General features: G+C 40.1%; 1 protein-coding gene across 2 annotated transcripts; it reads left to right on the top strand.

The window, feature by feature from the left end:
- Window positions 1–32,043: 32,043 nt before the first annotated feature.
- Window positions 32,044–71,814, top strand: A2ML1 (alpha-2-macroglobulin like 1). 2 transcript variants are annotated; one of them, XM_049102675.1, is made up of 36 exons: window positions 32,044–32,162; window positions 32,890–33,073; window positions 33,412–33,574; window positions 34,148–34,200; window positions 39,034–39,054; window positions 39,999–40,158; window positions 40,430–40,514; window positions 41,216–41,342; window positions 42,447–42,561; window positions 42,886–42,995; window positions 44,756–44,923; window positions 46,950–47,177; window positions 49,111–49,171; window positions 49,422–49,567; window positions 50,257–50,406; window positions 50,980–51,138; window positions 52,396–52,489; window positions 52,868–52,988; window positions 54,025–54,253; window positions 54,384–54,510; window positions 56,099–56,220; window positions 56,795–56,846; window positions 57,207–57,290; window positions 58,901–59,077; window positions 59,242–59,323; window positions 59,856–60,012; window positions 61,540–61,614; window positions 61,971–62,133; window positions 63,531–63,745; window positions 67,148–67,363; window positions 67,529–67,656; window positions 67,814–67,904; window positions 68,259–68,327; window positions 69,653–69,755; window positions 70,211–70,252; window positions 71,413–71,814. In XM_049102675.1, the coding sequence occupies exons 1-35, from the start codon at window positions 32,098–32,100 to the stop codon at window positions 70,249–70,251; spliced, it is 4,341 nt and encodes a 1,446-aa protein (XP_048958632.1). In that variant the 5' UTR covers window positions 32,044–32,097; the 3' UTR covers window position 70,252; window positions 71,413–71,814. The 2 variants fall into 2 exon arrangements, with proteins under 2 accessions (XP_048958632.1, XP_025310795.1); XM_025455010.3 differs by lacking the exons at window positions 32,044–32,162; window positions 32,890–33,073; window positions 33,412–33,574; ... (3 more) ...; window positions 40,430–40,514; window positions 41,216–41,342 and adding an exon at window positions 41,996–42,042.
- The last annotated feature ends 275 nt before the right edge of the window (window positions 71,815–72,089 follow it).

The following is a 72,089-nucleotide window of genomic DNA, read 5'->3' as shown; positions in this document are numbered from 1 at the left end:
ATTTTAAAAAGATGGTGATACTGTATCATAAGTCTTCAATGAATTCTAATAGGAATATTAGACATTTTGCCCTTTGAAATTATGTTTATGAGGCATTTCAAGTTGAGCTTAATATCAGATCTTCTTTTTTTTTTTTTTTAAGATTTTATTTATTCATGACAGACACAGAGAGAGGCAGAGACATAGGCAGAGGGAGTAGCAGGCTCCATGCAGGGAGCCCTATGTGGGACATGATCCCAGTAACCTGGGACCATGACCTGAACCAAAGGCAGATGCTCAACCACTGAGCCACCCAGGCACCCTCAGATCCTCTTTCCAGAGTCTGAGTCCCTTTATTCTCATCTCAGCCAGATTTGGGGTTAATTTCTGATCGTTAGTAAAACACATTAAAAAATTAAATAAATAAATAAATAAATATAAATATAAAAAATAATAAACACATTAAATATCTCTTGTTCAACAATAACACTTAGCATCAAATAACCTTTGTTATTGGCAAGACACACTCTGATATATTACATTTTTGGTAATTGAATTTCTGTTTTTGTCTCCTATAGGTGGATACCTATATTTGTAACCTTCCTAGTATCCTAATTCTCTATGACTTTCATACTTAAAGTGTGTACTGTGCACTATTTTAGCTGCTTAGGTTAGAATAAGGAAAAACAAAAAAAGCCTCGCCATTATTTACTTTTTAGTACAGTAGAGGAAACAGTAAATTATAAATGTGATTAAGCTGAAAATATTCCTGGAATGTTTGAGGAACAGCAGTGAATATGGATGGACAGAGCAGTAGTAGGTCAGAGAGGTAATGAAGAGACAGGATAACTGTAGACATTGTTTTAATTTGAGGGAAATTGAAAGGCACTGCATACTTTTTAACAGAAAAGTAATAGGATGGGGCACCTGGGTGGTTCAGTTGGTTAAACCTCTTCCTTTGGCCCAGGTCATGACCCCAGGGACCTGGGATGGAGCCCTGCTGAGCAAGGTGCCTGCTTTTCCCTCTCCCTCTGCTCCTCACCCTGCTTGTGCTCTCTCTCTCTGTCAAATAAAATCTTTAGGAAAAAAGAAAAGTAATATAATCTATATTTTAAAAGACTCAATAAGACTCCTTTTAGCTACACTGTTGATAATAGACTCTGGACAATCACAGGTAGAAACAGGGAGACTATGGAAATAATATAAGCAAGAGGATTTCTACTTCTTGCCAATATGGGGTAACAGAGACTAAATTTTTTTTTAAGATTTTATTTATTCATTCATGAGAGACACAGAGAGAGGCAGAGACAGAGGGAGAAGCAGGCTCCCTGCAAGGAGCCTGATGTGGGACTCATTCCTAGGACTCCAGAATCATGCCTTGAGCCAAAGGCAGACACTCAACCCCTGAACTAACAGACTAATTTGCATCCCAACAGAGACTAAATTTGCCCTGCCATCTGAAAAAACTAAAAAAACAGGACATAATATATAAAACAAATATTGAATGTCAGCAGAAGATAATGATTCCTATAGAGAGGGAAAACAACTCAGGTGAGCCCTGTGATTGCCTGCATACTACATGGAGATTTTCCTCATTACAGTGCGGGGAAAGGCAGACAGGGGCCTTGTAGACTTACTGAGTTGAAGATACGGAGTTGAGAAGTAGAAAACCAGCACAGTGGGAATTCTCAGAGCAGAGTCCCAGAGAGGAAAGGGCTGCATAGATGAGTACAGAGTTTGCAGAATATCTCCCTGAGTTTTTGGATGAGTACTGTTCAGCACATGTGTATGAAGACACTATGTAAGGACAGAAAAAGAACTGCCTGAAATCACTAGTGGGAACAGTCCCTGGGGCTCACAAGAGATTTGGAATAGTACTCCCACCAGCCAGAGTGGAAAAACTAAGTAGATCATGGGGCGAAAAGTCGAGAACTCTGAAGGGTATTGCTTCAGGCGTCGGGGGAAAAAATTGCCCTAGACTAAAGGCTGCTCCATCATACCTAACAGGCTTAAAAGAAAGCCTCCATCACAGTTGGGGCAGACAATAGATTAGATTAAAAATTCTTTAAAAGGAAAAGGTGAGGAATGAGATGGGCAGATAGACTTTGCAAACTCCAACATATTCCTGGGATCTAAGGGGCCACATGCATGAGTAGGGCTGTACACATGTTCAGGAAAGATCTGAGAAGGTCCTAAGCTCTTACTTTTGACTGGCCTTGTGAGTACAGAAGCAGAAAATAAAAGCTAAGATAAAGTGTAAACTGCCTAGGTCAATGTAGAAGATGTGCTCCAACATGTACAAAGACCTCTCCACAAAGATGGAGATTTACTGGCTTTAGGATCTAAGGAAATTTCTCTCCAATTATTAACTGACCATTGAGCTGAGGAGGGGCATACGCACGTGTGCGCACGTGCACGCACACACACACACACACACACACAAATAGAGAATTTACAGAATCAATCCAAAAAAAAACAATCAGAGTCACTGAACAAACAACTACAAGTAGCAACAACAAACCCTGGGAAGGGGAGAGAATCTGATTTCCAGAGTTGTTTAATTATATTATTTGAAATGCCCCATTTTCAACAAAAATAAGCACATATGCAAAGAAACAGGAAAGTATGGTCTATACATAAAAGGAAAGAAAGCATTCAGTAGAAACTGTACCTGAGGAAGAGCAAATGATTTACTAGACAAATATTTTAAATCAGCTATTTAAAATATGTTCAAAGAACTAAAAGAAAACTAGATCTAGGGATCCCTGGGTGGCGCAGCGGTTTGGCGCCTGCCTTTGGCCCAGGGCGTGATCCCGGAGACCCGGGATCGAATCCCACATCGGGCTCCCGGTGCATGGAGCCTGCTTCTCCCTCTGCCTGTGTCTCTGCCTCCCTCCCTCTCTCTCTCTCTGTAACTATCATAAATTAAAAAAAAAAAAAAAGAAAACTAGATCTAAAGAATTAAAGTTTGAGAACAATGTCTCATCAAATTAAGTATTGATAAAAAGTATGAAAAGGATCCAGATAAAATTTTTGGAGTTGAAATATACTATATCTGAAATGAAATAAACACTAAAGGAGCTTTGAGCAAGAATAATTAAGAATCAGCAAACTTGAGGATAGGTCAATTAAGATTGACAACATAAAATGGGAGGAGGTGTGAAGCCATAAATAAATATACAGTTTTTGTAAACTATCAAAATTAAATTTGTATTAATCGAAGTTAGAGTGCTATCAATTAAGATGTTAATCCACAGAGCAACCACTAAGAAAATAATTTTAAAATATATAGTAATACGATAAGGAAATGAAAATAATACCATAGGATCATCTATTTAGCAGAAAAGGATGCAGGAATGAAAGAACTGAGAAATGATAAGCCATATAGTAAATGGCAAAATGGCAGACATCTATCCTCCTTTATCTGTTAACATTAAATGTAAGCAGGTTAAATTCTCAAACAGCAGAAATTGGCATATGACTATATAAAAGGAAAAAAATACTCAATTTTATGTTGCTATTTTAGATTCAAAGAAAGAGAAGGTTTACAATAAAAGGATGGTAAAATATATGCAATGAAATAGTAGCCAAAAGAAAACTTGAGTACTGTACTAATATCAGAAAATATGGATTTTAAGGCAAAAATTGTTACAAGAGAGAAAAAAAAGGACATAATAATAAAGGTTAGTCTATCAAGAAGAAATAACATATATACACCTAATAACAGAAACTCAAAAAGCAGGGTGCCTCTGTGACTCAGTGGGTTAAGCTTCTGCCTTGGGCTCAGGCCATGATCTCAGATCCCTGGGATGGAGCCCACATCAGGTTCCCTACTCTGTGGGGGAGCCTGCTTCTCCTCTTTCTCTACCTGCTGCTCTACCTACTTGTGCTCTCTACCAAATAAAAAAGAAAATCTTTTTAAAAAAATCAAAAAGCATGAAGCAAAAATAAAAATAAAAAAATAAAAAATAAAAAAATAAAAGGACAAAATTGACAGGAGGAGAAAAAATACCAACTTTTGATAATAAAATCAGGCAGAAGAGTAACAAGTAAATAGGAGCTTAAACAGCAGTAAAAACCAAGTATACCTAATAGCTATGGAATACTTCAATACCCAACAGCAGCAAAAGATGTATTTCTCTCTAGCACATACAAAACATTCTCCAGTATACAACATATGCTATACCATAAAAAAAACTTCAACAAATTTAAAAGGATTGAGATTATACAAGTTATATTCTCTAACCACAATGGAAGAAATTACAAACCAATAACAGAAAGAAATTAGGAGAATTCACAGCTATGTGGAAATTAGACAACACCTAAGTAATCAATGGACCAAAGAAGAAATCACAAGGAAATGGGGAAATAATTTGGGATAATAAAAATAAAGATGCAATACACAGAAATGTATAGGATACAATGAAAGCAATGGTTAGAGGTAAATTTATTTATTTTATTTTATTTTATTTTATTTTTTTTTTTTTAGAGGTAAATTTATATTGTAAAAACCTATATTAAGAAAAGAAGAAAGAACTCCAATCATTTACCTGAACTTCTACCTTAGGAACTGAGAAGAGAAGAGCAAAGTAAACCCAAAACAAGTGGAAGGAAGGAAATAATAAATACTAGAGTAGAAATTAATGAAATAGAGAATACAAAAGCAATCCAGAAAATTAAAAAAAAAGGTGGTTCTTTAAAATGAACAAGAAGTGCCTGGGTGGCCTCAGGTGGTTAAGTGTCTGCCTTTGGCTCAGGTCATGATCTTGGGGTCCTGAGATTGAGTCCCACATTAAGCTCCCTGCTCAGCATGGAGTCTGCTTTTCCCTCTTCCTCTCTCTGTTCAGTCTCTCAAATAAAATGTTTTAAAAAATAAGAAAATAGGGGCGCCTGGATGGCTCAGTGGTTCAGCATCTGCCTTTGGCTCATGACATTATCCTGGGATCAAGTCCCGCATCAGGCTGCTACTCCCCACCTCCACAGGGAGCCTGCTTCTCCTTCTGCCTATGTCTTTGCTTCTCTCTGTGTGTCTTTCATGAATAGATAACATCTTTAAAAAAATAAAATAAAATGAACAACAAAATTGATAGACCATTAGCTAAACTGACCAAGGTGGGAGTGATGTGGAGAGAATACTCAAATTATTGAAACTATGAATGAAATAGGGGATATTACTATTGACTTTACTGAGATAAAAAGGTTATAAGGCAGTATTATGAACAACTGTATTTCAACAAATTAGATATCTGGAAAAAAGACAAATTACTAGAAAAACACAAACTACCAAAACGGACTCAAGGTAATATAGAAAATCTGAAATAGATACATAAAAATTAAAGATATTGAGTTAGTAATAAAAATTTCTTACAAAGTCTGCCTCTCTCTCTCTCTCATGAATAAATAAAATCTTTAAAAAAAAAAATTCTTACAAAGAAAAACCCTGCCCAGGGAGCTTTACTAATAAATCCTACTAAATGCTTAAGAATTAATACCAATTCTTCATGAACTCTTCCAAAAACTAGAAGAGTAAGAAATACTACTCAATTCACTCTGTAAAGCCAGTATTACCATGATACCGAAACTTGACAAATCAGAAACTATCAGAATCTTAAAATCAGAATTCATAAATCATGAATATAGATGAAAAAATCCTCACCAAACACTAGCAAAGTGAATGTAGCTTTTTATATAAAAAGGACTGGGATCCCTGGGTGGCGCAGCGGTTTGGCGCCTGCCTTTGGCCCAGGGTGCGATCCTGGAGACCCGGGATCGAATCCCACGTCGGGCTCCCGGTGCATGGAGCCTGCTTCTCCCTCTGCCTGTGTCTCTGCCTCTCTCTCTCTCTCTGTGTGACTATCATAAATAAATAAAAATTAAAAAGGACTGTATGCCATGGCCAAGGAAGATTTATCTTAGGAATGCAAAGTTAGTTTATCATCCAGAATCAGTGAAATAATGTAATATGCCATTATCAATAGAATAAAGGTCAAAACCACATGAATATCTCATTATGAGTGGCAGAAAAAGTTTTTGACAAAATCCAATACCCTTACATGATAAATAAATTAGGAATAGAAGGAAACTCCTTTGATTGGACAAAGGACATCTGGCGAGGTTGAGTCAATTCAAACATTAGTATAATCCATCACATCCATCATATCAAAATATATCAATAGATGTAGAAAAGGCAAAATCCATCCCCCATTTTTGATTAAAAATTTTAAAAATAAAACAAAACCCCACAACTAAACAAACTAGAAAGAGAGGGAAACTCCCAACTTGACAAAGAATATCTGCCCCAAAAACTTATAGCTAACATCATAATTAACAAGGAGAAATCATATGCTTTCCTTTTAGGCCAGGATCAGGGCAAAGATGTTCTCTCTCACCTTGCATGTAGCAATAGTTCATTTCTTTTTATTGTTGAATAGAATTCCATGTACACTGTCACCTATTCCTTCTATTTTCTGGAAAAGCTGGTGGAGAATTACTATCATCCTCTAAATATTTGTAGAATTCATCAGGGAATACCATATGAGCCTAGAGTTTTCTTTGTGGGAAGGTTTTCAAATATAAATTTGATTTCTTTAATGTAAATAGGACTAGTTACATTATTTTTTCTTGAAAGAGCTTTGTAGTCTGTATTTTCAAAAAATTTCTCCATTTATCTCAGTTGTCAAATGTGTTGTCATAACATTGTTTATAATATTTCCTCATCTTTTTGATGTCACTAGGATGTTCTTAGTATTTTGTACTTGCCTCATTAGTTAACTTGGCCGAGTCTTTTTCTTTTTCCCCTAAAGATTTTATTCATTTATTCATAAGAGACAAGAGGAGAGGCAGAAACACAGGCAGATGTGAGGAGCCTGATGTGGGACTCAATCCCAGGAACCCAGAATCACGCTGTGAACTGACGGCAGAGGCTCAACCGCAGAGCCACTCAGGCATCCCTAACTTGGCCCAATCTTAAAACTCCCCAGCTGGTAGAGAAACAAGTATACTTAACCAAAATTTCAAAATCTCTACTAGAGTTTTCTCTGAAAACATTTAAAATTTCTTAATTGCCCTTCAATTACTTCTTAGGAGACTGGGTGTGTTTGAAACACTGGTCAATCATTGAGAAGATTAGAGATGTAGGAGATATATAAAAAGATTGAATAAAATCAGTGAAATGAGGGGCGCCTGGCTGGATCAGTCAGTGGAGCATGGGACTCTATCTCGGGATTGTGAGTTCAAGACCCACATTGAGTGTAGAGATTAATTTTTAAACAATTAGAGAAATGAAAAGAATCTGAATAAGTCACTTCGGTCATCCTTCTGCCATGAGTTAAGTTCATGTTTAAACAATGTGGGCCAATTACATTTTAGCTTAGTTTCTTAAAACTTCTTTCACAAAGATTGTTACCTCCCTTTAGCCATCTAGCCCAAAGATAACAATCTGTCTGAAAGTATGTTTCCTACTGTCTGTGCTAATATGTCTATTTCTGTTCATGCCTTTTAAAATAAAAGGGGCTTTAGGGGCACCTAGGTGGTTTAGTGATTGAGCATCTGCCTTTGACTCAGGTCGTGATCCCAGGATCCTGGGATTAAGTAACATGTCAGGATCCCCGTGAAGAGCCTGCCTTTCCTTCTGCCTATGTCTGCCTCTCTCTGTGTCTCTCATGAATAAATAAATAAAATCGTTTTAAAAAATAAAATAATTGGTTTGTCCTAGTCTAAAGCCCTCGCTCCCTTGAATGGGTCCCTTGTACTCTGATTCCATCTACTGGTTGGAGCCAGAAATTACAATGGATTTCACCATCAGTCCACTTTATTTTACTGCTGTGAATATGGAACTTGTTATTGATGGAAACAGACATCTCTTTTAGGAACTTGGTGACATTCTTTGGATTTTTAAATATCTTAATCTTGGGGCGTCTGGGTGGCTCAGTCGGTTAAGGGTCTGCCATTGGCTCAGATCATGATTCCAGGGTCCTGGGATCCCAGGGGCTTCTTGCTCAGCAGAGAGCCTGCTTCTCCCTTTCCCTCTGCCTGCCACTCTCCCTGCTTCTGCTCTCTCTGTCTTTCTGTGTCAAATAAATAAAATCTTTTTAAAAATCATGTTTTAAAAAATAAACATCTTGGGGCAGCCCAGGTGGCTCAGTGGTTTAGTGCCACCTTCAGCCCAGGGCCTGATCCTGGAGACCCAGAATTGAGTCCCATGTCAGGCTCCCTGCATGAAGCCTGCTTCTCCCTCTGCCTGTGTCTCTGCCTCTCTCTCTCTCTATCTCTGCATCTCTCATGAATAAACAAATAAAATCTTAAAAATATAAACATCTTAATCTTTCATCTTACCCCTTCAAATTCCCACCAAATCTGTCCAAAGACCTTGACAAGGTCAGACAGAAGCAAAGGCATTTTTAGAAGTCATTTTTAGGATGCTTTTGGAATTCTTATAGAATCCTATTATGCCTACTTGTTAGACAAGTCTCTGAATATAAGTCTCTACTGTTAATTTTTCAGTTATTGGAGAAGTAGAATAAATTCAAGATAAGTTCCATGCAAATGTCTAATTGATATTTGATAATAGGTCAATGCTAAATTTATAATTAGACTTTTTTTTCTTAGTGGTTTTCCTAGGGTTACCATTAATATCTTAATTTATAACAGTCTAGTTTGGATTAATGCCAATCTAACTTCAAGAGTACATAAAATTCTATTCTTATGTAGCTGTGCCCCCTACCATGCTGTTATTGTTGAAAATTACATCTTTATACATATATGCCTAACAATTTAGATTTGTAATTATTGCATTATGCAGTTTCTTTTTTAAAAAAGATTTAATTTATTTATTTGAGAGAGAGAGAATGAGAGAGCACAAGCATGGGGCACAAGAGCAGGGGGAGGGGCAGAGGCAAAGGGAGAAGAAGACTCTGCTGAGCAGGGAACCTGATACGGAGCTAGATCCCAGGACCTGGAGATCATGATCTGAGCCAAAGGCTAACAACGGACTGAGCCATCCCATCTCCAAACACGTTGTACATTTATACTCTATTTTTACATTTATCTTCATAATTGCCTTTACTTGTACTCTTTATTTTATTCATGAGGCTTTAAGGGGCGCCTGACTGGCTCAGTTGGTAGACCATGTGACTCTTGATCTTGGGGCTATGAGTTTAAGCCGCACACTAGGTGGAGATCTTACTTAAAAAAAAAAAAATGAGGATTCAATTACTGTCTAAAGTCCTATTTCGAGATGCCTGGGTGGCTGAGTGGTTAAGTGTCTGCCTTCAGCCCAGGGCATGATCCTGGAGTCCTGGGGTCAAGTCCCAAATCAAGCTCCCTGCATGGAGTCTGCTTCTGCCTCTGCCTCTGCCTGTGTCTCTGCCTCTCTCTCTGTGTCTTTCATGAGTAAATAAGTGAAATCTTAAATAATAATAATAATAATAATAATGTCCTTTTATTTTAACCTGAAGGATTCCCTATAGGATTTCTTGTAAGCAGAAATCTGTAAGCAGGTCTGTTACTAAGGAAACCTTGAAGTTCTTGTTTATCTGGAAATGTCTTTTAATTTCACCATTTTGGAAGATATTTTTGCTGGATATAGAATTCTTTTTTTTTTTTTTTTTGGATATAGAATTCTTGAACGAGGGACGCCTGGGTGGCTCAGCAGTTAAGCCTCTGGTCCAGGGCGTGGTCCCGGTCTGGGGATCCGGTCCCGAATCGAATCGGGCTTCCTGTGAGGAGCTGGCTTCCTCCCTCTATGTCTCTACCTCTCTTTGTGTGTCTCTCATGAATAAATAAATAAAATAAATAAATATGTAATATTAAGCTTCGGTTTAAAAAAGTAAAGCTGGTAAACTAGGTCATTTGCTTAAAAAAAAGCACAAAGTATGTTTGTTACATTCTTTCCTAAGTGGAAAGAATGTAAAAAATAAATAAGTAAATACATAAAATAAAAATGCTATTTCCCCCTAATCTTTGGAAACCTTTTGTGTTCTAGGATAGCATGACATATTTATCCTATAGTTTTAATCTGCTCCCTGATATCCTGTCATGCACTCATACTTAGGAATATCTCCAAATATGCATGTCATTTCGAGAAGCATAAGGCTAGATATACACTAAGATTCCTCCAACTCTGAGATACTATGATTCTATAATTTTTATTTTTTTAAGATTATTTATTTATTTGAAAGAGAGAGACAGAGACAGAGAGTGTGGGGAGGAGCAGAAGGAGAGGGATGGGGGGCGGGGGGGGGGGGGGCGCGGGATTCCATGACCACCCACAATGGACTGAGCCACCCAGGCACCCCTGATTCTGTAATTTAAGATTTGTCTTTCATTGACATTTAATTCTTTCATATTGTCATCTCATTATCTATTTTTGAAGCTTTAAACAAAAATGAATTCCTTAAAGAATTACAATGTGCATCATTGTTCCCCTTCAAAGCTCAGCCTTATGCTTTCTCATAGTAGGCCTTCAATAAATATTAATTGGGATTGCCAGTGGTTGAGCATCTGCCTTTGGCTCAGGGTGTGATTCCGGAGTTCTGGTCGAGTCCCGCATTAGGCTCCTAGGAGGGAGCCCGCTTCTCCCTCTGCCTATGTCTCTGCCTCTCTCTGTGTCTCTCATGAATAAATAAATAAAATCTTAAAAAAAGAAAAGAAAAGAAAAGAATTCAAGAATTCTTGAATGACAGTTGTTTTTTTCTTTCAGTACTTTAAATATATCATCTATTTTGGTCTCCATAGCTTCTTTTTTGCTTTATAAAGATTTTATTTTTTAAGTAATCTCTACACCCAACAAGGGGCTCAGACCTACAACCCTGAGATCAAGAGTTGCTCATCTAGCAACTGAACCAACCAGGCACCTCTGATCTACATGGTTTCTGAGCAATCACCTGTTAATCTTATGGAAGATTTCTTATTCATAATGAATTGTTCTCTCTTGCTGTTTTCAAGATTCTCTCCTCTTTTCAGAGTTGTAATACAACTGGGTGTGGAGTTCATTGCACTTAGTTGTGTAGATTAATGTGTTTTTTAAAAATCAAATTTGGGGGATCCCTGGATGGCTCAGCAGTTTAGCGCTTGCCTTTGGCCCAGGGCGTGATCCTGGAGTCCTGGTATCGAGTCCCGCGTCAGGCTCCTGGCATGGCGTCTGCTTCTCCCTCTGCCTGTGTCTCTGCCTCTCTCTCTATCATGAATAAATAAATAATATCTTTAAAAAAATGAAATTTGGGGAATTTTAGACAATTATTTCTTTAAATGTTTTTTTCTGGGATCCCTGGTTGGCTCAGTGGTTTAGCGCCTGCTTTCGGCCTAGGTGGTGATCCTGGAGTCCAGGGTTCGAGTCCCATGTCGGGCTCCCTGCACGGAGCCTGCTTCTCCCTCTGCCTGTGTAATAAATTAAAATCTTAAAAAAAGAATGTTTTTTTCTGCTCCTCTCCCTTTCACCACTTCCATAATGAGTATGTTGGCATGCTTGATGGTCTCACAGGTTTTTAGGGCTCTGTTTATTTTCCTTCATTCTTTTTCTGTTCCTCATGCTAGGTAATCTCAATGGACACGTCTTTAAATTCACTGATTTCTTTTCTTTCTTCTTCTTTGCTTTTTTTTTTTTTTTTTTACTGCCTGCTCAAATTTGGTGTTGAGCCCCTGTAGTGAATTTTTCATTTCAGTTCTTTTATTTTTCAACCCCAGAGTTTCTACTTGTTTCCACTTTTATTTTTTAAATATTTTACTTATTTATTCATGAGAGGCACAGAGAGAGAGAGAGGCGGAGACATAGGCAGAGAAGTAGGCTCCCTGTGAGGAGCCCGATGTGGAACTTATCCTGGGCCTCCAGGATCAGGCCCTGAGCTAAAGTTGGCGCTAAACCGCTGAGCCACCTGGGCTGCTCTGTTTCCACTTTTATAAATTGCTATCTCTCTATTGATGGTCTTTATTTAGTGAAATATTGTTCCCATACTTTTTATAAGTTTTTAGACATTGTTTTCTTTAGTAATTTAAACCTAATTAAAATAATTGATTTAAAGTCTTTGTATAGGGCAGCACCGGTGGCTTAATGGTTTAGCGCCGCCTTCAGCCCAGGGCGTGATCCTGGAGTCCCAGGACCGAGTCCCAGGACCGAGTCCCAGGACCGAGTCCCACGTAGGGCTCCCAGCATGGATCCTGCTTCTCCCTCTGCCTGTGTCTCTGCCATTCTCTCTGTGTCTCTAATAAATAAATAAAATCTTAAAAAAAAAAATAAATAAAGTCTTTGTCTAGTATGTTCCAGGACTTTAGGGACTATTTCTATTGATTTTTCCCCCCTGTGAATAGGTCAAATTTTCTTGCTTCTAGTATTTTTTTGTTGAAAACAACATTTCAAATAATATAATATAGCATCTCCAGAAATCAAATTCTTCTGCTTTTTCAAGATTTACTATTGTTGCTGCTTTTTATAGTTGTATTTTTGTTTGTCCAGAGACTTCTGAACTAATTCCATAGAATTTTTCAATGTGTCTATGGATCTCTCATTCCTCAGTGTTTTTTTTTTTAAAGCATTTTGGTTAGTCTATTATTTATGCCATCATCTAAGGCAACTATAATGTTAAAATATTCAACAAAAGCTCTTTCTCCATTTCTCTGGGGTGTTTAGCAGTAGGCAAATTTGTGTGAGGTTGCATAAAGAAAAGACTTTCCAGTAGTCTTCCAGGGAACCATTAGCAAATGGTCAAATAATGACATTTTTTTGGGGAATGAGATTCTTTCCACATTCCCCCCTACCCCCATTATTAGAAAAGCATGCTATTTTTCAAGTTTACTGTGGTACTGGGGAGTGAGGAATGGACTAAGGAGAGGAAATGTCAAAGTTCACTGCTCTTACCAGGATTCAGATGTTTTTCTTAAATGTTCTCTGGATGCTGCAAACCTTTAGTTGATTTCGAGGTTCTAAAGCTGATCCTAATGATTTTGCCAGGATTTTTGTTGTTTTTAGAGATCCTTACTGCATGTTTTTTTGCTAAAATCACTCCAATTCAACCTTTTGCTCTCATTTTAAAAATTCATTCAGCAGAGTCTGGGTGGCTAAGTCAGTTAAGCATCTGATTCTTGATTTCAGCTCAGGTCATGATCTCAGAGTCAGGAAATTCATGCCCAGCACAGAGCGTGCTTAAGATTTTCTCTTTCCCTTTCCTTTTGCTCCTTCCCCCACTAAAAAATAAGTTAACAATAATTTTAAAAATAAATAAATATTCATTCATATTTATTAAATGCCTACCATAGGTAGACACTGTTCTAAATGGACTGAGGATATAGCATGATGGTTCAGTTGCTGTCTGAGTTTGGGTGTGGTTGGGTGGTAATTTCATTTGCCACCCAACCACATGCATTCATGTTTGAACTTTGACACATGGTGTAGTTTCCTCAAATGGATTTGAAGAAGAAATAGTGAAGCCTATAATTAGTAGAGAAGGGTGGAGAAGACACAGAGGCAAGCAAGGTGTGTCCCTAACTTCAGCTGGTTCATCCTTTCCATTTCCCCAAATTATAACTTGATTTTCTTAGCTCCTGACTTTCTAGTAGTAGAGTCTCAAATCAGTAGTTCTGGAGTGTGATGAAAATAGGCCCTTGTATTCTGGCCTCCTCTGGAATGAGAACAGAAAGCTGGCTTGCTAAGAATACTATTCCTTAAGGGATAGTATTCAAGATGTCTTGTAAGAGATTACTAAATAAGGTGAGCCAGTGGCTTTTGGAGAACAAAGTATTCACAGGAAATGTTAGCAAGTGGAAGACTAAAGACTGTTTATGAAAAAGTAGGAATAATCTGGACTTGAAAAAAGAACATCGCTGAGTAAAATGGTGTGGGACTAAATATAAAATATAGGGATCCCTGGGTGGCGCAGTGGTTTAGCGCCTGCCTTTGGCCCAGGGCGCGATCCTGGAGACCCGGGATCGAATCCCACGTCAGGCTCCCGGTGCATGGAGCCTGCTTCTCCCTCTGCCTGTGTCTCTGCCTCTCTCTCTCTCTCTCTGTGACTATCATAAATAAATAAAAATTAAAAAAAAAATAAATAAATATAAAATATATTTTTAAAAGGATCAAAAAAGTTGGGATACTACAAATAAAGAAGCATTCCAAGCACACCAAAACAACTTTTTTTTTTCCTTAGCTGTACTGAGTCCTTATCACCAGGAAGTTTTTGGTGTGTATGAATGGGAATTTTATGAGTACCCTCAAATAAATATTTTATACATTATATAACTATAATATAGTTAACTTAGTTATGCATAAAATAATAACCTATTAGGATAAGATGATAACAATAAGATAATATGTAATACATATAATTGTTATTCCAGAAATACTTTTATTATTTACAATAAAGGTCCACGTGCAAGAACCCTTTCAAGTAATATATTATGGTGTTTATTCAGGGTTAAACCCTCAAGTCAGGGGACACCTGAGTGGCTCAGTGGTTGAGCGTCTGCCTTTGACTCAGGTCATGAACCTATGATCCTGGGATCAAGTCCCACATCGGGCTCCCCTCAGGGAGACTGCTTCTCTGGGCCTATGTCTCTGTCCTCTCTCTGTGTCTGTCATGAATAAATGAATAAAATCTTAAAAAACAAAACAAAACTCTCAAGTCAGGATTCTGATACCTAGAACAAAACTAAGCAGGCTAACTCTTTACAGAATAATTATTAACATGGCTATTTCCTCTGTATGTGCCATGTGATGTGCCAGCAATAGGATTTTATGCAGCCTAAAATTTGGAGATTGTTAAACCCTGAATATTTTTCCCCACCAAATTCCAGGCAGATTATCAGACTGATAACTGCATTAAATAGATTTTTAGGGATGCCTGGGTGGCTCAGCGGTTTAGAGCCTGCCTTTGGCCCAGGGCGTGATCCTGGAGTCCTGGGATTGAGTCCCATTTCGGGCTCCCTGCATGGAGTCTGCTTCTCCCTCTGCCTATGTCTCTGCCTCTCTCTCTGTGTGTATCTCTCGTGAATAAATAAATAAATAAATAATCTTTAAAAAATAGATTTTTAAATGTATCAGAAAAGATAAAAATATTTGACTGAAAGGATAGTAAAGAGAAGTAAACAACTCCTAATGTAAGGTCAGCTAGCCTCCCACAGAGGAATTGGTAATACTAGAGCTAGGTGATTCTCCTTATATAGAAAGCAGAAACAGGATGATGAGACACCTGGGTGGCTTAGCCGTTGAGCGTTGAGCGCTGCCTTCAGCTCAGGGCATGATCCTGGGATTCTGGGATTGAGTCCAGCTCAATCCCCTCTGCCCTGTCTGCCTCTCTCAGTTTCTCTCCCTCTGCCCTGTCTCTGCCTCTCTCAGTCTCTCTCTCTCTCTGTGTCTCTCATGAATAAATACATAAAATCTTAAAAAAAAAAAAAAGAAAAGAAACAGGATGATGGGACAAAGGAGAGATAAGACTGGCCAAAATCAAGCTTATATCATATTCTTATAACATGCCAATGTTATGGGCAAATCACATTCTTGGGGGCCTCAAGGAGTGTTCATGCTCTGGAGTTTATTTCAAAAGCAGTTTAAGTTGAGAGCAGACATGGAGAGATTTCCTGATTCTAAATCAAAATAGGTATTAGATAGATCAGTAAGTATAATTGGTAGGAATGTATTTGGACTAAATTAGTGTAAATATAATACTTAACTAGTGAAGCATGTTTGAAATATCTTCCCCCTGCTGCAGGATTTCTTGAGATATAATCCACAAATAACACTGTGTTAGTTTAAGGCTAAAACACGGTGATTTGATATATGTATATGTTGTGAAATGATTTCCATATTAAGGTTAGTAACTACATCTATCTCTTCATAGAGTTATAATCTTTGTATGTGTACTAAGAACATTTAAGATCTACCATCTTTGCAAATTTCAAGTATACAATACAGTATTGTTAACTACAGTCACCTATGATGCACATTTGAATCCCTGAACTTATTATAACTGAAAGTTTTTTTAATAAAGATTTTATTTATTTATTCATGAGAGACTGAATGAGAGGCAGAGACACAGGCAGAGGGAGAAGCAGGCTCCCTGCAGGAAGCCCAGTGTGGGACTCAATCCTGGGACTCCAGGATCATGCCCTGGGCAGAAGGCAGGAGCTAAACCACTGAGCCACCCAGGGATCCCCATAACTGAAAGTTTATACACTTTGACCACATCTCCCCATTTCTCCCTCCGTCAGCCCCTGGTAACCACCATTCTACTATGTTTCTATGAGTTCAAGTTTTTTAGATTCCACATATAAGCAAGATCATATCGTATTTGTCTTTTTCTGCCCTCGAGTTTCACCCATGATGTAGGATGAAAATAGTAGATAGTAGGATTTCCGTCTTTTTTATGGTTGAATAGTATTCCAGTGTGAGTGTGTGTGTGCGCGCACGCATGTGCGCACATATGTGTGTGTACATACCATACTTTCTTTATTTATCCATTGACAACAAGATTGCTTCCATGTCTTGGTAATTGTGAATAATGCTACAATGAACATGAGGATGCAGCTATATCTTCGATATAGAGATTTCATTTCCTTTGGATATATACCCAAAAGTGGAATTACTGGATCATATATGGTCATTATATTTTTAATTCTTGAAGAACTTCTATACTATTTTTCATAGTGGCTGCCCCAGTTTACAACCCACTAACAGAGCACAAGAGTTCCTGCTTCTCTTCATCTGCACCAACATTTGTTATCTTTTTTCTTTTTAATAATAGCAATTCTAACAGGTGTGCGATGCTATCTATCTCACTGTGGTTTGATTTTTATTTTTTAGTACAGTTGACATACAGTGTTGTTAGTTTCGATGTACACATGGTGATTCAACATCTCTATATACTATGTGCTATGCTCATCACAAGTATAACTACCATCTGTCACCATACAAGGCTATTACAATATCGCTGACTGTATTTCCCTATGCTGTGTCTCTTATCCCCATGACTTATTCATTCCATAACTGGAAGTCTGTACCTCCCACTCCTCTTCATCCATTTTGTCTATCTCCCTACCTTCTTTTCCTCTGGCAACCATCAGTTTGTTCTCTATATTTACAAGTCTGATTCTGCTTTTTGGTGTTTATTCATTTGTTTTATTTTTTAGATTTATATATGAGTGAAATCGTATGGTATTTATCTTTCTCAGTCTGACTTATTTTACTTAGTATGTTATCATAGGTACTGTAGGTCCATCCATGTTGTAGCAAATGGCAAGATCTCATCCCTTTTTTATGGCTATGTAATATACAAGTGTGCACAATGTACACAGTTGTGTAAAATCACATTGTACACAAATGTGTGTATATGTTTATGTACACACAACATCTTTTTATCCATTCATTTGTCTATCAGTGGATTCTTCAGTTGCTTCCATATCTTAGCTACTGTAAATAATGCTGCAATAAACATAGGGATGCATATATTTTCTTGAGTTAGTGTTTGTTTTCTTTGGGTAAATACCCAGTAGTAGAATTATTAGATCATATGGTACTTCTATTTTTAATCTTTTGAGGAACTTCCATACTGCTTTCCATCATGGCTCTACCAATTTACATTCCTATCAACAGTATGTGAGAGTTCTTTTTTCTCTACATCCTTACCAATACTTACTATTTCTTGTGTTTTTGATTGTAGCCATTCTGACAGGTGTGATATGATATCTCATTGTGTTTTTTTTTTTAAGATTTTATTTATTTATTCATGAGACACACACACGGAGAGAGAGGCAGAGATACAGGCAGAGATAGAAGCAGGCTCCATGCAGGGAGCCCGATGTGGGACTTGATCCTCGGACTCCAGAATCATGCCCTGAGCCAAAGGCAGACGCTCAACTGCTGAGCCACCCAGGTGTTCCAGTCTTCACATTTTGTCTAAGTCTCTGTGCCTGTTTCTTTTTTTTTTTTTTTTAATTTTTATTTATTTATGATGGTCACACACACAGAGAGAGAGGCAGAGACACAGGCAGAGGGAGAAGCAGGCTCCATGCACCGAGAGCCCGACGTGGGATTCAATCCCGGGTCTCCAGGATCGCGCCCTGGGCCAAAGGCAGGCGCCAAACCGCTGCGCCACCCAGGGATCCCCTCTTCTCTACCTTTAGTTGTGGATTTGTTCTGTCAGTCTTCAGATCAATTTCTGGGGTATATAGGATGATTTGATAGTTATCTAATTCTATTCATGGAATCAAGTAAACCTAGAGTTGTCCTACTCCACCATCGTCTTCCTCTCCAATTCTAGCACCATACTATTTAGATTACTATAGATTTCTAATATAGTTTTACATAAGAAGTGTAATGATCCAGCTTTATTATTCACAAGATTGCTTTGGCTATTTGGACTTTTGTGGTTTCATATGAATTTTAGTGTTTAGTTTTCTATTTCTGTGAAAAAAAAAGCCATTGGATTTTTAAAAAAATGATTTCATTATTTATTTATTCATGAGAGAACAGAGAGAGAGGCAGAGACACAGGCAGAGGGAGAATCAGGCTTCTCGCAGGGAACCTGATGGGGGACTTGATCCCAGGACCCCAGGATCATTCTTTGAGTCAAAGGCAGACGCTCAACTGCTGAGTCACCCAGGACTCCCGTCATTGGTTTTTTGATAAGGATTGCATTGAGTTTATAGATTACCTTGGATAGTATGGACATTTTGAAAATATTATGACCCATAAACTTGAGATATCTTTCTATGTATTTGTGTTGTCTTCATTTTTTTCATTAATGTCTTATAGTTTCCACATGTACAGATCTTTTACCTCCTCAGTTAAATTTATTCCTAAGTATATTATTGGTTTTAATGTTATTGTAAATGGGATTTTTACAAGTTTCTTTTTCAGATAGTTTATTGTTTGAAGTATCTATAAAGTAAGACTATAAGGTAAGACTGGCTTACCAGTAGTTGAAAGCTACCTGACACTCTTCATGGTCACTTCAGGGAGAGACAGATAGAAAGGAGAGGGATAATATAGGATAGAACCATGTATTTATTTATTTATTTATTAAATATTTATTTATTTATGATAGTCACAGAGAGAGAGAGAGAGAGGCAGAGACATAGGCAGAGGGAGAAGCAGGCTCCATGCACCGGGAGCCCGATGTGGGATTCGATCCCGGGTCTCCAGAATCGCGCCCTGGGCCAAAGGCAGGCGCCAAACCGCTGCGCCACCCAGGGATCCCCGAACCATGTATTTAAAAACAAGTAGTAGGGATGCCTGGGTGGCTCAGCGGTTGAGCGTCTGCCTTTGGCCCAGGGAGTGATCCTGGAGTTCCAGGGTTGAGCTCCCTGCATGGAGCCTGCTTCTCTCTCTGCCTATGTCTCTGTCTCTCTCCGTGTGTCTCTTAGGAATAGATAAATAAAATCTAAAAAATAAATAAATAAAAACAAGTAGTAAAAAAATAAAAAATAATAAAGTTGAGTAGTTATTAATAATAGAAAGAAAATGGAATATAATTTAGAATATTTCAAAATTCTGGATTTCATGTTATCTAAATTTGTGTTCATTTTTATATAACCTTTCTATAGACTGTGAATACACAGTATAATAAAATTGATTTTTAAAAAATCAGGGGCAGAGGGAGAAGAAGGCTCCATGCAGGGAGCCTGATGTGGGACTCGATCTTGGGACTCCAGGATCACACACTGAGCCAAAAGCAAATGATTAACCACTGAGCCACCCAGGTGCCCCTAAAATTGATTATTTACTTAAGAATTTATTTGATGTAGGGGCACCTGGGTGGCCCAGTGGTTGAACGTCTGCCTTTGGCTCAGGTCATGATCTCAGGACTCAGATCAAGTCCTACATCAAGCTCCCCTCAGGGAACCTGCTTCCCCTCTGCCTATGTCTTTGCTTCTCTCTCTATGTCTCTCAAGAATAAATAAATAAAATATTTTTTTAAACAAAGAATTTTTTTTTAAGATTTTATTTATTTATTCATGAGAATAATGAGGCAGAGACACAGGCAGAGGGAGAAGCAGGCTCCATGCAGGGAGCCCAACATGAGACTGGATCCCGGGTCTCCAGGATCACACCCTGGGCTGAAGGCGGTGCTAAACTACTGAGCCACCAGGGCTGCCCCAGAATTTTTTTTTTTTTTTAAAGAATTTATTGGCAAATTGAACACCAATAAAAAATAAATTTATTAAAAAAAAAGGAATTTATTTGATGCAGACTAAAATTAAAATTGGACATACTGGTTTTCCCTTGTATCCATATCAGTCGGACCCCCCAGAGTCAACCACAAAGGTTTCCATACCTAGAGAAGGGAGCTTTGCTGTGTATATGTATATGTGTACCTATTGTGTATGTTTGTCATGGGAATGACAGAAACATGCAGGAATTATCTTAAACTGTAGAAACAAGTTTCCTAGTGTATTTCCAACAAGGCTCTGATGGGATATTTATGGAAGGTCTAATCATGATCTTGTTAGTACTCACCAGTGTTCACTGTTTGACTGAAAGCTTCCTAGGTGGCAGGTACTATATTAAATGCAGAGATAAAATAATTAGCAAAATGGAGTTCCTGTCCTCAGAGGTTAGAGTCTGTGCACACCAGAGAGGTTTCCAAATGAATGTAGACATGTGTCTTATATTCTGGGCCTTTGAATGCTAACTAACTATGCCATGGTGTAGATTAACATTCACTGTTTTACTTACATGTTACTGTTTTATGGGTATATATTAAAGAAAATGATAAACAATAAAACACAGAGGCAGCCCTTCATATTTTCTGAATAGCTCTCCTTTCTCATCAAGGGAGAATTGATCTGGATTCATTCCACCGAGAGCTCATTAGCGTTGGCATCTTATTTCTTTGACCTTATATGGTTACCAGGTCCATTTTATTCCATGTAGCAGAGTACCAAACTATAATTGCTGATGATAAGTTCAGAGAAGTGCTGGGAAAAACTGACTACAAGAGAAAGAGAACAAAGAGGGAAAGGCAGACAATTTCATTACCTCTTTCTATTGGACATTGGTGTGGGAAGTGCAGAAGAGAGTTGACTTTCTGCACTTCTATTATCAGAGCCTTGCTCTAACTCCAGGAAACTACTCTTAGACCTAGCATTACAGCAGCTATCCTCAAACTATGGTCCCTGGACCAGGAGCCTGCATCTCCCTGAGAATTTGTTCAAAATGCAAATTCTCAGGCCCTGCCACAGATCAATGACTCAGAAACTCTGGGACAGGGGCCCAACAAAAGCTATTTCAACAAACATTTTTATCATGTCTCTCTTATGAATAAATCAATTGAAACAAAAGATAGATTCTTTGAGGGCACCTGGCTGCCTCAATTGGTAGAGTGTGTAACTCTTGATCTTAATGTTGTGAGTTCAAGCCCCACCCTGAATGTGGAGCCTACTCAAAAAAAAAAAACAAAAAAGAAAAGATAGATCCTTCTTCCTAGTAGGTGAAATTAGCTGCAGGAAAGAACAATTAATTAATGGTGCCACTAATTCCACTAATCATAAAATCATACCAACCAGGAGCTACACACAGGGAAGAACATTGAAAGAGTGTGAAGAGCAGGAGCAGAGGAAATTAATTTGAAGTAATTAAGAGATGGATAAGATGTGGGATAATCTTTGCCTTTTGCTCCTTATTTATGCATTCACACTGAGTACCTAGACTAGGGGAAGAATTAGCATAAGCTTTGACTCTCTAAAGCATCTCACAGAATGGGTTGAGAAAGAAGAAGTAAAGAAGTAAAGAGCGAGAAGACAAGATGGTTGGTGCTATGGTCAACCTCACTAGGTACCCAGGTTTGGAGGCACAGGAAAAAGAGAAGTTAGTTCTATCTGGAGCAGTGGAAACTATGAGGTAGGGTAGAAATGCCCTCATGGAAGTATTAGCTAAATCTGGAAGGATGATGAGAGATTCTCCAGGTAGAGGAGGAGAAAAGGCAATCCAGGCAAAGGGAATAGCACAGATGAAAGCTACACATATAATAAAGTCTTTTCCTGTCTGCCTTGCTATGTCTCTCTTTGTCTCTCTCTTCTGCTGATCATGTGGAACCCTCAGTGTAGCCATACAAAAGTAAACATCTATCTACAGATCTTTCTCTATTTATTTATTTAATTTTTAAAAAGATTTTATTTATTTATCCATGAGGAACACAGAAATAGAGGCAGAGACAATAGAAGCAGGCTCACTGCAGGGATCCTGATACAGGACTCCAGCCTAGGACCCACGTGCCCAATATTTCTCTTTTTAATGAAAGTTGCAAGTTTTTCAGTTTAAAAAACACTGAAACTAGGGGTACCTGGGTGGCTCAGTTGGTTAAGCATCTGCCTTGTGCTCAGATCATGATCTCCAGATCCTCTGACTGAGGCCCTCATTGGGCTCCCTGCTCAGTGGGGAGCCTGCCTCTCCCTCTGGCCCTCCCCCATGCTCGTGCTCTCTCTCTCTCTCTCTGTCAAATAAATAAGTAAGTCTTTTTAAAAAAATACTGAAACAAATTTACTTTTGTTGTTTTTTTCCTAATCTCCAGATCTTTTTATTATTATTATTTAAAACATTTCTAAAAGATAGTTTATTTAAGTAGGCTCTGTACACAACATGGGCTCAAACTCACAATCCCAAGATCAAGAATCACATGCTGTACTAACTGAAGCACCCAGGTGCCCCTATTTTCATTTTTAATTATGGTAAAAAAAATGATATAAAATTTACCCTTTTAATCAGTGTTAAGTATACAGTTAAGGAGGGTTAATCATATTCACATTGTTGTGTAACAATTCTCCAAATCTTGCTTATATCATTCTTTAAAATGCTGATTGCATGAAAGTTGCTAACCCTGAGAAATCTGTTCCACCATAATCTTTAATAATATTAAAGCTAAAAAAAAAAATATTAAAGCTAACATTTGTAGGAAGCTAAGTATGTGTCAGGCACTATTCTATATACTTTCCATGAATCAGATCATTTGATTCTTACACCAACTTTGTAAGATTTGTGCTATTATTATTCTCATTTTGTAGATGAAGAAACCAAAGCACAGAGAGGTTAATACCTTGTCAAGAGTCACACAGCTAACAAATGGCATTCAGTATACAGATGCTTTGCACCATTGTCTTTCTTCTGCAAGACTGGTATGTTCCGGTTGCCAGGGCAGCAAATAGCTGTTTTAAATCTCCCTTTGCAGTGAGGTTAACTTCCTAGAAATTCAAGCAAATACATTTGATGTAACTAAGCACCCTTTCTAACTCAGGGAATACTATTTTTTCATTCCATGATTACTATATTACTGGATGCACAGATAGCTCCCATAACTAGAACCATTCCTTTTTTTTTTTTTTTTAAAGATTTTATTTATTTATTCATGAGAGACACAGAGAGAGAGAGGCAGAAACACAGGCAGAAGGAGAAGCAGGCTCCATGCAGGGAGCCTGATGCGGAACTCGATCTGGGACTCCAGGATCACGCCCTGAGCCAAAGGCAGGCACCCAACTGCCAAGCCACCCAAGTATCCCAACTAGAACCATTCCTATATCTGTCCTAGCTTCTCTTTTAGATCCACAGGATTGGAAAATATTCAATACTATCCCAAAGTTAATCAATCTTATCTGCTAGAATCAAAGGGCCAGGATAAAAGACTAATGGCTAAAGAGAATTAAGGTTTCTTTCTCTCTTTGTTTTTTAAGATTTTATTTATCTATTCATGAGAGACACACAGAGAGAGGCAGAGACATAGGCAGAGGAAGAAGCAGGCTCCCAGAGGGAAGCCTGATGTGGGACTTGATCCCAGGACCCTGGGGTCATGACCTGAGTCAAAGGCAGAGGCTCAACCACAGAGCCACCCAGGTATTCTGAATTAAGGTGTCTTTATGGGCTTTTGGAAAAGCTGAGAGAAGTAGACATGAGTAGCAGTGGGCCCTGAAAAAGTTACAAAGGGAAGAGGAGAAAAAATTCATCAGGAAATTCAAAATATGAGAAAAGGAAAAGGTGCCAAAGAAATTATGCAGAGTAGGTTCCTCAGTGTTTCTTCTTTTTTCATTCCCTTTGTCTTGACATGTAAAAAATGCCTCATCCCTATGATGTAGCCCAGAATGAACTATTTTTTGCTTTAGGCAGTCATTTATCTTTTAGAGTGATTAAAAATGGATTAAAAAAAAGATTTTATTTATTTATTCATGAGACACAGAGAGAGAGAGAGAGAGAGAGAGAGAAGCAGAGGGAGAAGCAGGCTCCCTGCAAAGACCCCGATAGGGGACTCGATCCTGGACTTCCAGGGTCACGCCCTGGGCCAAAGGCAGACGCTCAACTGCTGAGCCATCCAGGAGTCCCTAAAATTGGATTTGAATGGATTTTATGTTTATTTTATTTGATATAATTTCCAGAGATCTTCATTTATTTGTGCAATTTCTGTCTGGTATCTTGAGAGGAGTTAGCTAACTTTCTGTAAATGATCAGATAGTAAATAATGAGGCTTTGCATGCCAAATGGTCTCTTTAATCCCTCAAGTCCACCAGGATAACACAAAGGCAAATGAGTATTACTGTGCTCAAATAAAACTTTATTTACAAAACTTGTAGGAGGCTGGATTTAACCTGCAGGCTATAGTTTACCTCTCCCTGTCATATCTGCGGCCTTAAGAACTTCCTTTATTTTTTAATTTTAATTTTTAAAAAAGATTTAATTAATTAATTAATGAGAGAGAGACAGCATGTGCACGAGCAGAAGGAGGGGCAGAAGGAGAGGGAGAGGCAGGCTCTTTGCTAAGCAGGGAACCCAATGCAGGGCTTGATCCCAGGACCCCGAGATCATGACCTGAGCCAAAGGCAGATGTTTAACCAACTGAGCCACCCAGGTGCCTCAAGAACTCCCTTTAATATTCCTTGTAGCACAGATATGGCAATACATTTTCTCAGCTTTGGTTTCTCTGAAAAAGTCTTTTTTCCCTTCATTATTGAAAGATATTTTTGTTGGCTACAGAATGCTGAATTGGGGGTTTTTTCCTTCAGTATTTTGAAGATGTCAATCCATTATCTTTTGGTTAACATTGTTTCTCATGAGAAGTTTAGTATAATTCTATATATAATGCAGTTTTTCCATATATAATGTAGTTTTTTCCTCTGACCATATTCAAGACTTCTTCTTTATCTCTAATTTCCAGGTTGAAAATAAGGTGATTAGATTGTGTGTTTTTATTTTTAAGTAGGCTCGACACCTAGAGTGGAGCCCAGTGTGGGGCTTGAACTCACAACCCTAACATCAAGACCTGAGCTGAGATCAAGAGTTGGACGCTTAAGCAACTGAGCCACCCAGGTGCTCCTAGGTGTGTTTTGTTTTGTTTTATTTTCCCTCCTCTAGGTGTGTTTTATTTATTTTTTTTATTTTTATTTTTTAATTTATTTTTGATAGTCACAGAGAGAGAGAGAGGCAGAGACATAGGCAGTGGGAGAAGCAGGCTCCATGCACCGGGAGCCCGACGTGGGATTCGATCCCGGGTCTCCAGGATCGCGCCCTGGGCCAAAGGCAGGCGCCAAACCGCTGCGCCACCCAGGGATCCATCCCTCTAGGTGTGTTTTATTTTGGCATTTATCCTGCTTGGAATTTCTATGATTTTTTATTCTGTTTTTAGAGGTCTTTTATTATTTTTGGAAATTTCTTACCTCTTATCTCTTCAAACATTTCTTCTACTTGTTCTCTCTCTCTTCTCTTTCTAGGATTTTTTTTTTAAGATTTTATTTATTTATTCATGAGAATACACAGAGAGGAGAGAGAGAAGCAGAGACACAGGCAGAGGGAGAAGCAGGCTCCATGCAGGAAGCCCGATGTGGGACTCGATCCTGGGTCTCCAGGATCACACCCTGGGCTGAAGGCGGCACTAAACCGCTGAGCCACTGGGGCTGCCCTCTAGGATTTTTTTTTTAAAATATTTTATTTATTTATGAGAGACACAGAGAGAGAGAGAGAGAGAGAGAGAGAGAGAGGAGCAGGGACACAGGCAGAGGGAGAAGCAGGCTCTGTGCAGGGAACTTGATGTGGGACTCGATCTTGGATCTCCAGGATCAGGCCCTGGGCTGAAGGCAGTGCTAAACTGCTGGGCCACCGGGGCTGCCCCTCTTTCTAGGATTCTAATGACATATATTTTATTTATTTATTTATTTATTTATTTATTTATTTATTTATTTATTTATTTATAAAGATTTTATTTATTTATTCATGAGAGACACAGAAAGAGAATGGCAGAGACCCAGGAAGAGGGAGAAGCAGGCTCCATGCAGGGTACGTGATGTGGGACTTGATCCCGGGTCTCCAGGATCATGCCTTGGGCTGAAGGTGGCACCAAACCGCTGAGCAACCGGGACTGCCCATGACATATATTTTAAACCAGTTGATATGTTCCTGTAGCTCTTGGATATGCTATTTGATTTTTTTTCCAGTTTTACTGAGAAATAATTGACATACATCCCTGCATAAGTTTAAGGCATACAGCATGATAGTTTGATTTACAATATTGTGAAATGATTACCATAATAGGTTCAGCTAGCATTCATCTTCTTATATAGATACAATAAAAAGGAAAAAAAGAAAGAAAAAAATTCTCCTCTGATGAAAAAGAACTCTTTCCTAATTGGGGAGCCTGGTTGGCTCATTTAGTGAAGGATGTGATTTTTTTTATCTCAGGGTCATGAGTTCAAGCCCTCTCTTAGGCATGAAGCTTACTTAAAATAAAAATAAAATAAATTTAAAATATAACTTTCCTATAAATCCTACAGCAGTGTTTGCTAGAGTCATCATGAAGTACATTACACCCCTAGTATGTATTTATTATATAGCTGGATGCTTGTACCTTTGACCACCATCCTTCAACTCCCCTTCCCCTCTATCTTTGGTAACCACAAGTCTGATCTTTCTTTCTATAAGATTTGTTTGTTTGCTTGTTTGTTTGTTTGAGACAGAATGAGTGTGCATGTGGTGTGGAAGTAGAGTAGGGGCGAGGGACAGAGGGAGAGGGAGAGAGACAATCTGAAGCAGGCTCCATGTTCAGCATGGAGCCTGATGTGGGGCTTGATTTCCCAATCCTGAGATCATGACCTGAGCAGAAATCAAGAGTTGGATGCATAATTGACTGAGACACCCAGGCACCTGTTTTGTTTTTTAGATTCCCACATAAAAATGAGATCATATAGTATTTGACTTTTTCTGACTTATTTTGCTTAGCATAAGGCCCTTAGGGTCCATCCATGTTGTAAATTGTAGGAGTTCTTCTTTTTTTTGGCTAAAAAATATTCCAATGTGTGTGTGTGTGTGTGTGTGTGTGTGTGTGTTGTGTGTGTGTGTATTCATATATATCACAATTTCTTTATCCTTTCATCCATCAGTGGACACTTAGGTTATTTTCATGTATTGTCTAAATAATATTGCTGTGAACATGGGGGTGCAGATATCTTTTCAAGTTAGTGTTTCATTTCCTTTGTATATAGTCCCAGGAGTGGAACTGTGATATCATATGATAGTTCTTTTTTTAAGTTTTGAAAATCCTCCATACTGTTTACCATGGTTGCTGCACCAATTTATAATCTCATCAACAGCTCACAAGTGTTCTCTTTTCTCCACATATCAGCTAGTATTTGTTACCTCTTCCCTTTTTGAGGAGATTAAATTTTTTTTCCACTTTTTTTCTTTGTTTTTTAATTGGATAATTTCTATTGAGCTATCTATAAGATAGATATTGCTTATTTTCTGAACTGTGTCAAGTTTACTTATGAGCCTGAAGAAGGAACTGCTTATTCTTGATACTTTATTTATTTATTTTTTTTTATTTTATTTTTTTTTTTAAAGATTTTATTTATTTATTCATGATAGTCACAGAGAGAGAGAGAGGCAGAGACACAGGCAGAGGGAGAAGCAGGCTCCATGCACCGGGAGCCCGATGTGGGATTCGATCCCGGGTCTCCAGGATCGTGCCCTGGGCCAAAGGCAGGCGCCAAACCGCTGCGCCACCCAGGGATCCCGATACTTTATTTTTTTTAATTTTTAGCACTTCTAATTGACTTTGTCACTTCCATCCTTCTGCTGAAGTTTCCCATCTGTTTATGGATGTCGTCCACCTTTTTCATCACATTTCTTAACATATTACTTCTAGTCATTTTATTTATTTATTTATTTTAAAGATTTTGTTTTAAAGTAGTTTCTACATCCAATAAGAGGCTCAAACTTACGACCCTAAGATCAAGAGTCACATGCTCTACTGACTGAGCCAGCCAGGAGCCTCTCTTCTAGCCACTTTAAAGTCTCATTTAGGTAGATCTTACACCTATATTATCCCTGAGTCTGGTTCTGTCAGTTGCTTTGTATCTTCAAAGGGTGTTGTCACCATTGTTGTCTTTGTCATCATCAGCATCATCATCTTTTTGTAAGTCATAATAATTTTTTTCTTTTTAAATAGAGCTCTACACCCAACATGGGGCTTAAACTCACAATCCTGAGATCAGGAGTTGCATGCTCTACTGACTGAGCCAGCCAGGCACCTCATCGTATAATTTTTGATTGAATGCCAGACATCTTATGTAAAATGGGAAATTTACGTTAAGTAGCCTTTATGTCTGAAAAGGGACACATGTCTTCTCAGGCAGTTTAGCATGATAGATGGGAGTCATTCTAGTTAAAAGATGAGGTGGATTTAGGGTTTGCTCTTTCAGTGCACCATAGGCTTCAAATTCTTATGGTGCTTTATACTTAGGATAGGGTCTGGAATGCTGGGGGGTTTTCTCAATGTTTGTTTTCCACTTTCAGCTCTCAACCTTCTCTATATACAATATAGGCACCACAGAGATGGTCTCTCTCTATATTCTTGCTCTGCCAGGGGTGAACTGCTGCTACTTGTATTTTGCTAGGGTGCTTATGAGAGGGTGTAGTAGTTCTCTCTTGTCCTTTTCACCTTCAGTTCTCTCTTGTCCTCTTCACCTTCAGGCTCTCTTGTCCTTTTCACCAGTTGATATGCCTGGGCTTGGAGGATAAGATTTTCTTAGGATTCCTGCCTCTACTCCCAATCAAACTCTGCCTTGTGTGTGTGTGGCAGGTCTTATGTGGGAAAGATTTTTCTGCCCTTCCTTCAATCTTAGAAAACCTCTGCCCTTCCTTCAATCTTAGAAATGTGCACGAGGAGTTCTGAGCCCACCCCACCTGCCACCTGCCCTGCGCACCTCGGCCCCCTGGCGCTTCCTAAAAGCCCCCCTTCCTGTGGCCCCGACAGCTGTGGCTCCAGGCTTACTGAAGATGTGCTTGAACGGGCCCAAATCCCCGAGGTGCAGTTGTGGGCTGGCCACCCTCCATGCACGGAGTCCCACAGGACTGTGCGGCTCACTTCTGAGAACTGACTGCATCAAGGCGCCGCAGCCTCACCATATCTGTAACACAGTTCCTGCCGTTTCCTTGAAGACCAAGAAGTGATCATAGTATTACAATGAGCTCTGCTGAGAGCTCTTGGGCGGCCTCTGGGGGGTGGCTGCCCCTTCCCGGGGTGCTGGGGAGGGGCTGCCACAATGTTTAGTCTCCAAAAACACAAACGCTTGTGACGAGAATCTCATTAATGTACTTTAAATTACAGTTGCTTTTTTCTCCTAGCTTCATTTTTTTGTTGAAAAAAAAAAAAAAGAATCCCATAAAATGAAAAAAAAAAAAAAAAAGTATGGGTATAGAATTCTAGGCTGAGATCTATTTCTTTTCTCTCCCTGTGGGATACATGTATATATATATATATATTTTTTTTTTTCTTCTTTATCCTTCCCCTGGCAACAGTGGGTCTTTACCTGTGCAACAATGGGGCAACAGTATTTACTGCTACTCCCCAGAACTTTAAGCCTTTGGAAGGAGTCTGAGCAGCTGAGGCCTTTCCTACAGGATAGATAATACTGCCCTCTATGTCTGCACTACTATGGGAGGCTCTTTTTAGTCTCATTCTTTTGCAGTCTTTTTTTTTTTTTTTTAAGGTTTTATTTATTTATTCATGAGATACACAGAGAGAGAAGCAGAGACATAGGCAGAGGGAGAAGCAGGCTCCTCGTAGGAGCCCGATGTGGCACTTGATCCCTGGACCCGGGATCACACCCTGAGCTGAAGGCAGACGCTCAAACGCTGAGCCACCCAGGCATCCCTTTTGCAGTCTTTCTTATGAGCACTTGATAAAGGTCTTAGAAGACATCCTGTAAATAAGTACAAGCTTCCCATGTGGCACACAGAGATTTTTTTGTAGTTACTCTAGCTCACACTAGACCTTTAGTAATTCATTAAAAATTTAGCTATGTTCTTACTTGGTTCTATGATGGCTTAAATACCTCCCATGTTCTGGCACAGATGAGACGATTCAACACTCAGTCTCTTCTTAGAAGGAACTGTGCCTTCTTGGATTTCAGGCTACTTGAGTTAACCTGCACCTTTCAACTTTTTGGTTCAAGAAAAGTTATAGTGATGCCTGGGTGGCTCAGTGATTGAGCATCTGCCTTTGGCTCAGGTGATGATCCCAGGGTCCTGGGATTGAACTCCACATCAGGCTCCCCACAGGGAGCCTACTTCTCCCTCTGCCTATGTCTCTGCATGGCTCTCTGTGTCTTTCATGAATAAATAAATAAATAAAACCTTAAAAAAAAAGTTACAATTTTGCAGCTTATCTATCTTTTTCTCACTATCAGGGATGGAAAAATGCTCTTTCCAGTTTTTTTTTTACATCCTAAGTGGAAGTGGAACTTCCTACATATTGTTTTGTTTTGTTTTTTCCCTACATATTGTTTTGTATCATATTCCCTCTTTCCCACCCTGCCATTCAATTAGTATTGCAAACAATTCCCCTTGTCATGGAAATATTATTTTTAATGGCTGTGTATTATTGCTTGATATTAATATAGCAAAATCTTCAACCAAATTTATATTATTGGGCATTGTAACAGACCTAACATTTGATTTTCTCAGAATTTTATCCCAATATACTTACTATAGCAGTGGACTCCTTCCTTTAGAGAACCCCCATGTCCAATTCATGTGTCTTTTTGGGGTTGCCAAACGTAGGACTTTATTGTACTGGCCTCTGGGTGATAAGAATGACCCAGGTCCTTTCTGTTGTAGTATCTTGGCTACAATGATCAATTCAGAAGTGAACATGTGAGTAAAGGAGGAACAAAATCCTTCTCAGACATTTCTCTGAGTTGGATAAGAAATTTCTGTCTCTTGGGATCATAGAGCTGGAAGGATTCCCAGCTCCCTCTTCTCCACTACTTGATGGAAATCCTGTGTGCAAGGGGACTGAAAGATTGAGAGAAATGAGTCTTGGCAGTGTCAATGCCTAATTTCAGGCCATAACATTTCCATTTTCTCTGGTTCCTTCAATTCTTCATGTCTGATCCACCTAGTTACCAAAAATTCTTTTTTGTTTAAGTTGGTTTGATTTGGGTTGATTATTGTTCCAGAAAGTATCCTCACAAATTCATATTGAAGGTAGCATTCAAGTCTTGCCATTATAAAGAATACAGTGAAGAAGCTTAGAGTAGATAGATCTTTTGCATATATTCAGGCTCTCTCTCCCCATTAAGAAACATTTCCAAAACAGGAGTTGCTGGGTCATAGAAATTGAAAAGGGTTTTGACGTGTGTGAAATTGCCTTCAGAAAAGTTTTCCATTTATACTTTTGTAAGGAGTATATATGTCCCTATTTCTATATAGTCACTCAAATACTGAGTATTATTAATTTTTTAAATTCCCAACTAGATATATACTGCTTTTCTATTGATACTGTTCCTATATCTGTGTTCCCAAGTATGTCTTAATAGAATAATAAAAAGAGAACAAAGATCAAGTGTGGATGGAAATTTGGAATGAAACCAGAAAAAAAGGGAGGAGTCCAAAATTTGTTCTGAGAGATTTCCACTGTGAATACTCAGCCCTGAGTTTTCCCCAGAATAGGTATTAAGGACTGGCTGAGCCAGTATGAATGTACCAGGGAGAAATAAATTTGAGGAAGTGAACAGAAGTCCTACCTAGGGTTACCACCCTAGCCTGAGGCTCTAATAGGTGATTGGCTGTAGCTTTAATCAAAGCTCCTGTGGGGTTGTATATATGTTATAGCATGGATGCAGACTTCTGGTTCCTGCTCTTGAGGAAGTTCACCCACAAGGATGTGGGCTCAACTCCTTCTAGGAATATTGACCCTATCACCAGCCATTGCAGAAAAATATCTCCCGTAAGTGTTTGGTATCAGAGTTGACTGAAGGCAGAGGGCAGGTGGCTTCTTTTTTTTTTTTTTTTCTTTCAGATTTTACTTATTTATTCATGAGAGACACAGAGAGAGGGGGGGGGGGCAGAGACACAGGCAGAGGGAGAAGCAGGCTCCATGCAGGGAGCCCGACATGGGACTCAATCCCGGGTCTCCAGGATCACACCCTGGGCTAAAGGCTGCACCAAACCGCTGAGCCACCCAGGCTGCCCAGGGCAGGTGGTTTCTTTGTCTATTTTTCTCAAGTGTAAATATGGGAGAGAACTGATAACCTCTGATTTAATTTCCTCCTCATCTGTACCTTCTTTGGATCCATTTCTCCTTTATCCAAAGAGAAAAGCAGAGGTACCAAAAGGAAGCTTTAAGAAAGATAATGTTAAAAAAAAAAAAAAAAAAAAAGATAACGTTAAAATATAGTAGACTCCTCATACTCTGGTCTCTGTAACAGAATTAATTTCCTTTTTGGTCCCTAGGTGTAGGTTCTCAGTGATGGCCTCCTAAATATGGTTGGTTTAAGGCTGTATGTATACTGAGTTATTTGTTATTTGTCTGTTTCTCCATTATAGAAAATAAGGTTCACAGAGGCAGAAGCAGTCTGTTTAATTCACTGCTATATGCTGAGTGCTTAGGAGAAGGCTTAACTTTTCATTGAATGAATCATTATTGCCCTGAAATCCTTTTGCGTCCTTAATAGAAACTACCTGGTGACATTACCAGCCAGGCTTAACTTCCCCTCTACCCAGAAAGTTTGTTTGGATCTGAGCCCTGGGTCCCATGATTTAAAATTCACTATTACCCTGGAGACCAAGGATAAGACTCAGAAGTTGCTAGAAACCTCTGGATTGAAGAAGAGGCTCTTACGCTGCACTTCCTTTCCGGTAAGCACACATTCAACCCCAGCTCTGCTTCCTTCCTTCTTATCCTCCTTCCTAGGGACATAGGCAATCTAACTTTAAGTATGATTTCCATTATTTTACTTCTGCCACTGTTTTTAAACCTGTCTCCCCTAAACTTAAACTCAACTCCTGGCTATAATTTATTCACGATTTCCTTGACCTTGGATTTCTTTTTTTAGCTTTTGACTTTAACCTCTAAATACTGTTTCCCTTCTTCTTCCTGGCAATTTGTTTTAGGGCCCTACCCTTGCGACTCCCATCTAACTCAGTTGATTCCATTCTCAATATCCTAATCTACAGAGCTCCCTTCTCTTGTCCAGGTACCACCTCCTGCTGGTGGCACAGAAGAAGTTGCTACAGTCTGGGTGTCCGGGACTGGAAATAATATCAGCTTTGAGGAGAAGAAAACAGTTCTAATTCAGAGGGAGGGGAATGGCATCTTTATACAAACGGACAAACCTATCTACAGCCCAGGGCAGGAAGGTAAGAGACACACATATGGGATTAGACAAGACAAGGCAAACCACTGCACATATTCAGAAAGAGGAGCTTTGTGGTTTGGTGGTAGGTCTACGGGACAGGCAGCAGGGACAAAGGTCTGCAAGGATGAAGGGTCACAGATGTTGTATACACGCTGTGTTACATAAGCAGGAGTTAGTGGGTAGAGTTGCTAGTGTGTGTGTATCCGAAACAAAAGTACACATTTTTCCTGGGCTGGAATTTGGCAAGTTTAACTGGGCTGCTGGTCTTAGAGCAAGCTGCTTGTATATGAATATGAAAGCATCAAGGGCATGTGGCTTGAGCCCCTCTTATTTGTACTTTGTGCCTTCTTCCTTATTAGAAGGGCATTCCATTCTAACATTTCCAAGTCAGGAGCCTTGAAGAGAGACCCTTTGGGGGCTTTGATCTCTCTTTCAGACTAAGTTTTTTTTTTTTTAAAGTTAAGCCTGATGGGGTTTTGCTGACTCAGAAGTGTGTGTGGGGAAGTAGAAAGGGTGGAAGAAAGATTCGGAGAGGGGGAAATCCCCTTTGTTAATGATGTCTGTTCTGTCCTAGTGCACTTCCGCATTGTCACCCTGAACAGCAGCTTTGTTCCAGTGAATGACAAGGTAAGAATTAAGTTGGGAAGAGTGAAAGAGAGAGGACTAGGACAGCCTGAGAGTACTAGAGTAGGCAAAAGAAGAGATTCTTGTAACAGTGTGATGAGGTAAAGTCCTCTGAGATGCAGAATGTTTGTGCTAGCCTCAGGGTAAAGTCTAAACCCTCCTTGTCCTTGCTCCTAAAAACAGACAGAGGTGTCCAGTTCTCAGGTTGATAGCTGAGAACATCAATTAGGTTAACATTCCTGAGAGATGCTCATATCCATTGTCATTTTATTTATTTTAAAAAATATTTTATTTATTTACTTGACAGAGAGAGAGAGAGAGAGAGAGAGAGAGCACGTGCACACACAGGCAGGGGAAGAAGGAAAAGCAGAGTCCCCGCAGGGCAGGGAGTGCAATTAGGGACTCAGTCCCAGGACCCTGGATCATGACCTGAGCCCAAGACAGATGCTTAACTGACAGAGCCGCCCAGGTGCCCCTCCACTGTTGTTTTATTAAAAGGATTTTTACAAACTTGAAGGCTTTCTCTCCAGGAATGACACCACATGGCTTTGCAGTTCAGATACTAGAAATAATTCAGGAGTATGTTTAACAAAAAGAAGAAATAAGGGCAGCCCGGGTGGTTCAGCAGTTTAGCGCCGCCTTCAGTCCAGGGTGTGAACCTGGAGACCTGGTTTCGAATTCCGAGTGGGGCTCCCTGCATGGAGCCAGCTTCTCCCTCTGCCTGTGTCTCTGCCCCCTCCCTCTGTGTCTCTCATGAATAAATAAATCTAAAAAAAAAAAAAAAGAAGAAGAAGAAATAAGAATATCCATCCCTACCATCTTTTTTTCCTTCTTAAAATTTATTTGACAGAGAGAGAGGGAGAGAACAAGCAGGGGGAATGGCAGCAGAGGAAGAGGAGAAACAGGCTCTCCCAGAGCAGTAGAGCAGGGAGCAGGATGCAGGGCTTGATCCCAAGACCCTGGGATCATGACCTGAGCAGAAAGCAGATGTTTAACTGACTGAGCCACACAGGCACCTCTCCCTGACCCATCTTTTTTTTTTACTACAAGGCAAGGTGTTTGATAAAGTAGGCAATTCTCTTAAGACTACATTATGTGCCAAAGGTAAAAATGTGGTAACGTTTGGCAATTACTTAAATGTTCCTTGAATAACTCAATCCCTAGGATCATAAGCATTACAATACGTTTAATCTCAGTTTAGGGTTTGTGTCATTTTTACTTTTATGAAATACTTACCTCTCGGAGATCCCTGTTTCCTTCTTTCTCTTTGGGTCACAGCCCGTGATACATGCTGTGTCATGAAGCTTTTAAAGATAATGATAGGGCAAGCATTATTTTTATTTCCATCTCCATGTTCTCAGAGCTCTTTCCTTTCCCTACAGACAGTGAAGCGATCAGCTTATTGATTAGTAGCTTCCTCCACCACTACCTTCTTCCCCAATTTAGAATTCTTTTTAGTTGCTCCTTCCTATCACCTGTGTGCTTTCTTTATCAATCTGGTTTACTATTGCCTACTTATTTCTCAACAGACTGTTAATCCCAGAGCTGAAAGGAGGAAGCACTAGGGCGGAGCATGACCACAGTTTAGTGTTATTTTAGACTACTGCTCCCTGAACGTGGATCTCATTAGTTACCCTTGTTACACTATTTTTCCTCTGCTCAAATTAGACCCCATTACTGACGATTGTTCTGATTTCCATCATTATTCTCTATTTCTGTTGTAAAATTACTCCTTTCTCCTCATGCCACTTCTTTAGCCAGCACCCACTCCAAGTTCCAATTTGAAACACTGAAAATTTGAAATTCCAATTTGAAATCCTGAAATAAACTAAAGGAATTTTACTAAGGAACCGAGGAGAAAAATTGTGAGGTTACAGAACACAATATTTTATCCTTAGGCAACTGAAATACATGTTAGATTAACTGAGCCCATCTAATTTGGTTGCTACAACCATTTACTCAGAAATCTCAGCCTGCTTACAGTTGAAAATGCTCTCTTCCTAGCATTGTTGAACTCTTGTTTTTTTCCAGAGCCTACTTCTGGGTAATTGGTGTCCTCCCTGCTTCTTGACTCTGTGAGAAGAGTACTTTGTCATCTGAGAAGTGTTCTTTTTCTGTAACTTTTAGCAATCCATAGTGGTCTTATTTCTGTCTCCTTATTGTCAGTATATCTCCAGTTTGTGAAAGTTTTGTCTCCCCCTTGATCCTAAAAGGCAGCAGAATGTGCCAGCCCAAAATGCACAACTTTGCCATGTGGATTATTTTGAGCTGGAGGCAATCAAGAGCCAGAATACACAAGAAATTTTTTTTGCCTCTCCCTTAACTGAGCCACCCAGTGGGTTAAGTGTCTGACTCTTGATTTTGGCTCAGGTCAGGTCTCAGGGTTGTGATATCGAGCCCTGCTTTGGGCTCCATGCTTAGCGTGGAGTCTGCTTGAGATTTCCTCCCTCTTTTTCTGCCCCTTTCCCTGCTGTGCTCTCTCTCTCTCTCTCTCAAATAAATAACACATATAAAAAAAATAAAACCAAAGTAAGTTGCAGACATCTTTACATGTTACTCCTGAACATTTTAGCATGAATCTTTTTTTTTTTTTTTTTTTTTTTTTTTTATGATAGTCACACACACAGAGAGAGAGAGAGGCAGAGACATAGGCAAAGGGAGAAGCAGGCTCCATGCACTGGGAGCCTGACATGGGATTCGATCCCAGGTCTCCAGGATTGCACCCTGGGCCAAAAGCAGGCGCTAAACCGCTCACCACCCAGGGATCCCAGCCTGAATCTTTTTAAAAGTACATCTTAGGGATGCCTGTGGCTCAGTGGGTGGAGGGTATGATCTTGATCTCAGGAGTGTGAGTTTGAGCTATATGATGGGTGTAGAGATTACTTAAAATTAAAGTCTTAAACAAATACATCTTAAATAATCATGATATCATTTTCAAACCTAAGAAAATTAAAAATAATCATTTAACATCATTTAATACCTAGCCTTAAATCATTTTTTAAAATGACTTTACAGTTTTTTCTTTTTTTTTACAGTTTTTTTTTTTTTTTTTCAAACTAGGATCTGCCCAAATTCATACATTACATTTGATTAGGTCTTTTAAATTTCTCTTAATTTAAAGTAATCTTATTTTCTCATTATTTACTTCTCTTTTTTTAAAGAGAGAGAGAGGGAGAGAAAGTGATCAGGCTAAATGACTTGTAGACTTTTGAGGAAGCCTAGTTGTCTTATAGAATATTCAACATTGTTGATTTGTCTGATTTATTACTTTCTTGTGTAGTTGAACTTGTTCTCCTATCTTCTGGAAGTAGTTCTGAGGTCTTAATTAGATTTAAGCTAAACATATTCAACAAAAATATTTATTAGGTAATGCTGTGAACCTCCAATGTATTCTTCAAGAGACCCATAATGTCAGGTTGTCCCATTATTAGTGATGGTGAGTTTGATTACTTGCTCAAGGTGGTGACAGCCTAATTTCTCCAGTGTAAAGGAATGCCTCCTTCTTCTTCTTCTTCTTCTTCTTCTTCTTCTTCTTCTTCTTCTTCTTCTTCTTCTTCTTCTTCTTCTTCTTCTTCTTCCTTTTAAGATTTTATTATTTATTCATGAGAGACACAGAGAGAGAGAGACAGAGACACAGGCAGAGGGAGAAGCAGGCTCCTTGTAGGGAGCCTGATGTGGGACTCGATCCAGGGGCTCCAGGATCACTACCTGGACTGAGGGCGGCGCTAAATCGCTGAGCCACCCAGGCTGCCCCGAATGTCTTCTTTTTAAACATTTTTTTTTTTTTTTTTTTTTTTTTTTTATGATAGTCACACACACACACAGAGAGAGAGAGGCAGAGACACAGGCAGAGGGAGAAGCAGGCTCCATGCACCGGGACCCGACGTGGGATTCGATCCCGGGTCTCCAGGATCGCGCCCTGGGCCAAAGGCAGGCGCCAAACCGCTGCGCCACCCAGGGATCCCTTTTTAAACATTTTTTAGTTCTATGCCCAACATGGGGCTTGGACTCACAACCTCGAGATCAAGAGTCACATGCTCTACTGACTGAGCCAGCCGGGTACTCCTGTCTTCTTTTTTTCTAATTAGCAAGTAATTTTGGTGACACTTTGGCACCTAGCCCAATAACCTATTCACCACTAACTGTGTGGTTTTAGCATCCATCTACTTGAAGTCCTTTGATGGAACTCTTTTAAACAAATTTTTTTTTAGAAATTAAATTTATGATGCTACCAGTGGCATTCAGATAGCAGAGGAGGAGACAAGGAAATAGTTGGCTCCCAAGAAGAGGTTTAAACGTCGGGAAGCCTCCAGATGTTAATACTTTCTTTTAAGGCATGTTGTGGTAGAGCTCGGTCCTGGAGCACTAAAAGATGCTGAAGGGTCGGAAGCCTCATTTCTTCATATTTTCTGGAGACTGGCAATCCCTTTGAGGAAATCTCTTCCCCCTCCTCCCTTAGCTAATAAACGTTTGTTCCAATGTTACCTGTATGAGGGCACAAAAGAGTCATTTAGGAAGAAAGAAGTGAATAACAGAGAAAGAAAGAGACCCTTGGGGGATCCCTGGGTGGCGCAGCGGTTTGGCGCCTGCCTTTGGCCCAGGGCGCGATCCTGGAGACCCGGGATTGAGTCCCACATCGTCGGGCTCCCGGTGCATGGAGCCTGCTTCTCCCTCTGCCTATGTCTCTGCCTCTTTCTCTCTCTGTGACTATCATAAATTAATTAATTAATTAATTAAAAAAAAAGAAAAGAAAGAGGCCCTTGTGAACTTTTTGCTTTCAGCTTATTCTTAACACTGCCCCAGCTTTAACTCACCTTATCTGATTTTCCTTTTCAGTACTCCATGGTGGAACTGCAGGTAAGTAGAAGTTTCCTTTTTTTTCCCTGTCAGTTGTGGAAAAGGGGAAATGAATTTGGTGCTAAACCTTGAAGCCAGAAACAGCTCTGAGATCTTGGCCCAGAGCCCAAGACTCTGCCCCAGTACAAAGCACCCGGAGTTGTACCCAAGCCATGCCTGTTTTCCTGCCTGTGTGCCCCCCACCCTCTCAGTCCTGAACTGCTGAGATAAGAATACCAGGCTTGGTTCAGTACTCCTCTTATTCTAAGAGCTATTGTCATAGACACTCAACAGTTGAATAGGGCAGGAATACCTGTAGGAAGTGCTAAGAAGGAGAGGGACTAGAAGGGTGAATAGGCCACAGCAACCTCTCCCCTGTTCTATTAAACCATCTTTCAAGTATCTTAGATACAATAAACTCCCTCAGCATTGCCCCTAAATAGGTAGGAAAAACAAATACTCTTTGTAAAGGACATCCTAAAGCTCACTTTCTGAAATTGACAATAACACCTTTGAGGACTCCGTCTGATTATTTGAATACAAGGATGCTTTTTGTCCCAAATGGGATCGGAACTATAGGAAAATTTATTTCCTTTAGTAATAAATAATTTTTTTAAAGATTTTATTTATTTATTCATGAGAGGCACACAGAGAGAGAGAGACAGGCAGAGACACAGGCAGAGGGAGAAGCAGACTCCCTGCAGGGAGCCTGACGTGGGACTTGATCCTGGATTTCCAGGATCATACCCTGGGCTGAAGGCGGCACTAAATGGCTGAGCCACTGGGGCTGCCCTCATTTAGTAATAAATTATAAATGCAACAGGGAGCTCTTCCTGGGCACAAACCATGGGGGGCATGAACACGGAGTGGGATTCTTTACCTGTGCTTTGCATCTTTACCTGCGTTTTGCAGTGCAGAGTGAGAAACAGGCAGGTACATCATGAGTTTCTTTCTAATGACCACAGGATCCAAATAGCAACAGGATTGCACAGTGGCTGGAAGTGGTACCTCAGCAAGGCATTGCAGACCTATCCTTCCAACTGGCACCAGAGGCAATGCTGGGAACCTATATGGTAGCAGTGGCTGGGGGCATGGCCTTTGGCACCTTCAGTGTGGAAGAATATGGTAGGTGGGAGAATTAGCAGGTCAAAAGGTGGGACATAATCTTGTCCCCAAATCAGCAGAGGTAAAATAAATCTACTATGGGAGGGATTTTTTAATTCATATTGAATCCATGCTAAACCAGCTAATAACTTTAGTAGGAGCATTTTACCTTAATAATCCCCCCTTAATTTAATTAATTTAATTTTGACTGTTTTTATATCCCTCTGCCCAGTCCCTATATGGTCAAATCCTCTTCCTATTTCTTTCCCATTTCGGTTTCCACCCTCTCTAGTGTTGCCTAAGTTTAAGGTGGATGTGGTGGAGCCCAAGCAGTTATCAACAGTGGAAGAATCCTTCTTAGTCAAGATTTGTTGTAGGTAAGAGTAAAGCTCTGGCTCTGGTGGAGATTAAAGCTTTATTGAGAAGAGTGACAAGGCAATGTTTTGAGGAAAGAGATTATGGGTGCAGTGGTTAAGACTTGAGATATTTTATGTGGTCCAGAATCATGACTTCTCCAAGAATACATTTTCTAATTGTGTTTCTGCCCTTACTTACTTACTTTTTTTTTTTTTTTTTTAAGATTTTATTTATTTGACAGAGAGCAAACACAAGCAGGGGGAGTGGCAGAAGGAGAGGGAGAAGCAGGCTCCCCATGGAGCAGGGAGCTGGACACAGGGCTCCATCCCAGGACCCTGGGATCTTGACTTGAGCCAAGGCAGATGCCTAACCGACTGAGCCACCCAGGGACCCCCTGTCTGCTCTTACTGTCCCCTGCTCGCTCAGTCAGCATTATTGACTTAGTGTCTACCTTATGCAGAACACAATATTGAATCCTATGGAGAAATAGTAGTAAGGAGAAAGAAAGACACTATCTCTGTCCTTCAGATGGTACTTATTGTGTAGTGGCAATATCGTAAGGCTTTGAGTGAGGCAGGGATGTGAGCAAGACTAGTGAAGGACTGTCATTTCTTTCAGAAGTTAGGGTATAGAAAAGAAGGGAAAGTGGTGGTTAGGAAAAGGAGGGTTGGATCTTAAGTGGAATCTCCCAACTCTGACTTCTCATGCTTTTCTGGGTTAGGTACACCTACGGAAAGCCCATGCTAGGGACAGCACAGGTATCAGTGTGTCAAAAGCCATATAGCTACCATTTTCCAGAGCCAGAACAGCAACAGCTACCTGACAGATGCACAAACCTTTCTGGACAGGTGAGTAAATGGGTTGTGGAAAAGAAGCTTATTCGTATGTCCTAATGGGTAGCTAAGCACTTGTATAAAAAAATCAAGAAAGGAATTTAAGAAATGAAACAGATGAACATGGGGGTAAAAAGAGAGGCTTTTAACTCTAGAGAACAAACTGACGGTTGCTGGAAGAGGAGTGGGGGAATGGAGTAACTGGGTGGTGGGCATTAAGGAAGGCACTCGTGATGAGCACTAGATGTTATATATAAGTGATGAATCACAAAATTCTACTACTGAAACTAATATGTTAACTAACAGGAATTTAAATAAAAATTTTAAAAAGAAAAAAGAATTAAAAAATGGTAAAAAAAAAAAAAGGTGGTAAAAAACCCAAAGTAGAAATCATTTCACACAATTATTGCCCTAGTTCCTTTTTCCTTTTTTTTTTCTTTTTAAAGATTTTATTTATTCATTCATGAGAGACACAGAGAGGCAGAGACATAGGCAGAGGGAGAAGCAGGCTCCCTGCAGGGAGCCGGATGTGGGACTTAGTCCCAGGACCCTGAGATCATGACCTGAGCCAAAAGCAGACGCTCAACCACTGAGTCAACCAGGTGCCCCTTATTGCCCTAGTTCCAAAGAACAGAGAAGTCTTCTTTATTCTAAACAGATGAATTTTTTTAGAATTCTATCACAGACTCAAGAAATTAACCTAAATCCTTGGAAGGTACGATTTTCCTTCCCTGCAGTTGGTTCTTTGCCCCCTTTCATATCTTGGACCTTCAAAGTTATTCATGATTGTATATATGCAGTTGTAGACTATGTTATAGTTGAGTTTTTCTGTTTTAAAGGTGGAGAGACTAGAGCATGGAGATAAGAATTTCTTTCTTAGGGATGCCTGGGTGGTCAGTGGTTGAGCGTCTGCCTTCAACCCAGGTCATGATCCCGGGGTCCTGGGATCGAATCCAACTTCGGGCTCCCTGCAAGGAGCCCACCACTCCATCTGCCCATGTCTTTGCCTCTCTCTCAATAAGATCTTTGGGGGGGGGGAGAATTTCTATGGTACATTATGAAATGAGAGTAAAAGTTAGGTTATTCATCCTCTTTCTCTCTCCCTGATTGCGTCTCTAGACTGACAAAGCAGGATGCTTCTCAGCTTCTGTGGACATGTCTACCTTCAACCTCACTGGGTATATGTACAGCCACAGCATCAATATTGTGGCTATTGTGGTGGAAGAAGGAACAGGTAAGTGGGATATTCCTTGGTTCATTAAGAAAAGAGAAAGGAGAAGGGCTATTCCAGACTTACTCAGAGGATTTAAGACTTACCCTCATTAGTGTTTGGAAATGACTGTTCATAGTTCATAGTCAAAGGAAAATGCTAGATTCCAATCTGTCATCCATTACCTATTCCCCAAAAGTTTGAGGAGGAGGAGTTTGTTTGGATCTTTGGCCAGAAATATGTTCAGCTTTATATTTCCAGTAGCACCATCCTTTCAGGGATTTTATGTTAAACATGAAGATGAGGATATCAGGTATTTAGGTTGTCTATGTCTGTTTCCCTCTGCAGGAGTAGAGGCCAATACTACTCGGAATATCTACATTTCTTCACAAATGGGATCAATAACCTTTGAAGACACCAAAAATTTTTATTACCCCAATTTTCCCTTCAGTGGGAAGGTATGTTAAAATTTGGTCTACACAAAAAAATGCTTTACCATCCACCGTTGCCTTCTTCCTGTAGACATATAATAATGTCTAATTTAGCATTGTTTTTAGTACTTTACACATTTACTTATTTAATCTTTATTAGAATCCAATGAGGTAGGGATCCCTGAGTGGCGCAGCGGTTTGGCGCCTGCCTTTGGCCCAGGGCGCAATCCTGGAGACCTGGGATTGAATCCCGCGTCGGGCTCCCGGTGCATGGAGCCTGCTTCTCCCTCTGCCTGTGTCTCTGCCTCTCTCTCTCTCTCTCTGTGACTATCATAAATAAATAAATAATTAAAAAAAAATAGAATCCAATGAGGTAGACACTACTATTAGCCTCATTTTACAGATGAAGAGACTGAGGCACAGAGAAGTTAAGTGATTTTCCAGAAGTTATACAGCTGGTAAGTGGCAATTAAGATCAAACCCAGGCAGCTTGCATACAGAGTATATACTCTAAATTCCTTAGGCTGTGCTGCCCTTAATCTCATGAGATGTGTTTTGAATATTAATGTGACGTTATTGCCTTTCCCAATGCCAGGGGCTCATATTCTAATGTTTAAGTTTTTGAATTTGGGACTCCTGGGTGCCTCAGTGGTTGAGTGTCTGCCTTTGGATCAGGGTGTGATTCCGGAGTCCCAGGTTTGAGTCTCACATCAGGCTCCTGCGAGGAGTCCGCTTCTCCCTCTGCCTATGTCTCTGCCTCTCTCTGTGTGTCTCAGGAATAAATAAAATCTTAAAAATCAATCAACCAATCAATCTGAATTTTAGACCTGCAGGGAAGGTATCTATCCATCTAGTGTGGCTCCTCATCTAAGCAAGATTAATGTTAAATTTTCCTCAACAGAGAGCCATTTATAGCTCCATTTAAAAAAATTTATTTATTTATTTGAGACAGAGAGAGAGAGAGAAAGAAAATGAGTGGGGATGGGGGAAGGGTAGAGGGGGAGGGCAAAGCAGACTCCCTGCTTAACAGGAAACCCCACATGGGGCTTGATACCAGGGCTCCAAGATCATGACCTGAGTCAAAAACAGACGCTTAATTGACTGAGCCACCTAGGCACCCACCATTTACAGCTCCTTAAACTGTTTTTTCAGAGACTTAAAATTTTGTTAGTGTCTTCTTTCTTTCTTTTTAAAAAAACATTTATTTAAGTAATCTCTATGCCCAATGTAGGGCTTGAACTCATGACCCCCAGATGAGGTGCATGCTCTACTGACTGAGCCAGCCAGGTGCCTCGCCTGTCTTCTTTCTGATACTTAAAAAATCTATCCCTCTCTTCAGCTTATATTTTTTAACTTCCAAATAACTGCTCCACAGAATAACCTTGTATATTTTTAGATACATTTAGATCCATCCTTAGTCATTTTTTCTCTAGACCAAGAGTGATCCACATTTTCTTAGGGCCTAAGGATTATACAATTTGGGAGTAAAGGGGACTCTGTTTTAAAAAATTAAAGCAAAATAATGTTCAGAGAGCCTTGGAAGGGGCCTGTGTAAATCAAGGGTCCTAGAGTTTCATTAGCTACATGGCAAATATCCAGGCTGAGCTATTTCTATTTGTTCTCCCTTCTTCATAGATGTTAGTTTCCAATGTTTGAATCACATTTACCTGTTTCTGGGCTCTTTCCTGAAATGTATTCTTTGAGTTTCTTTTATCACCTCACTTTACTTTATACTTGCACCTACTCTAAACCTAACTCTCTAATGCCCTGATAATCTTTATGCCCAGGTAAGAGTTAGGGGCCATGATGGCTCCCTTCTCAAGAATCATCCAGTATTTTTGGTGATTAATGGCATAAATGGAACCATCAACCAGACCCTAACAACTGACAATGATGGCCTTGCTCCCTTCAAGCTGGATACAGTAAATTGGAATGGGAGAGATATTTCTCTGGAGGTAAGGCTTTCCTTAGGGAAAACTTCAGACATTTCTTGTTTCTCTCCCCTCCTCCCTCTTTTGTAATTTCATCTCCATCACTTACCAGTCCTGCTTCCCAGTTGACAAAAGGATTTGTTTATTTATGTGTTATTTTATTTTATTTATTTATTTATGAGACGGGGAAGGGCAGAGGGAGAGGGAGAGAGAGTCTCAAGCAGATTACCTGCTGAGGATGGAGCACAGAGCACAGAGCCCAACACCAGGCACAATTCCAGTACCTCAAGATCCTGACCTGAGCCAAAACCAAGTCGGTGTGCACAACCGACTGAGCCACCAGGGTGCCCAGGTTTTTTTTTTTTTTTAATGTCAATCTAATAAATGACCCTTCAGATAAAAATTGTTATTTCTACTAACTTATCTTACAACATATCCCCATCTATTTGATCCTATATTTAAAATCAGAGTAAGGAGGGAAAAATAATTCAAAGTCATTTTCCTCCTTCTATCTTCCTCCGCCCACCTGCCCCAGTCTATTACTCATAACTATGACAAAAAAGGGATGCCTGGGTGGCTCATCAGTTGAGCATCTGCCTTTGGCTGAGGGCATGATCCTGGGTCAAGTCCCACATCGGGCTCCCTGTGAGGAGCCTGCTTCTCCCTCTGCCTATGCCTCTGCCTCTCTTTCTGTGTGTCTCTCATCAATAAATAAATAAATCTTAGGGATCTCTGGGTGGCGCAGCGGTTCGGCGCCTGCCTTTGGCCCAGGGCGCGATCCTGGAGACCCAGGATCGAATCCCACATCGGGCTCCCGGTGCATGGAGCCTGCTTCTCCCTCTGCCTGTGTCTCTGCCTCTCTCTCTCTCTCTCTGTGACTATCATAAATAAATTAAAAAAATAAATAAATAAATCTTAAAAAAAATGACAAAGAAGAAAACTCTAGGTTTTGGACAACTTATAGGGAAGGCTACTAACATCGGTTATTGACTGTGACACAATGCTGCTCAACAAACAACTACAAAACTTTAGTATGATACAACAAGCATTTATTGCTCATGCATCTGGGGTAGTCAGGCCACTCTGCTTATCTTGGTGGGCTTTCTTACATGTGTGTGGATCAACTGACTGAAGGCCAGTCTCCCATGCTCTGGCAAGCTGTCCTGGGTGTATATATATATATGTATTTTAAAGATTTTATTTATATATTTATTCATGAGAACAGAGAGAGAGAGAGAGGCAGACATTGGCAGAGGGAGAAGCAGGCTTTTTGCAGGGAACCTGATGTAGGACTCGATCCCAGGACCAGGGATCATGCCCTGAGCTGAAGGCAGATACTCAACCACTGAGCTACCCAGGCATCCCTGTCCTGAGTATATTCTTATGGCAACAGTGAGATATAGGAGTAAAAGTGTACTCCCCAAGGGTTTTTCTAGGCCTCTACTTAGCTTGCTTATGCTCACATCCCATTCCCAGCAAGTCACGTGGTGGGCTTGCAGGTAGGCTAACAGGGCATTCATTGTAAGATTATATGATAAAGGACATTAATCCAAGGAGGGAGGAATTGTGCTGTTAATGCCATCATTCAGCCATACTACTTAAGCAAACACATACAATTTGTGTTGTGGCTAATTTAGTTCTTTACACGAGGCTCTCACTCTACTTAGAAATAACTACCTCTAAGTTATAATAATCTTGTTGTCTTTTATGCCTAGTTTTATTATCCATAGGTTGTATTCTTTAATTTCTGTGTAATCTTAGCCATGCTTATCTATATCCTCTGCATCAGTCCATGAAGGTTTATCATCCATAATTGCCCCTTACTTCATAGCTATAATTCAGCCCTTATGTCACTCCACTATATACCAAAATGCTGCCGTGAGGAGTTTCTCAACCATCCTTGGTTGGACCTATTGTAAAATATCTACATGCCATTCTTAGGCAATGAAGATTTGATTGAGAGGGATCTGTTTAAAAACCATAACAAGTCCATGGGCTTAATATGGTTGGGGTATATGTTAAAAGCCTTTTTCTATCTCTCTTTTCTTAGGCCAGATTCCAAATGGAAGATTTGGTATATAATCCAGGAGAGAGGCCTCATTACTACCAAAATGATTATCTGCACCTGCAGGCCTTCTACAACACAACTCAGAGCTTCCTTGGCATCCACCCGCTAAGTGGACTCTTGGCATGTAGCCAGCCCCAGGAAGTGCTGGTGGACTATTACATTGATCCAGCTGATGCAAACCCTGACCAGGAAATCATCTTCTCCTACTATGTGAGACAGGGAAATGAGGGCTGGTGAAATTGCACTAGGGAAGGAAAGGAAATGAGGAGAGTGAGCTGGAGAGGGTGAATAGACTGTCTAGAGATGTAATGCAAGTCACATAGGTAATTTCAAAATGCTTAGAAGCCATATTTAAAAAATTAAAAGAATAGGTAAAACTAATTTAATCTATTTATTTAAAAAGATTTATTGATTTATGAGAGAAAGTGAGAAGACATATGCACAAGTAGGGGGAGGGGCAGAGGAAGAGGGAGAGAGAGAATCCCAAGCAGATTCTCCACTGAGCATGGAGACTGACCTGGAACTCCATCCCAGGACCCCAAGATCATGATCTGAGCCAAATCAAGAGTCTGCCACTTAAAAAAAAAAAAAAAAGAGTCTGCCACTTAATTGACTGAGCCAGCCAGGCACCCCTATGTAAAACTAATTTTAAAAATATATTTTAGGGGCACCTGGCTGGCTCATTTGGGGGAATGTGTGGCTTTTGATCTTGGGGTCATGAGTTCAAGCCCTATATTGGGTATGGAGATTCCTTAAGTAAGTAAACTAAAAAAAATTTTTAAGTAAACAATGATCATATATACCTAACATATGATCATGAAATCCACATCAAAATTATTAATAGATATTTCACATTTTTTGTTTCAGCTGAGTTTCAAGTCTTTGAAACTCAATGTATTTTATAGTAGCCACATATCAAAGGCTCCAGCAGTCACTTGTGGCTAGTGGCTAGCATATTGCACAGTGTAAGTGCAAAGGATGAGGGGAGATGAGAAAAAAGAAATTTTAAACAGGAAAATTGTGTGGGAAGATAAAATGAGGAATTAAGGACAAAACATTGCTGGCCAGGGTTGATTGGGAGCTGGGTGGGTGAGGGAGGGAGAGAAGGAGGAAGGTATGGGACTCAGAATAAATTTCATGGTGTTTCATTGGTCAATATTTTAAAATAGATGATAAAGGTTAAAATTAACATGAATAGCAGCTTTGTTGTGGAAAGCTATAACTTGTAGCTTGAAGGAAATGTGTAAAGATAAGCAGCTTTATTGGTCACCTTGGTGATAGTAAGGAATTAGATTTGTGTAAATACTGGGTTTGATGGCACAGAATCTCTCTTCTCTTATCATCCTCTCAAAGTTTCTGAAGGATTTTTCTCCTCCCCATTGACTCATTTCAGTGTCTTCATCAAGCTGAAACAATCAGCCTGACACAACAGAATGAGGAGTCAGGGTGATAGAACATGCAATACCTTCCAGGACAGGGATGTGGTGAGGCCCAGAAGAAGTAGCCAGGCTGATTAGTATAAAAGGGCTGAGTGTCAGCTGGGAGTCTGAGGAGCTGGCTATAAAGCTGTTGACAGCAGTCTGAGGTGACAGCCCTGCTTAGAAAGTTTCACTGAATTTGGTTTTAAGGGAGTGAACAGGAAGGAAAAGGAAAGTCAGAGGATTTCTCCTCCAGAGACTCAAATGTCAGAGAGCTCAAGGTAGTTTAAAGGATACTCATTTCCGTTGAATTTTTAATTAAGTGATCATAAGAAAAAAGGTAATGAAGATGGATTTTAGGTAACTTAATGTTATTAAAATTACAAAAGAATAAAACCTGAAGACCTTCAAGAATTGGTAGATAGCTATCTGTTGTGAAGAGTGGTTTCTCTTCTATTTGGGCCCAAGGTACTAAGTAAGACCTTTGTCTCCTCCCATCTACCCCTGTGGTTCTCAGGCAGACCCCCAGGAGGAAGAATCATCAGGACTCTTGGCACCATCTGACATTTGACAAACTGATGGACACTGCCTGAAGTATTGGCCCAGGCACTGGAGCTATGAAAGGAACCTCTCCTTACAGAGGGCAGGGATACTCCAGAGTAGGGTCAAGTCTAAACTCCTATCATTTCTGTACTGTTGATTTTTTTTCCCCCTTCTTTTTTTAGTTAATAGGGAAAGGGCACTTGGAGATGGAGGGACAGAAACACCTGAACTCTGAGAAGGAAGGTGAGTGTTCATGTTTCTGTTGAAAGACCAAGGATATTTTGAACTTCCAGGAAATATTGTTATACTAGAAGCAAAAGAAGAAGCAACAAGAACAGGACACTAGTGATAACCACAGGAGGACAGGAAAATGGGAAGTAACTTGTACTACAAGGCCTATAGCTGGCCCAATGAGAAGAGCAGGCATGTGGTTGGAGATTATTGGTCGACAAGTGTGCATTCTCATCTCTGTGTATTCTCTTTTCTTTTTCAGGAATGAAAGGATCCTTCTCCCTCTCACTGACCTTCAATTCCAGACTAGCCCCTGATCCTTCCCTAGTGGTCTATGCCATTTTTCCCAGTGGAGGCATTATAGCTGACAAAATTCAGTTCTCAGTAGAGATGTGTTTTGACAATCAGGTAAAATGGCAGTTGAGGAAGCTGAAGAAAAGGTCTGGGCATAGAGATGTGTATGCTGGGGTTGGAAATCAGGCAGATGCAGGGAAATAAGATCATATTGAAGTTAATGTCATTATTGTATTTATATTTTCAGTATGTTTTGCTGAAATCTATCTCCTGCTTCTTTTTAAGAAGTCCTGCTGGGAAAAAAAAAAAAAAAGAAGTCCTGCTGGGAGAGGCATCTGGGTGGCTCAGAGGTTGGGCATCTGCCTTTGGCTCAGGGCGTGATCCCGGGGTCCCGGGATCGAGTCCTACATCAGGCTCCCCGCATGGAGCCTGCTTCTCCCTCTGCCTGTGTCTCTGCCTCTCTCTCTGTGTCTCTCATGAATAAATAAAATATTTAAAAGAAAAAAAAGAAGAAGTCCCTGCTGGGAAATTGTATATTCTATTTGGCTATTCTTTCTTTCTAGTTTTTGTCTCTTAAACTTTCTATATTATTCTGTGCTATGCTGCTTACTTTTTCCAATTATACCACAAGATGTGTGTTCTAAAAGGGCTAGACTTTACAAAAAAAAAAAAAATCAGTATAAAAGTGAGTGAATTGTCTTGAACACCGGAGTTGGGGCATATTGGCTGATGATCCAGATTACATGGTTTCTCTTCCTCTCCAGGCTGACCTGATCCACAAGTTATCATTTCCCTTTCTGCAGGTTTCCCTTGGCTTCTCACCTTCCAAGCAGCTTCCAGGAGCAGATGTGGAACTACAGCTACAGGCAGCTCCTGGATCGCTGTGTGCAGTCCGGGCTGTGGATGAGAGTGTCTCACTGCTTAGGCCGGAGAGAGAGCTAAGCAACAACTCTGTGAGCAGTCTGCTAATGGATGGGGAAGAGGGATTTGGCAGAGAAGACAGTTTGATTGAATTAGAATAGAAGATGGATTTCAGGGAGTGGGAAAGAAAATCTGAGGGAAATAGTGTACCACTGTAAGGTGGTAGGAAAGCTGGTGTGGAAGTGAAGGTAAAACAATAGTGAGAAAGGCATGGTTCATGTGGACATAGAGGTAGAAAAGGTGTGATAGGGGATAAGGGTGAAATATTATTGAAAAAAGTAAGAGAGAGATGAAAATTTAAAAGATAGGGAAGGGGTAGGGTGCCTGGGAGGCTTAGTTGGTTAAGTGTTCAACTCTTGATGTCAGCTCAGGTCTTGGTCTTGGGTCTTGAGTTCAAGTTCCACCTTGGACTCCATGCTGGGTGTGGAGCCTACTTAAAAAAAAAAGTAAGGAAAGGATTATGGTGGAACAAATACAGGAAGAATTCTGGAGTAATGAAGAGAAATATTACAAGAGCGGTGAACTATGGCACGAGACTCTGAGAGAAATTTTTCAACTGATTTCACTTTGTCAGTAGTTTATTTCCTTTTCCTCTCGTATTTCAGGTCTATAGGATGTTCTCATTCTGGTATGGCCACTACCCCTATCAGGTGGCTGAATATGATGAGTGTCCAGTGTCTGGCCCCTGGTATGCTCCTCAGCCCCTCTCAGCTATGTGGAGGCCTTGGTTCTCTGAAGGCATGGACCTTTTCCATCTTTTCCAGGTAGATGTTCTCACCCATTGTTCTTATAGAAACAATGGTGGTGGGGTGAGGTGAGGAAGGAAAATCCATATCTAAAAAAAATGAGGGACTCATGTGGGCACTGAAGGATAAAATCTTGGAAGAAACTCCTGATGTGTGAAGTAGTTTCCCTTGGTCCTTATGCTTGAACTAGGGTCCCATTTGTGCAATTGCATTGGAAGAGAGCCACTGTGAGAGGCTGTGTTCAGCCTCTCTCTGTCCCTAAGCAAACTGATTTCCATGGGATCAATCAAGAAGGAAAAATGAGGAAAGGTAGACCAGGGGTCTCTTAACATTATTATAAAAAATACTACATGAGTAGAAATTGAGTCCTTTATGTGTGAGCAGAAGTTGGGGATCTATGGCCCAAAGCTGATCAGGAAGTCTCTGAAGGAACCATGTCTTGTTCAGCTTTGTAGTCTCTCTAATGACTGACCCTTCCTAACACTCAATGTATTTTTGTTGAATTGGCTGAGCTGATTTGACGCCTGCCCTCAGAAAGTTCAGTCTAAATTAAATAGTAAGGACACAGTGACTAATATTTGGAAGAAGCATTAAACATATTTGACAATAAAATAAGTGGAATACAATTCAGCCATAAAAAGGAATGAAATCTTGCCATTTGTGACAACATGGATAGATCCTGAGGGTATTCTGCTAAGTGAAAAAAGTCAGAGAAAGACAAATACCATACAACCTCACTTATATGTGGAATCTAAAAATCAATGACAACAACAGCAAAACCAAGCTAATGGATACACAGAATAATTTGGTGGTTGCCAGAGGCAGGGGGTCTGGGGTGGGCAAAATGAGTGAAGGTTGTCAAAAGGTTCAGACATCCAGTTATATAATAAATAAGTCCTGGGGATGTAATGTACAGCATGGTGACATCATGGTTGACATTGCACTGCATATTTGAAAGTTGCTAAAGAATAGATCTTCAAAGTGCTCATCACAAGAAAAATTTTTTTTTGTAACGATGTATGGTGATGGATGTTAACTAGACTTTTTGTGGTGATCATTTTGCAAAGTATATATTTAAAAAATTGAAAGCCTTTCACATTAGCTGACAGAAGTGAACACACCTTGGTGGCTGAGTATTGGGTATTAACCACCAGTCTCACAATTAATAGGAAAAGAATATCAGTCCTCAGGGAGTGGAATTCCTAGGCAGTTGCCCTGGTGGTAAAGGAAGGGACCACCTTAACACTTCACTCTGGTTTCTTTGGTGCCTATCAGGGCATGGGCCTGAAAATACTGTCCAATGCCAAAATTAAGAAGCCAGTAGATTGCATTCACCAGCCTCTGGAATACAGCTTTTCAATGGGTGAAGGTAAGCTACCTGTGTGACCTGTGGATCCTCTGAGATGTTTAAATCATGGCACTTGAAACTCTGTCCCTGCACTGAGCCTCTAGCTTCAGGACAGCAATGGGCTGTGGGTCATAGAAGCAGGTAGGGAGATCTCTCTCCCAGGGGAGAGCTTTTGAAGCCTGAATTCCTTACTTCTTCATCCCCTGGCCAAATCTCCTCATCTGTCACTTCCCCCTGATGGCCTTATGACTAGTCAGTTCTTCAGAGGTCCTTCCCTCTTGTCTCTGACTGGATGTTCTCTGTTTCCCTCTAAATTTCTTCCTAGTAGTTTGGACTCAAGTTATCTTACAACAGAAGTCTTCCGTTTCCCCCCAATTCCCTTATTTTTGTTTTCCTTAGCAAATTATAATATTGGTACAGTGAATTCTGAGTCATCATCTTCTTCATCACTTCAGTCAGAGGACTCTCAGGTCCGCCAGTACTTCCCGGAGACCTGGCTCTGGGATCTGTTTCCTATTGGGTAAGTGATGCTTCAAAGGTACTGCAGAGAACTCACACTCAGATCATTTCTAATGAATCTAAGTCTCAAGCAAAGAAAGTTTAATGGTGATATGGGAAATTGCTTCTTTCCCTGAATTCTTAGGGAATTATAGACAATCCTCCAAAACAAACTCACATGTCTCCACATTTACACAGTGCAGACAGCACATTCTGAGTCCAGGTCCAACAAATATAAAGGCACATGTTGACATCAATTCCTGCTCACTGCTTACCTGATTTTTTCTCTACAATTTTATTTATTTGACAGAGAGAGAAAGAGCACAAATAGGCAGAGCAGCAGGCAGAGGGAGAGGGAGAAGCAGGCTCCCCACTGAGCAGAGAGCCTGATGTGGAGCTCTATCCCAGGACCCTGGGATCATGACTGAAGCTGAAGGCAGACTCTTTTTTTTTTTTGAAGATTTTATTTACTTATTCATGGAAGACACAGAGAGAGGCAGAGACATAGTCAGAAGGAGAAGCAGACTCCCTGCAGGGGACCCAATGCAGGACTTGATCCCAGTACTCAAGGATCACACTTTGAGCAGAAGGCAGTCGCCCAACCACTGAGCCACCCAGGCGCCCCTTACCTGCTCATTATCCATGAACGAATGACATAATGACAAGCCCCATCTCATCCCAAGGCACATGTGTCCAGCAGCCCCATGAAAAGATGCTCAATATCACTAATCATCAGAGATAAGCAACTCAAAACCCCAATGAGATATCACCTCACAGATTCAGAGGGCACTGGCCTCTTTCAGATATGTTTGCACACATGTGCCCACCTTTACTCACTCACCCCCTCACATACTCAAGTACCCCCTTTCTCCATATTCCTAGCCACCTACTTGAAGGTTCACACTCTGAGATTTGCATGTTCCTCAGTTCAGTTGGCTTTTTATATTCCTCCACCATCAGCAACAACAAAAAATGACTTTGGCAGTGAATATCTATAGCTTAATTCACAATGTTCTCCTCCTGCTATGTACCTCACTTGGGTTCTTGTGTCCTCACAGTGACTCAGGGAAGGAGGCTGTCCATCTTACAGTTCCTGATACCATCACTGAGTGGAAGGCCATGACTTTTTGTACCTCCCAGTCCAGCGGCTTTGGTCTTTCACCTACTGTTGGACTGACTGCTTTCAAGCCATTCTTTGTTGACCTGACTCTCCCTTACTCAGTAGTTCGTGGGGAATCCTTTCGCCTTACTGCCACCATCTTCAATTATCTAAAGGACTGCATCAGGGTAAGATCTGGGGATACAGGAAGCAGATGTCCCTGGAAAAGAGATGAGATGTGTCTTCACCCCCACATTTCCCTAAGCCTCTGTGGGTTGTTTCCTGTACTCAGACCCTTTATTTCTTAAACATCTGTAGGTTCAGACTAATCTGGCTACATCAGATAAATACCAGGTGGAATCGTGGACAGATTCTCAGGGATCCAGCTGTCTCTGTGCTGATGAAGCAAAAACGTATCACTGGAATATCACAGCTATCAAATTGGGTAAGAGAAGGAAGTGGTAGAGGAATAAAGGAACGCATACAGCAAAAGCTCAGTGATTGAGAACTTTACCTTTTCCTGTCCTGCATTTGCTTTGTTCTTTCTTCCTCATTTTGTTTACCTCTATTTTTTTCCCTCCTAAGTCTATGCTATAAATAAATAAGCAGATGTTTTTTGATAGATCATGAAAAAATTATCCAAACAAGATTACTATGAGTGTGAAAGGGGAGCTTTTAGGGTGTCTGAATGGCTCTGTCCGTTAAGCATCTGCCTTCTGCTCAGGTAATAATCCCAGGATCCTGGAATTGAGTCCTGCATCGGGCTCCCGGTTCAGCAGGGAGTCTTCTTCTCCTTCAACTTCTCCCTCTTGCTCGTGCTCTCTCTCACTCTTGCTCTCAAATAAATAAATAAAATCTTAAAAAAAGAAAGGAAAAGGGGAGCTTTTGATATTTATGCCAGGACAAGGGATATATAGTCATGTTACTAATCAAATAGTTACTACGAGCCCACCACTATTCTAACTGCTTGGCATGTAGTAACTCATTTAAAACCCTGGTTTTCAGAAGTATTTATACTTCTAAAACTATCTATAATATAAATATTCTATCTACTACGGCTTGACAAATCACCCTAAAACTTAGTGGCTTGGGGCGCCTGAGTGGCTCAGTCTGTTAAGCATCTGCTTTTGGCTCAGGTCATGATCTCAGGGTCCAGAGTCATGCTCAGTGGGGAGTCCGCTTCTCCCTCTCCCTCTGCTCCCGCCACCCCCTGCTCATGCTGTCATTGTCTCTCAAAGAAATAAAATCCTTTAAAAAACCCAATAATTTAAAGGCTTAAAAGAGCAAACATTTATGATCACCCAGTTTCCATGGGCCAGTAATCTAGGTGCAGAATGTAGCAGGGTGCCTCTAGCTCAAGGTCTGTCATGAAATACCAGTCAAGCTGTCAGCAGGGCTGTGTTCTTATCTGGAGACTTGACTAGGAGATGATCCATTTCCACACACCTTCCAAAGTCTCTGTCCCTCACAGGCCACAATTCTTGGCCTCAGCTGTGGGCCAGTAGCCTCATCAGTATCTCATCACATGAATCTTTCCACTGGGCTGCCTCAGGACAGGACAGCTGGCTTCCTGCAGAGCAAGTGGCCCAAGAGAAAGAGTGCACCTGAGACAAAAGCTATATTCTTTTTTATAACTTAATCTCAGAAATGGCATCTCATTGCTCCTGCCCTATCCGCCTCATTAAAAGTGAGTCACGTAGTCCAGCCCATGCTCTGAGAGGAATTTACACAAGGTGTAAATATCGGGATGCAGGGATCACTGGGGGCCCTCAAAGGCTGTCTGCCTCACTGGACCACCATTTGGACTTCACCTGGAAGCTTGTTAGAAATGAAAAAAAAAAAAAAAAAAAGAAAAAGAAAAGAAATATCAGTATAGGTCTTGCCCCAGATGTACTGAGTCAGTTTGTATTCTAAAAGATCCACAGGTCTTTGCATGCCATTAAGTTTAAGAAGCATTGGTCTAGAGGGGAAGAGACCTCTTTGGTACCTCTCGTAATAGGGTTAATGCCTTCCTTTCTCCTTCTTTCTTCTAGGTCATGTAAACTTTACTATCACTACTAAGATTCTGGACAGCAGTGAACTCTGTAGGGGGGAAAAGGGGTTCATTCCAGCAAAGGGCCAGAGTGACACACTTATCAAACCAGTTCTGGTCAAGGTGAGTTTTCTGCAGGCCTAGCTTCGGAGGTGGAGATAGCAGTCACCCCAGGGATGTTGTGTGTGTGTCTAGCTATACTGTGAGTCCCTCACAGGTGTCTCATTCCCACTTCAATCAGGTAGCTCACCTTCCTTCTTCTGTGGTGCCTTTCTGCCCTTAATTATTTGCTTAACCCATTCCAATGCTCTATGAAAGTGCCTAATACAGTACCTGGTACTTTATTATAGAGACACACTAAATGTCAGTTTCTCTTATTAAAATCTCTAATATTATCATTAATTGCTTTTTTCATCCCATTATGAATACCATTGTCAGTCCTCCCTCTTAGAAGTTTTCTAAACTTGTCCTTAGTTCTATCCCATTCTCAGAAAGAATTTTATTGATAGGCTCATCCCGGCATTGAAATAGAGTTCTCCTGAGTTTCAAAGAGAAACTCTGTTCTCTCCAATTCTAAGAAGCCCTGGAGGCACAGGGAGGGCTTCTCCCCATTTCCCTTCTGCTTCCTGTTCCTTCATTGCCACCTGCCCAGACATTCATCTTCATTGTTTTTACCCTATGTCTCTCTTCATGTCAGCCTGAGGGAGTCCTTGTGGAGAAGACATACAGCTCATTGCTATGCCCAAAAGGTGGGTGAATACAGAGAGGGGTTGGTGCTGAGAATTTCCCTAGGCAACAAGAGATTTTTGTAGGCTAAGGAAGGAATATACAGGACTAGAAGAGATAGGAGAATCTGGAGTGCTATCCCTAGTAGGGTGGATTAGCTGAGAGACACGATGAAGAAGAAAAAATGTACAACACAATTATGTGTTTTGGGGGGATTTATTTTCAGCAGAGAGCACTATGAGTAGGTTAAAAAAATTGCCTCCATCCAATGGAAAACACTGGGTACAGAAAACATTAGATTATAGACAGTTTTCCTATGGTTTGGGCTTGAACTCCCAATACTTCTACCTTCTATAGTTTCTCCTTTTCTCTGCCTCTCACAGGACAAGTGGCTTCAGAATCTATCTCCCTGGAGCTCCCTGTGGATGTTGTTCCTGATTCAACCAAGGCTTATGTTACAGTTCTGGGTAAATAGCCAGAGATCCTTGTTCAAAAGAAAAAAAAAGACTGAAATCTGCCAAAGCATGGAGTGGGGTTGGCCATGTAGACTTATCTGAAGGAAGGCATGTTAGATTAGAAGTGACAGAGAGCTTATTTTATAGTTGGTAAATACACTCTATAAGTAACAGTACACGTGGGATTAGATAGATGTATGTGATAGTTAAAAACAGAAAGGAGTCTGGACAGAGGAAGTTAAAGGTCAAGGAAGCTTCATATGTATTTAGGTTCACCAACATGGTCTATAAATTGAGTAGAGAAGAGACATAGTGTTTGTAGCAGCCATTTAAAAAATGAAGACTTTATTTGAGTATAGTTTAGGGAAGATAAAACTATTTACACAGATGGGACACTTCACTCTGGGCAAGGAGAGGGATTGAGTAGAAAAGCATGAGCTTGAAAATAATATCTGAGTTGGGATCTTAGTTCTACTATTTAATGGCCATGTGACCTTGAAAAAATTAGTGGACAATCCTGATCCTTTTTTTCCCTCTGTAAGACAGTGATGATAACCTACCTCTAAGATTGGTATAAAAATTAAATATAATATAAAGTTTCCAGGGATCCCTGGGTAGCTCAGTGGTTTTGCGCCTGCCTTTGGCCCAGGGCCGATCCTGGGGTCCCAGGATCAAGTCCCGCGTTGGGCTCCCAGCATGGAGCCTGCTTCTCCCTCTGCCTGTGTCTCTGCCTCTCTCTCTCTCTCTCTCTATGTCTATCATAAATAAATAAAAATAAATCTTTAAAAATATATATATAAAATTTCCATATGTATCTAGCATATAGTAGGAGCCCTGGATGTGTTAGATTATTTCTTTATATTTATCCCTACCAAAATACTTTCCAGGTTAAAATTTCTCTATCTTTGAAGGTATTAGATTCATACTTGTCATATAGAACTCATTGTAGTATATAGCTTACTCTCTAGGCTTGTCTTTCATACTGCATTGTGGGCTCCTTGAGGACAACAGCCATGTCTTTTTAATTTCTATTTCTGGTACATTTCCTGCCACATAATTGACATTAGTACATGTTTAGATTTGAATTGAACTTAATGGCTAAAGTGCATTAATGGGTCACTTATGTCAGGCTTACTGGTTTATAAAATAAATATATGGCTAGGTCAGTAGCTATAACTGGAAAAAGGTGCCGGGATTGTGTGTGCTTGAGGGGAACATGGCAATTTGGAGGATAATGTATTTATATGTGGTGGAGGACCTTAGCAATTGAGTCTAAGTATTGTGGGTTTTGTTATGTCACTACCAGCCCCAGTGACACGTCCTCTTAAAAACCCCGAATTCCCCTAGGTAGCCTATGTACTTCTCTGTGTATTCCAGTACCTTGTGTGAACCCGATATTATAGTGCTATATTATAATTGTTTAAAACGAATCTACTTATAATGTTCTGTCAATGTTTACCTCTCTGATTGTGATCTTTTGAGGTAAAGACTGTATTTGACTTATTGTCTCCTAGGCACAGTGTAGGTACTCAACTAAATGATAGCTGGTACATGTTTGTTAAATGAAAGACGTAACTCACAAGGGCTCCTTCTATCATCAACTTTCTCCTTTTGGATCTCAGGAGACATTATGGGCACGGCCCTACAGAACCTAGACAATCTGGTGCAGATGCCAAGGGGCTGTGGGGAGCAGAACATGGTCTTGTTTGCTCCCATAATCTACGTCTTGCAGTATCTGGAGAGGGCAAGGCTGCTGACTGAAGAAATCAAGTCTCAGGCAGTGGGTTTCCTGAAAATAGGTGAGTTGGTTCAATCTTTCTTCTTGGACAAATTCTCTAGGACCCATGATAAGTTAATAAGATACAGGGGAGTTCCCCCTGAAGTGTTCTGCACCCTTGAAAGCCTTGAAAGGCATATTTTTTGAAGTTGTCCCTGTGATCTAACATCATATCTGGCTTCCCAGGGTACCAGAAGGAGCTAATGTACAAACACAGCAACGGCTCATACAGTGCCTTTGGGGAGCAGGATGGAGATGGAAACACATGGTAATATTGCCCAGTTCTCAGTGTACTCCAGAGCATAATTCCTGGGTCTAAGGAACAATTCCTCTATCTCTCCTCTTAACCCTATTTCTTCTTCTTTTTTAAATTTTATTTAAATTCAATTAATTAACGTATAATGTATTATTGGTTTCAGAGGTAGAGGTCAGTGATTCATCAGTCTTATATAACACCCAGTGTTCATTATATTACGCGCCCTCCTTAATGTCCATCGCCCAGTTACCCTATCCCTTCACCTCCCTCCCCTCCAGTGAACCCGTTCCTTCTTATATCTATCTTCTCTACCTCTTTAATATTGTTTATTTCAGCCTCATGTATGGTCAAGCCCCTCACCTTTCTCCCTGACCTTGTGACTCTCCAATTCTTGTCCCCATTAATGCCCAATAATATCTCCCTTTTTTAGCCTTATGTTTTCGTAATCCTCTTCTGGAACCATATACCAAAATAAAATATAAAACTATTGTACCCTTGCTGGGGAATCCCCCTTCATGCCACACTTCTGTCTTTACCCATATAGGCTGACAGCGTTTGTCACCAAATGCTTTGGCCAAGCTCAAGAATTTATCTTCATTGATGACAAGAATATCCAGGATGCTCTCAAGTGGATGGCGGGAAACCAGCTCCCCAACGGTTGCTATGCTAATGTGGGAAACCTCATTCACACAGCTATGAAGGTGCAAATCTGCCCTAGGGTCTTCAGCCCACTGTCAGGTCTGGGAGGAATTTGCACCTCTGACTAAGCAGAATCAAAAGAGCATAAGCCTGGGAGTCAGTGTTCTTTAGGTCTGAGTCCTAGCTCTAAGTGACCTTGCTCAAAATGCTTAACCAATCTGAGCCTCAGCTTCCATATCTATAGAATTAGAAAATGTACTGACGCATGGCTCTCACATCAGCAGCTCCTGAGAACGAGTTTGAAATGCAAATTCTAGTCCTACCCTGGACCTACTCTGAGAAACTCTGGGGATGTGGGCCAGCAATTTGTATTTTTAACAAGCCCTGGAGGTGGTTCAGACATTTGTGAAAGTATGAGAACCACTGGATGAGACATTCACTGAGTTGTATACTATCTCCCTAAATCTGGAGCAAGGCCATTTTGGTGAGGACTGATAGACAGCCTAGTGTTTTTTGTAAGAGGTTTACTCTGTGCCGGGCACTGCTCTAAGCACTTCGTTTATTTGATATTACTTAATGTCTACAACAAATTAATGAGCTAGCTGCTGGTATGCCATTATTAATCCCATTTTACAGATGAAGAAATTTAGGTGCAGAGATTAAGTGAACTGCCCAAGGTGAATGCTAATGCAGGGTAGGACTGTAATTTGAATCATGGCCTCAGAACTCCACAGGCACTGCCCTTGCCCATTCACTGCATTGCTGGTACCCCTCCTGAACACAGGATGAGGTGTTACGATACATCCGGAGAATTTGTTCAATTCAGAGTATGCCCAGTGAAAGAAAAGATTTGTATGTATGTTACTAGAGAAATCATTTACATTGCTGTTCCAGGGCTTGGATTACAAATCTTGAGCATTAAAAAAAAAGTCTCTATAAAGGATTCATTAGTTTTCCTTATGCAAGATTTTATTAGTGCCCCCAAGGTGCTCTCCTCTTACATACTGTGTGAAATACATGTGGAAGTAGCACAAACCAGGGCTTGACTCCAACAAGATCCCAGAGGTCTTCCCTTTTCCTCTTTTACCAGACCCAGCCAGTCTATTAAGAAACCCATCACCAGTATAGCAAGCTTAGTGGTGTAGTGCAGGAGCTCCATAATTAAACTCCCTGAGTTCAAATCCTAGTCCCTGTTTATTAGCTGTGTAATCTCGAGCAACCTGTTTAATCTTTTTTTTTTTCTTACGGAATTCCTTATAGGATGAGGATAACAATTTAGATTAGCTGTTTTTAAAAACTTGCTAATATCTTTCCATGAAAGGGATTAAACAGGGCAGGTGTCACCTTATCTCTCCTGGAGAAGAGGCTGGGCCTTTTACTTCTGGAGAGGATGTCCATTTGAAGAGGCACAGATTCAGTAAGAACCTGAGAATAAGAGATTTTTCTCCTTATCCCCTCCACTGTGTTTGTTTGCTTATTTGTTTAAATAATCCACCCATTAAGAGGGGATGCTTTTTTGCAAATTGCACATAATTCTTGCATATGCTGTGCTGTCTGCTGCCCTGACGTGGGGTCCTTGTACCCTCTAGGGCGGTGTTGAAGATGAGATTTCCCTGACTGCATACATCACAGCTGCATTGCTGGAAATGGGAATGACCGCACATGTAAGTATCTCTAGCTTTTTCTCTTTATATCCTTCTTATTGTGCCTAGTTGTAGAGGAATTCAACTACTTTTAATCCCTGTTCACCCTTATAAACTCAAAAAGAATACAACGAAGGGCACCTGGATGGCTCAGTGGTTGAGTGTCTGCCTTTGGCTCAGGCCATGATCCCGGGGTCCTGGGATCCAGTCCTACATTGGGCTTCCTGTGGCAAGCCTGCTTCTCTCTCTGCCTCTCTCTGTGTCTCTCATGAATAAAATCTTAACAAAACAAAACAAAAAGGATGTGATGATTTCCTTATCCCTTCCCATTTTCCCAGGAATGCCTTATTAAGTCAGTTCTTTATCTTACTTTTCAGGACCCAATGGTGAGTCAGGGTCTGAAGTGCCTCCGAGACTCTGTTTCCTCTACTACCAACCTCTACACACAGGGCCTCCTTGCTTATACTTTCTCTCTGGCTGGGGAGATGGACATCAGAAACGTTCTTCTTGAAAAGTTAGACCAGCAGGCTATCATCTCAGGTATGTTGGCCATGTTAGGAGTTCTTTGAAATTATGAAAATATGTTGTGAGTTATCTATAGTTTTCACTAGTCCCCATGGTCCCACATATATTCTATCATATCTAGGATTCCTTTTAGGAAAAGTTGTGAAGTCATTAGATCATTGTTGAGAGTTTTGTGAGAAAGCCCATGGAAGTCTTTAAAGGCATTGTTATACTTTTGACATGAAGAGGAAAGAGATGGTAGAAGCTAATCAGAAGACCTATGGGCATTATAGAATCTCCCTTTTATAAAGGTCTTTAACAATTCTTTGTATGAGATCACTGAGGTTGATGGGGTAAAAGTTAAACTTAGAGATTTCTTTCTTATTTCTTCTTTTTTTGGAGGAGAGGGGTAGGGAATGGCAGAGGGAGAGGGAGAGAGAGAATCTTAAGCAAGCTCCATTACCAGTTGGTGGGGCCCCACTCTTGGTTTCAGAACAGGTAATGATCTCAGGGTGGTGAGATCCAGCCCTATGTCAGGCTCCATGGTCAGTGGGGAGTCTGCTTGGAATTCTTTCTTTTCTCTGTCCCACCCCCAACTTGTACACACACACACACACACTCTCTCTCTCTCTCTCTCAAATAAGTAAATAAATCTTTTTTAAAAAAATGTTAAACTTGGGCTGCCTGGGTGGCTCAGTGGTTTAGCGCTGCCTTCAGCCCAGGGCGTGATCCTGGAGACCCTGGATTGAGTCCCACGTCAGGCTCCCTGCATGGAGCCTGCTTCTCCCTCTTCCTGTGTCTCTGCCTCTCTCTGTTTCTCGAATAAATAAATAAATAAATAATCTTTTTTAAAAAGTTAAACTTTTGATTAAATAAAATAAAAGCTGAGGGACACCTGGGTTCAGGTCTGCCTTCAGCTCAGGGTGTGATCCTGGAGTCCCGAGATCGAGTCCCACATTGTGCTAGCCCACTTCTCCCTCTGCCTATGTCTCTGCCTCTCTCTCTGTGTTTCTCATGAATAAATAAATGAAATCTTTAAAAAAATAAAATAAAATAAAGGCTGAAAAATTAAAAATGGAATTCCATAAGTCAAAAAAATGCCCCAAAATACATAAGATTATTGTAAGTTTCTACTTACCTGTATCTACTAGCATTAGAATTTATAAATTAATGAGAGTGGTTTTCATATAATTACTGGAAGCATTTACTGATATTCTCAGCTTCACCATGGGTAATTTCGTCTGACTCTACACACACACTTATGCGCACACACATCTCTGTGTAAACATAATAGCCAAAATATCAAAAGATTTGAAAAATATTTTTTTTTACCTCATGATTAACTTTTGGTTGGTACTTGCTCTGCTCTAGGGTGTAGCATTTACAAATTGAATATGAGAAACCATTTCCTATTTTTGCTTCTTTTTCCATAGGAGGGTCTATTCACTGGAGCCAAAAGCCTATTCCGTCATTGGATGACAGACCTTGGTCTCAGCCTGAGGCTGTAGATGTGGAACTTACAGCATATATATTACTGGCCCAACTTAGCAAAGCCAGCCTGACTCAAAAGGAGATAGCCAAGGCCACTGCCATAGTGGCTTGGTTAACCAAGCAACGTAATGCATATGGGGGCTTCTCTTCTACTCAGGTAAATAGCCTCCTTTCCAACTGTCACACATCAGGTAGGATTAGGTCCTGTGTGGAAATAGAAAAAAACAAAACAAAACGGTAACAACAAAGCTATTGCCCTTGACTTCTAGGTCAAGGGACTTCTAATTCTGTATAGAGAGAAAAAGCAAAATAATATTGGATCATATGAACACATAAATAGTACAATATGCATTTAATTCTCTTTCTTTTTAGAGTATGAAACATCATGAGATCAGTGTTTTACATGTGAATAGGACATATATAATTATGGTGAAATTATATGTTAAAAGCTTAGAAATGAGTTGGAAGCATAAAAGCAAGGTTTTACGGGTATACTTCCTTCTACTACTGGGAGGTTAGTAAGATATATAATCTCTACTCTAAAAAAGTTAACAAACTAGAAGTAAAGTTAGGAAAAGTGCGGGACACCTGGGTGGCTCAGTGGTTTAGCACCTGCCTTTGGCTCAGGGTGTGATCCTAGAGTTCCCGGATCAAGTCTCACATCAGGCTCCCTGCAGGGAGCCTGCTTCTCCCTCTGCCTGTATTTCTGCCTCTGTCTCTCATGAATAAATAAATAAAATCTTAAAAAAAAAAAGTAGGAAAAGTTCTAATAATTACAGAGCAGGATTTGGTTATATGACATAAGATACAAAAGATACAAAATAATGCATTTCAAAAGGGAGCAAGACCTTACATCAACTTGAAGGATAAGAAAAATCTTCAGGAGAATGACATTTGAGGTAGATCTAGAATAATATGTAGCAGTGCCTGGCTGACTTATTCAGTAGAGCATGTGACTTTTGTTCCTGGGGTCATGAGTTCAAGCCCCACATTGAGTGTAGAACCTACTTAAAAGATGATAGATAGATAGATGATAGATAGATAGATAGATAGATAGATAAAAAAATAGATGATAGATAGATAGATAGATAGATAGATAGATAGATAGATAGATAGATGAAATAAAAGGGTATGTAAGATTGTAAGATTTTGGGAGGCAGCTATTGAAAGGAAGGGGAAATGGCTTGAGCAGAGACAACAGTTTGCAAAAGTATAGGATGACTCTCGGGAAAACTGGGTTATCTAAAGCATAAAGGGACTTCAGTTTAGAAAGTTAGGGCAGCTTTATACTATGAAGGAGGCCCTTGCATAACAGACTCAAGATTTTGAGGAGATATTGATTTTTTTAAAACTTTGTTTCAGGAAGATTGACCTGTTATTTGTATAGCGGGTGGTTTAGAGGTGGAAGACACTGGATTTGAAGAGATAAGGACAATATTTCATTTGTCTAGGTTAGGAGTAAGAAAATTGAATTAGGTGGCAGTGAGGGAAAAAGGGATAGAATTGCACGATAAATTCTAATAGCATCATAAAAATTGTCTTAGATGATCATAAAGAGAGTAGTCATTAATTCATTTGTTCTGCAAATGTTTTTTTTTAATTTTTATTTATTTATGATAGTCACAGAGAGAGAGAGAGAGAGAGAGAGGCAGAGACACAGGAAGAGGGAGAAGCAGGCTCCATGCACCAAGAGCCCGACGTGGGATTCGATCCTGGGTTTCCAGGATCGCACCCTGGGCCAAAGGCAGGAGCTAAACCGCTGCACCACCCAGGGATCCCCGCAAATGGTATTAAATACATACTATGTCCAATTCACTAAGGATACAAAATAATCAAGAAAACATTTTGCTTACCCTTGTAAAGATTATATTCTGACTTGTTGAAATTAGGGCCAGATTCACTGAAGATGTAACATGTACATTAGACCTGGAAAAGGAATAGATTTTTATTGATACAGTGTTTGGTAAAGATGTTAAGAGCACTAAGCTTGAATATAGTAAAGACTTAATTGAGGGACGCTTGGGTGGCTCAGTGGTTGAGTGTCGGCCTTTGGTTCAGGGCATGATCCTGGACCTAGGATCCCAGGATCGAGTCCCACATCAGGTTCCCTGCATGAGCCTGCTTCTCCCTCTGCCTGTGTCTCTGCCTCTCTCTCTCTCTCTCTCTTTTCTCTCTCTCTGTCTCTCATGAATAAATAAATAAAATCTTAAAAAGACTTAATTGAAATCTTAAAAAATTATATAGTACTATATACTTCCTTACTTCAAGGCCAAAGATCAGGAAGGACTTCTTGCTGAGCCCTAAATAATTATGACATACAATTTTAGAAAGCAGTGAGTGAAATGTTTAGAACTCTCAGTGACACATATGTCAAAATTGTTTTTGAATAAAAGTCTTAGCTATTACAAGAAGTCATATAGCACTTAACACTGGTTTTCCAGCTAATAACGAGGTCTCATTTCTTGAATTGTTTCCACATATTTGAGTAATAAGGACCTCCTTGGATCCAGTTCACAGAGAGTAGACAAAAAGTTGTTTGTAGATGGTCAACTGCACAGCTATCACTTATTCACAGATTTCCCAGGGTGGGTGACCTGTCTTCCTATTTTTATATGACCATGTGATGTCTACAACTGTTCTTTTAAACTTGGATTAGGAAGAAAGTGGGGTTCCTTTATTCTGTAGATATTGCACTAAGTGTCAAGCATATAGACATACTCGTAGCAGTAAAATATAACAATTTTCTGAACATTTCACTCTCTTTTTTCTTTACTTGTAGTTTATATAAATCATGTTTTCAGAATAAACAAGTTCCAACTACATGATGCCATACTCTCTTAGTGGCAGTTTATCTGTCTTATACCAGAATGATGAAAAGATTGTCATAAGACACAGTGGTGAAGAAGCCTTGGTTTGCAAGATAGGATCCACTGATACCCTCTCCAGCTGTGCCATAGAAGACCATTACGCAGCTAAACAACTGAAGAATGTGCAATTTTTAGGGCTATCACTGCTTGTTTCCTCTCTAAATAAGGAAACTGCAAAATACATACTGAACAGTTATCCACTTGTTTATAACTATAGCCCGTTCTGAAGCTACGTTTGGTTGAATATGAGTATGAGGGATGCCTGGGTGGCTCAGCAGTTGAGCATCTGCCCTTGACTCAGGGAGTGATCCTGGGGTCCCAGGATCAAGTCCCACGTCAGGCTTCCTGCATTGAGCCTGCTTCTCCCTCTGCCTATGTCTCTGCCTTTCTCTTTGTGTGTCTCTCATGAATAAATAAAAATAAAATCTTAAAAAAAAAAGAATATGAATATGAGATTAGCCTAGTGACCTATAGGCGTATAGTTTAATACTAGCTTGATGGCAATTTTCTACACAGGCAAGATATCGTTTCTATGTCAGCTTCCACAGCATTAATGAATGTGGTTCTTAGATACTTAGAAGAGGTGTTGTCCAAGCTGATGAACAACAACTATATATATAGGTTATGGGGTTGTTTGAGGCTAATGCCAGTGGCTCACAAAATGTAAGCATATGCTTGATTGTCTTCTTTAGGATACTGTAGTTGCTCTCCAAGCTCTTGCCAAATATGCCACTGTAGCCTATGTAACATCTGAAAAAGTCAACCTGGCTGTAAAATCCAATAAGAATTTCCAGCACACTTTCAGCATTCAGGCTGCCAACCGGTTGGTGCTTCAGCAGGAAACTCTGCCCAGTATCCCTGGAGTGTACACCTTGGAAGCCTCAGGCCAGGGCTGTGTCTATGTGCAGGTAAGTAGAGATCCATGAGAACAAACATGCATTGGGAAGGAGAGTCCAAGGGCATCTTTGCCACCAGGAGAATCTTTACTCTATCTCGTTTATAAAGAGAATAGTTTGGACTGTGTGATAAAGTTCTTCCCAGTTCTGATTTGGTTATCTATTTCCCCCTGCTAGATGGTGCTGATATACCATATTCCCCCTCCTAAGTTTGTGGACACCTTTAGTCTTAGTGTGGAAATGGGAAAAGCTAGATGTGAGCAAGCTACTTCACCTCGATCCTTGATGCTCACCATACACACCAGGTAAGAAAAGCTGGTGGTGGGGGCACCTGGATCATAGAAGCATAGAGTTGTGTGTGTGTATTTGTGTGCATGTGTGTATATGTGTGTGCTGGGGATACAGAGTATGCTGAGAGGGAAAATAATGGGTTCACACTAATGTGCTTCTTTCTGCCCTTAGTTACGTGGGGAGTCGCAGTTCTTCCAATATGGCCATTGTAGAAGTGAAGATGCTTTCTGGGTTCAGCCCCAAGGAGGGTACCAATCAGTTAGTAAGTCTGTTCTATTTTCTGCATTTAACTAACTCCAAGGGGACCTAACATTATCCCTAAAAAACTGGTGAAGTGGGCTTTATGGTATATACATACAACTCATGATTGTATTGTTTTGGTGTGCTACAACAGTGCATCAGATACATAAAATGGAAACTGGAATAGTTGTGGTTCTTTTTTCTTACTTTCTCCACAGTATATATTGTCTCCTTGATCATGACAGAGCTTTGGAATATTACCCTAAGGGATACGAAGGCTCTGGATCTTAGTCTGTTTTATTTTTCCCTTTCTTTTTTTTTTTATTTATTTTTTATTTTTTATTATTTTTTTTTTATTTTTCCCTTTCTTATTCAGCTTCTCCAACAACCTCTGGTGAAGAAGGTGGAATCTGGAACTGATATCCTGAACATTTATTTGGAAGAGGTAGGTATTCAGAAGTGAACCTAAGAGTTTAATTTCTTTTTTTTTTTTTTTCTGAGAAGAGTTTAATTTCTTATGAAGCTTTGCAACTTCCTAATATTAATAGGTTAGTACATATACTCTATATACTAGTGTCACATACACAGGGATAAAAGAGAATGGGTCCACAGCCATGAAATGAATTCTACCTCCATGCTGGTATACTATATCAAATATTCTTATTCACTTCCAGTGCAGTACTGTCTAACAGATATGTAATATGAACTATCTATATCATTTAAAAATGTGTAGGCCAGGGGTGCCTGGATGGCTTAGCTGGTTATGCATCTGCCTTTGGCTCAGGTCATGATCCCAGGGTCCTGAGATAGAGCCCCACCCATGTCAGGCTATCTGCTCAGTGGGGAGCCTGCCTCTCCCTCTCCATTTGCCTCTTCCCTAGCTCATGCTTTTTCTAGCTCTCTCTCAAAAATAAATAGATAAAATATTTATTTATTTATTTATTTATTTATTTATTTATTTATTTTTAAGATTTTTAAAATTTATTCATGAGAAACACAGAAAGAGAGAGAGGGGCAGAGACACAGGTAAAGGGAGAAGCAGGCTTCTTGCAGGGAGCCCGATGTGGGACTCTATCCCGGGTCTCCAGAATCACACCCTGGCCCAAGGTGGCACTAAACCGTTGAGCCACCCAGGTTGCCCCAAAATATATATTTTTTTAATGTGTAGGCTAGAATGTGACCATTTTAAGATAAGGTGGTCAGGGAAGGCCTCTCTGAGGAGATATTATCTGATAGGAGACTGGAATGAAGAGAGAAAACCAAAAGGGAGCATAGAACTGTTTAAATAAAATGAAAATTTGTTTCTTTGGCCACTTCAATTAACCAAGGGTTAGAGTAGACCAAGAACGGAGAGAACCAATTTATAGAAGGGCCAGAAAGCTATAAGATCCTAAGAAGAAAGAGCCAGGAAGTCAGCAGAAGCCAGTATCTCTAAGACTGGTATGGGGCAGAAGGGTTGGTAGAAGGGTTTCAGAAAATTTATGTGAAGACAAAAGTCTTTTAGCCTCCACATTATACAGAGTGTTATTTTCACTTTAGTTTTATTTTTTTCTTAATTTTTATTTATTTATGATAGTCACAGAGAGAGAGAGAGAGGCAGAGGCATAGGCAGAAGGAGAAGCAGGCTCCATGCACCGGGAGCCCAATGTGGGATTCGATCCCGGGTCTCCAGGATTGCGCCCTGGGCCAAAGGCAGGCGCTAAACTGCTGCGCCACCCAGGGATCCCTCACTTTAGTTTTAATATGATATTTTGTCTTTGTTCTCCACAGCTGAGCAAGAAGACTCAGACCTATTCCTTTACCATCAGCCAAAGTGTGTTGGTCACTAACCTGAAACCAGCAACCATCACAGTCTATGACTACTACCTCCCAGGTGAGGGCTAAGAAGATATACTTGTGTCTCCCAACATATTTCTGCCTCATTCTTCATGACATCTCTCTTAATTTTACAAATACTCCTTCCTAAACCAAGTAGCACATAATTACATTATTCAATCTCCTAAAACATCATAATTTAATTATGTCATTCTTAAGTCTTCTGTGCTAGGGATATTTTATAAGATGAGGTCTATAGACCAAAAGAACAATACAGACCACAGTTCTTTAAGGACTATTCTGAATATTTTTTCTGTGATTAATAATTTACCACAATATTAGCATTTGGAAGTTTCCTATAATTCTTTTTTTCCCCCCTATAATTCTTAATATGCTTGTAACCTAAATGGATCCTCTGAAAAAGGCTAAAGCAGTAGTTTTCATGGAGTATTTTCTCTTTGAATGTATGAGGCTTATAATGTAATGATTGATACATGTCATTTCATTTTACAGATGAACGGGCAACAATTCAGTACTCTGACCCCTGTGAATGAGGTAAGGCTGAGCTTTAGGGTAGGCTGACCATATTTAATAGTTAAGGAGATTTTCTTCTGAGTTACTATTATTGTATTTTGGAAGTTAATTTTTGATAGAAAGTGGGCTTTCTTTTTTTGTCTTAAACTTTTCTTTCTTTTTTTTTTTTTTTTAAGTAAACTCTACACCCAATGTAGGGCTCAAACTCACAACCATGCTCTACTGAGCCAGCCAGGCACCCCCCTTTTCTGTCCCAAACTCTGAAAGAAAGAATAATAATCTCCATAGTTCACACCAGAAAAAGTTAATAGTGGCATCTGATTGAGGGCTTCTATGTGATTTTTATTTTTTTAAAGATTTATTTATTATTTTAGAGAGAGAGAGGCAGAGAGATAGAGCATGAGTGGGGAGAGGGTAGAGAGATGGGGAGAGAAGCAGACTCCCTGCTGAGCTGGAGCCTGGATGATAGGGCTTGACCCTGAGATCATAACCTGAGCTGAAATCAATAGTTGGACACTTAACCAACTGAGCCACCCAGGCACCCCTCTATGTGATTTTTTAAAAACAGTATTTTTGGGATCCCTGGGTGGCGCAGCGGTTTGGCGCCTGCCTTTGGCCCAGGGCGCGATCCTGGAGACCCGGGATCGAATCCCACATCGGGCTCCTGGTGCGTGGAGCCTGCTTCTCCCTCTGCCTGTGTCTCTGCCTCTCTCTCTTTCTCTCTGTGTGACTATCATAAATAAATAAAAATTAAAAAAAAAATAAAAACAGTATTTTTTTCTTAAAACAAAACAAAACAACAACAAAAAAAACAGTAATTTTTTTCTGATTGAAATTGATGAATTTTAAAAATTGTTTTTTAAATTCTACATCTTTATTTTATAAAAATACTAAGGGAAAAGTAAAGATTATCTGATTCTACTCCCCTGAGAACACTATTAATAATCTCATCATGCATCTGTGAGATTTTTTCTAGATAGGAAAAAACTGAGGACATGTCTAGCTGGCTCAGTTGGGAGAGCATATGAATCTTGATGTCAGGGTTGTGAGTTTAAACCTCACCATTGGTACAGAGATAAATTTTAAAAACTATATTTTTAAAAATGGATAGGAAAAAGATCCTCTATACTTGTGAAGATTTCCTGAGTGTAATGATGTCTTCTTTTTTTTTCCTCTCCCAGGATAGAAGTTGTAAAGAGACCAATTTAATCCTTTGTGACATTACTGGACAGCCTTCTTCTGCCTCTTAAAGGAAAACTCATTTAATCAAATAATATGATTTCTCTGATTGATAGTAACAGCTGAGCAGGTTTGAAGCTCAGCTACTTTCTACTACTTCACAGATGCATAGGTGCTAGAATAAAGGGCTGGAGGAGATGAGGGGAATTATATGGAAAAGACCACGGGGAGAGATGTGGTTTAGCCATGTAGGGAACTCTCCAGAGATGATATGGAGGTAGAGGGTGATCCAAGAAAGATAAAAATGTCTTCTTGGAGGTTAAATCTAAGAGAGGATATAATTTAGGGCTTTGGGAATAGATTTAAAAAGTTTTTTTCTTTGAAAATAAAATCTGTGTCCTTGACTTTGTGCATATTTCTATGGATACCAAAGATTCTATTTCAAGATGATGATCATCCCTTAACCAAAACTCACATTTTGGCTTCTTTAAACCTTTTGACCAGGAATGCCTGGGTGGCTCAGCAGTTGAGCCTCTGCCTTTGGCTCAGGATGTAATCCCGGCGTTCCAGGGTTGAGTCCCACATTGGGCTCCTACATGGAGCCTGCTTCTCCTGTCTCTGCCTCTCTGTGTCTCTTGTGAATACATAAGTAAAATATTTCTCCTTTTGACCCAGACAT

This window comes from Canis lupus, chromosome 27, assembly GCF_003254725.2.
Source record: "Canis lupus dingo isolate Sandy chromosome 27, ASM325472v2, whole genome shotgun sequence".
NCBI lineage: Eukaryota > Metazoa > Chordata > Mammalia > Carnivora > Canidae > Canis > Canis lupus.
Note: the sequence above shows the minus strand (reverse complement) of the source record. Positions and strands in the feature narration are given on the sequence as shown.

Coding starts and splice junctions, on each gene's coding strand:
- A2ML1 (XM_049102675.1), top strand. CDS start 32,098: ATGTGGGCTCAACTCCTTCTAGGAATATTGACCCTATCACCAGCCATT. Junction 32,163..32,889: donor ATTGCAGAAAAATATCTCCC/GTAAGTGTTTGG, acceptor CGTCCTTAATAG/AAACTACCTGGTGACATTAC. Junction 34,201..39,033: donor TTGTTCCAGTGAATGACAAG/GTAAGAATTAAG, acceptor TTTCCTTTTCAG/TACTCCATGGTGGAACTGCA.